Source organism: Podarcis tiliguerta, assembly GCF_965153285.1.
Source record: "Podarcis tiliguerta genome assembly, chromosome: 3".
NCBI classification, from domain to species: domain Eukaryota; kingdom Metazoa; phylum Chordata; class Lepidosauria; order Squamata; family Lacertidae; genus Podarcis; species Podarcis tiliguerta.
Genome location: NC_139536.1, coordinates 111,666,944 through 111,721,941, shown reverse-complemented (window position 1 = coordinate 111,721,941; position 54,998 = coordinate 111,666,944). Strand labels below are relative to the sequence as shown.

Here is a 54,998-nt window from a genome sequence, read left to right as displayed (position 1 = left end):
TGAATATCTGGAGAGTATAAGTGAGGGCCAAATAACACTAGAGGGATTTAAAAAAGCACTGTGAAACGTGAGAGGTATTGTTTAAAGGGAATAGAGAGAAAAAAGGGTTTAAATAATGACAATACAAATATAAGAAATGCGTAAACCAATAACGACTACGAAAGATTTACGGACAAGCTGAAGGAAGTCCAGAAAAGAAAGACTTTGTGAAAATTTGGATGTGAAAATAATGTATGATTTGTTTTTGTTGTAAATTAATAAAAATTTTATATATATATATATATATATATATATATATATATATATATATGGATTGCTCTGTTTCTCAACCTTTTCCTCTGGCCCAGCATACCGGATAATAATGTGAACCAGAAAACTGCATGGAAACAGACAATGAATTACAAATGTTCTTTCTCTTATTCCAGATGTATATCAAAATCCTTCTGATGACTTTATTCATGCAGCAGGCATGTTCCTTTTCTTTTCATTACTATGTCATCCTAAGCTTCCCTTCCAGCTAATTCCTGCTACAGGTTAAGGCAGAATATAATAACATTCCAGCTTTCAAACATGTTTTGACATAATTTGCAAAGTACATTTTGAGAGAGTAGTCCAAGAAGAGAAATACACACACACACTGCGTTTCAAACTTTAAAATAAACAATTAAATAACAGCAGCTCTGAAAGTGCAAAACAAAACAACAGCAATGTGTAAAGCTGCCACAATTGTATATAGAACACTCTTTTCTGCAAATGAGTTCATTTCTAGTTCCTTCTGTGTAAGATCCTTATTTGGGCATCTTATCTTTCCAGTTCGGCTTCCAGGATTTCTCCCCAGGTGTCCACATCCATGGGATACATGCTCTTTTCTGGCAAGGCAACACGGGAATGAATATTGCTATATTTCCCACTCAGCCATTCATACTTCACCTTGCTTTTCCAGTAGTTTCTCAGGAGAGTGACCTGAGGGTGGGAATATGAGAAAGCCATGAGCAATGAATTAAATTGGCCCTCCTCTTAATTAACCATTGTTTGCAAATCATTTCATAAATAGAACTAAAGGTAAAGGTAAAGGTACCCCTGCCCGTACGGGCCAGTCTTGCCAGACTCTAGGGTTGTGTGCTCATCTCACTCTAGAGGCCGGGAGCCAGCGCTGTCCGCAGACACTTCTGGGTCACATGGCCAGCGTGACAAGCTGCATCTGGCGAGCCAGCGCAGCACACGGAACGCCGTTTACCTTCCCGCTGGTAAGCAGTCCCTATTTATCTACTTGCACCCGGAAGTGCTTTCGAACTGCTAGATTGGCAGGCGCTGGGACCGAACGATGGGAGCGCACCCCGCCGCGGGGATTCGAACCGCCGACCATGCGATCGGCAAGTCCTAGGCACTGAGGTTTTACCCACAGCGCCACCCGCGTCCCACTAAATAGAACTAAGGACTGCTTATTCCTGTTGCTAAATGTGACACATTGGAACTTGTTTCATGCAGGTTGTACGATGTTAAAATACTGCTAATGCACAAGGGAAGGTAAAAGAAATAAATGAGACTACATACTAGCCATTATAGGTTTAACATTTGCTCTGCTGATCTATTCAAGCATTATATATGGAAACACCCTAAAAGTGAGAATAACTTACACCAGAAAAATGTATTTGCAAGTTAAAATGAACTCTCAAGATACAGGTTTACTACTGCCCACTAGTGGACTATGGAAATATTTACGCTAAGGCTAGGCAATGTGGTATCATCTAGATTTTGCAAAGCCTTTGAACTCCTATCATATCTGACCATTAGCCATGTTGTGGGGGCTGGTGAAAGTTGTAGACCAAAATATATTGATGTGTGTACCATGTTAGATATCCTTGTTTTATAGCAGTGCAATGTAAGATTAAGAGCCTAACAAGCAAAGCAATTCAGTAATTACTGTGGCACCAGACATGTGCTGCAACGGTGCTAGCCAAAGGGCTATTGTATCCAATGTATGGTTAGGAGATTATTATTTTCAGAAATAATCAAAGATGATTATTTTCAGAAGCCTTGAGAATGCATTGTTCTCTTTTACATATTGTTTTTATTGATTAAAAGGAGAGGAAGCTAAGCTATGTTTCTCTGTACTATTATGATGCTATGTCAAACCACCTTGTTAAATGGGAATGGTACTTGAGATGAACAGCCCTACCAAATGGCAATTGAGCCTAACAACTTGGGTGCTATTGTGCTTGGACTGAAAATCTGAATGCAAGATCTTCATTCGCCACCATAGTTTCAACAGTCAAATGTTTACCTTCCATGAATAACCGTTTCCTCTGTCGTCGTCAATCTCTCGCTGACAGACAGCCCTTACAGTCAAGCAATGGTGTTTCCATAAATCATCACAGTTCTCAATGGTCTGATTCCAGCTTTTGCATGTCATTGCAGCACTGCATAAACTCTGAATGTCAAGTTCACTAAAAACTTTTAAGCTGACTTCTAGTGGGAACAGCTGCACAAAATCTCTTTGGCATGTTTTTATCTTCTGCTCAGAGGGTTGAATGGACAATTTCTTACAGGTAGTACTGGCAACAGTCTGCTTGTTTCTTCTGGAAGTTGTCTGCTTAGAGCCTTTCTTCATAATTCAGATATTGTTAAAATACCAACCACCCTTTCTGGAAAAAGTAGAATTATCAATGAATGTTGTGTGGAACTTGTAACATCAATTCTGCTTAGAAACACTTAACTGATTATTGTTGGGCCCCATCTGCACTACACATCTAAAGCTGTATCATAGTACATTAAACACTCATGATTACCCCAAAGAATCCCAGGAACCGTAGCCTGCTATGTGTGCTGAGAGTTGTTAGGATATTCCTATTCCCTACACAGAACTACATTTCCAAGAGTTCCGTGGGAAGTGTAGCTCTGTATGGGGAATAGGGGTTTCCTAAAAGCTCTCAGTACACTAACAAATTGCAGTTCTCAGGATATTGGCATGGGGGAAGCTTTAAAATGGTATGAGACTGAATGTGGGGCCTGGAACGTGGGGCCTTAATAAATGCAAAAATGCACAGCAGTCCTTGCTTGGGCTGCAAAACAGCATTGCTCTTTAGCCTGCTGAAAAAGGAGACTGAGAGGAGATTTGAGAACTGTCTTCAAATATCTTAAGGGCTGTAACATGGAAGAGGGAGCAAACTCATTTCTCCTACTCCAGAGGGAAGGACCTAAACCAATGGCTTCCAGTTACAGGAAGAGAGATTTTGACTAAACACCAGGAAGAACTTTCTGACAGTAAGAGCTGTTCGACCGTGGAAAGGTGGTGGACTCTCCTTCCCTGGAGGTTTTTAAGCAGAGGTTGGATGGCTGTCAGTCATGGATGCTTTAGTTGAGAGTCCTGCTTTGCAGGGGGTTGGACAAAATGACCCTCAGGATCCCTTCCAACTTTACAATTGTATGATTCTATGTTTTGGGACGTCCTCTCTTGACACTATTTCCCCCCAGGTTTTCATAATATGTATCAATCCTTTTGGGATCATCCACGCTTCTGCTTGTCCCGCCACTTTTAAACCTGCTCTTTACTGTGGAACTGGAGCAAACACTGGTCAGGTTTTTCACAGACTGATGTTTGTGCCAATCCGGCAGAAAAAAGTGGGTTTCCCCAAGGAAAGCAGCAGGGCAAACGGAAAACTGCTTGGACCCATGACTAGAAAGCCCCGGGCAAGAGGAAAGCACCTTGGACCTGTGCTTTCTAGCCACTGGGCAAGCTGGGTGTGGACAAGCCTGCCAAAAGTGGAAATGAAACAAAAGGCAAACACAGAAGTAGCAACTGTTTGGATTTGAGGAAGGGGAAATAACTACTGTAAAGACATATGAGTGTGAGTTGCATCTAACACAAAGAGCCATTAGATTTTTCTGGTTTGCCCCCCCCCTCCAAGTTTAAAATGTATTTATTTGTTTATCTCCCTCCCCCCAACCACCCGAGTTAAAAACGTATTTATTTGATTTTAATTTAAAAAGTGGCCACGTGCAATTGGTGGCTATGCAACTGCTCTGAATTTCTGTGAGTATTTGGGCAGCTAGGCCTTATTCTTATTATTAAGCAATTAAATTTGTATGGACTGTGAGCACCAGAAGGTGCTAGTTACTTTGGGTCAGTTTATGGAGAATGCAAGTGTTTTGAGGAAAATGTTTTGTATGTGTTTTTCCTGGTAGCCCTGGTAAGTTTTGAGAGGACTGAGGCGAATTGACTCGGCCAAGCTCGGGCAATGTTTGTTTACACGGCCAGCTGTGGCCAATGGGAGCCTCGGGATACTCTCCCACCACGCCCCCAATCGCTAAACCGGCTTCCAGTTGCGCCCCCTCCCCTCCCCTTTCTACTCGGGGATTGGATGTCTCGAGCGCTCGCGGCACCACTCAGCAACGCGGGGCCGCCTCGCGACTCGCCGAAGCGCCTGCCACTCACCTGCGTTCGTCCACGCGCAGCGTCCGTTAACGGCCCAAACGGTTTTTCCATTCGAACGCCATTTGTTCCCCCCAACCGCTCAGTTGACGTAATCACAGAGGCTCTGAGGAGAAGCTGCCGTCGCCGAAGTGCGTTGTGGGGGATGTAGTTTGATAAAGAACCGAGGACTTTTTTCTTCTTCTTCTTCCTCTTCTTCTTCTATTATTATTGTTGTTGTTGTTATCGCAGGCCGGAACTTTTTACCTCAGTTTCAGTGGAGAGGCGGGAGCGGAGCGGAAGTGGCGAGGCGGTCCGCCCGTGTTTTGCGTCCCCCTCCCTGTGAGAGGCACTGCTGGACCTTCATGCCAGGGTTTGAGTTGGCGCCGGCGGACGGGGGTTGCCCCGTGGTGCTGCCGCCTGGGGAGACAGTGATAGGAAGAGGTGCCCTGCTGGGAGTAAGTGTCCCCCTGGCGGCGCTCCAGAGGTGTCTGGGGTAGGCGGGTGGGTCGCGGTGGAGTTGGTGCAAGAGGAAGAAGACGGTGCGGGTACTGACGGAGATCTCAGATCATAGGACTGTAATGTTGGCCTGTATACCTGAAGGAGCGTCTCCACCCCCATCGCTCTGCCCGGACACTGAGATCCAGCGCCGAGGGCCTTCTGGCGGTTCCCTCCCTGCGAGAAGTGATGTTACAGGGAACCAGACACAGGGCCTTCTCGGTAGTGGCACCCGCCCTGTGGAACGCCCTCCCCTCCCTTCAGACATGAAGGAAATAAGCAGCTATCCTATCTTTAAAAGACATCTGAAGGCAGCCCAGTTTAGGGAATTTTAAAATATTTAATGCTGTATTGTTTTTAACACTCGATTGGGAGCTGCCCAGAGTGGCTGGCGAAACTCAGCCAGATGGGCGGCGTATAAATAATAAATTATTATTATGTTGGAGGGGACCACATGGGTCATCTAGTCCAGTCCTCGGCCATGCTGCAATCCTGCCCCCAGGGTGGGCTCGAACCACCAACCTTCTGGTTAACAGCCAGATGCACTGACCCATTGCGCCACACAAATATTTGGGAGCCAGTGTGGTATAGTGGTTAGGAACGGTAGACTCGTAATCTGGTGAACCGGGTTTGATTCCCCGTTCCTCCACATGCAGCTGCTGGGTGACCTTGGGCTAGTCACACTTCTCTGAAGTCTCTCAGCCCCACTCACCTCACAGAGTGTTTGTTGTGGGGGAGGAAGGGAAAGGAGAATGTTAGCCGCTTTGAGACTCCTTCGGGTAGTGATAAAGTAGGATATCAAATCCAAACTCCTCTTCTTCTCAAACTCGTGATGCCCACCTCCCCCCAGATGAGACCGTTGGTTCAGCTGGCCCAGTATGTTCCAAATCTGGCTAGGAGGGGAAGGCTTTCCAATTTTTTGGCTGCAAATCTTTTGCAGCATCTCTCCGAGAGGAAAAAAGGCATACAGCAGCTACTCCAGGTGGTTGTGGCTTGGTGGCAGGGAGCCTGCTTGGCATGCAGAACGTCCTCGGTTCAGCCTCCTGAGTGGCATCTCCAGACTGGGCTTTGGAGAGGGAGAGGCTCCCTATCTGAAATTCCAGAGAGCTATTGGTGCCAGTTTGTGCAGACAACAACTGAGCTAGAGGGACCAATGGTCTGTGTAAGCCAGCTTCCTATTTATTTATTTAGGATGGGCCATAGCACAGTGGCAGAGTGTTTGCCTTGCAAGCAGAACATCCCAGGTTCAACACCCTCCAGTGGCATTTCCAGACTGAGCTGGGAGAGAGAGACTCCCTGTCTGAAATACTGGAGCCCTTGCTGCCAGTCAGTGAAGACAATGCTGAGATAGAGGGACCAATGGTATAAGGCAGCTTTCTGTGTTTGTCCTACTGCAGTGGCTCTCCATAGATCTGGGCTTGGGTTACTCCCTGGATAATGTGTCTTGGAATCTCCACTTTTAGGTGAGAGACTGGGAGACTTGCAGTGGAAGCTGCTTTTTCCCTAGAGTCAACTAGGTTTAAACTGGGTGTTTTAATATTATTGTATTAATGACCAAACATGCTATAACAGAACACACGACTACATGCAATCTTTGTTCAATCCTAGGAATTCTATCCAGTATGTTTATTCTTGTAGCTCCCAATGCATTTTGCACTGCATAATCTGGTGTGCAAAGAGACAGACCTGGTTGGAAAGCCAGCTTTATATACATGCAAAGACACTAAGCAAAATTAGCTAAAGGCATACCGAGAGGCTCCCTTTTCCACCTTGTGTTATTGGTGTGTGTGAATTCCACTCTAAGGGTGTACAGTGGTACCTTGGGTTACAGACGCTTCAGGTTATAGACTCCACTAACCCAGAAATAGTACCTCGGGTTAAGAACTTTGCTTCAGGATGAAAACAGAAATCGTGCGGTGGTGGCATAAGAACAGACCTCCGGAACAAATTAAGTTCTTAACCCAAGGTACCACTGTACAACTCACTGCTGAAAGTTGTCTTCCTGTTGCCCAGCAGTTGCTGTTTCTTCATCTGATGTGTTAGGGAAGTTTGCACGAGTCCCTCACACAGTAGAAGTGTATATGGTGGGGTTGTGGGATCCCAGTTAGTATCCTAGTTTTCTAGTTAGCAGCCCTACCCAAATTATGATACCTGTTCTGGCCCCATAGGCCACCTCCACTTGAAGGAGGATCCACATTGGTCCAAAATGGAGGATTTCTATGTACATAGAGCTACTTCATATGGCTGAATGTGCAATCAGTGAACAAAGGGGCTAGCTAAAATGACCAGTGTTCTCAGTGTTTAAGGCGGGTTGTAAACCCTCATAGTTACACACAGTTTTCTGCCCACAAGTCCAGGAGTAGTTCCAGTTGCTGCTGTCTGTTGCTGGGAATATTCTTAGTAGCTGGTGGAGAACACAGGGTGAAGAAAGCATTGTGAGGGGAGGGGGGGGGCTTTTCCCCATTTCCCCACTCCCCCCTTTTCTCCTGAGTTGTGTTGTCTTTTTGGTCAAGTGCACTAACTGTATTACACACTAGAGGTCACAATCCACTGATACTGTAAATATATCCTCCTCACTATACTTTTTGAAGTCCATAGAGTATGTTAGTTACCCATTTGGAAGTAATCAGAGGATGTTCTTGGGAAGTGACTTCTCTAAATTCAATTATAATTGCTTTAATTACTTTTCCTCTTAGTTGTATTAGTTTCTTGTGTTTGTTAGTTTGTACACTTGGTATTATATTGGTGCTTTTAATTACTACCCTACACTAGTTGTAGTGCTAGTTTATTAATTTCTACTACTCTTCCCTTTGTAGGGAATTTATCCATAGGGAATTTGTAGGGAATTTATCCATAAGGCATGAATTTGGAGAGTGAACTTTTCCTTGTAGATGTCCTTTATAGCTAAAAAAAAAAATCACCCCCACCCTCAATATATTCCTATAACCAACACATATCCTACTTTATATTGATGCTCCAAGCATCTCTATAAGATCTTAATAAGTAACTTTAATGTTGCAACTACACAAAGTATTCTAAACACCATTGTCTGGAATTACCAATTTTCCCTAGAATGAGTTATCTAAATAGAGGAAGGTTTTAGGAGGGTTTTTTAAAAACAGAAACCAAACACCTCCCTCCTCTCATCATTCAGTTGAAACTCATCGGTATAAATGGAAGGTAGCTTCTTATTTTGATAAAACTCAGATTTTGATAAAACTCAGATTTGCTTTTCTTGGCTTTGATGAACGTTTTAGCATTTAACTTGTCAACAAAGTGAACAATATTTTTATACTAAAAAGTGAAGCTAACAAATTTTGTTATCACAGTAAAAACTATATAGTAGCTTTATTATTTTTAGATATCTTTATTGGTGGGTTTTATGCCCCCACTGTTGACATCTGTCGGTTTTGTGTCTTTACAGATTACAGATAAAAGAGTATCCAGGAAACACGCTATTCTGAAGGTAGTTGGTGACCAGCTTAGCATCAAACCGGTAACTGTTTCCTATTTCTCAGTACAATTAAAAATAATAAAAATCAGTCTTGGAGGTTCTGATTTTACATGTTCTAGCTTTCATCTTTAATGCTCCAAACAGAGATTGGGATAAAAAAGGTAATCATATTCCAAAATAAGGTAATTAGGCCTGAGTCTGTAATTAGGCCATATCATCTGTAGTAAGAGTCTCTTCCTAATTTGCAGGTCCATGTAAACCCCTGTTTTTATCAGTCAACTGAAAATGACCAACTATTGCCAATGGATACTGATAGATGGCATCAGCTGAGTCCAGGTGACAGATTTTCCCTGCTAGTAGACAAATATCTCTTCAGGGTACTCTTCAATTCTTCAGAGGGGGAAAGTCTGCTAAGGTAATGCTATCTGATGTGAAAATCTAGAACAAGTGTTGTTTGCAATGTATAACAGTTTCATCTTTCCATACTGTAGAAGTGGGGAATCTGTAGTCTTCAGATATTGTTGGACTTCAGCTTCCATCATCCCTGACTATGGGCCTTGCTGTTGGAGTCTAGCAACATCTGGAGGGTCACAGGTTCCCCAGCATGACTGTATAATATGCTAAATAAGTCAAAATTTGTTTGAGTCAAGGTAATAGCCATTAGCAAAATATATTATTTATCTTGTTGGTTGTTTAGCACTACTAAGATGTGCCACCTATTCCATGGAAAAATTAAGATGGTGTGAAAGGTTCTAAATTTGCACAATGTTGTTTGAAGATTATGGTACAGTCATACTAGTATATATTATCTTAAATGTCTAATCCTCCTATGATGTTAGAAGATAGAAAAAAGAATATTTTCCTGAGAAGAGAAAACAATAAGAGTTGCTATGCCAGAAAATTAAGTGCAAAAGTGAAACATCACAGTGGCAGTAGAATTTTTTTCTGTAGTATCCAAGAGGGAGAAAATTGCTTTTTTATCAAGTGTTAATGATAAATGGAAAGAAGTAGCATTGTTTTCTCTGCTTTCTGCTTACAGAACAGTGTAGAGCAGTGGTTTTCAACTCATGGTCCATGGCATCCTGGGGTGCCTTGAATGATGGTCAGGGGTGCCATGGGCAACACTGGCCTCTGTCCCTCTTTCCTTTCCTCCCTCCTCTGATGTCTTCTTGCATCTCTGCTTCCTAAGGCTTGCACAGCTGTTTGTTGCAGCAGCCCTGGCTACAAGCTCAGCAGGCGAATGGTGCCTCTGGGGCTGGTCAGGGGGTGGTGATTTCCAGGAGCTGAGGTGACCTTGGAGTAAGCAAGCCAGCCAGTCTGCCAGCCCTTGCTGTTGGGAATGGACAGATAAGTCCCAGGCCCCTATGGGGCAGTGCAAGGAGGCATCTCTTTTGGAGTGCGGGGGGGGGGGGGACTCAGAGACCAGGGGTGGCAGCAGTAGCTGCCTGAAGGACTCTCAAGGAGAGGCTGAGAAAACACTCCACAAGGGAGGGTGTCAGAGAAAGGGTGAGAGTCTGTCAGCTCTGCAGGTAAGGTGTGACATAACTGATTAGTGATACACCATGATTATTTTACAAAGAGCATTTGTGTCATGCAATAGGAAAAATGGGAACCTCTGTGTAGAAGATAAACCAAATCGAGCTACCTCATCACTTCAGCAAACCAAGATGCCTCGCAGACAGCCTTCATCACAGCAAACAACATCCTCCAACAAGAGCCAACTTTTGGAAGTAAATTCACAATTAGAAGAAGCAGCTGAAACCCCAAAGAAGGTACCTTATCAACGTTAGGGTGCATAGCAGACATGAATAGATTGTGTTTTTGTTATGGACAAGTTGATGGAACTTTATGGGATGACTGGTGTGGATACATATTGGGCATGGTGGCATGGAATAGACCGTTTCAAAGGTTCTGTTTCTGAATAATGTTGCTTGTTCCTTTCTCAAATTAAATCTTAACAGCTCTGTCTTACGTGTTAGACTTGTTTTCCAGGTTCATGAGGCAGACTGACTGAAACCAACTGTGCCACTCCACAAAGGAGACTTAATGTTGCATCTGTTTTTATATATATATAATATTTTATTAAGATTTTCACAGAAGAAAAAAGAAAAATACAAAAGTGATAAAGAAAAACAATTAAAAACAATTCAATTTTCATAATATATCTTGCATTTGCTTGCTTCCCGGACTTCCCCACACCTCCCCTCTTTGTATTCCAGTTCAATTATTTATTCAGCAAATCCTTTCCCTCTACCTTATCCTTATCTTGATCTTAACATATTATGCCTTTAACTTTTCATCTGTTAACATTCCATTTTTCCATATTCCTTCATACCGTTGTTACTAAAATAACCCTTAGACTTAATGTTGCATCTGGTCAGCATGAAACTATTTTCCTTGTGAAGGAAATATAATACAAAATGTACCCAGAATGATCTAGGATACATTTCCTCAGTTCCTTTGTGCCTTCTTTAGATATTATGCCAATGCCTGCTACGCTAAACAAGGACATGTTTATTTGGTGAATCACCAATTTTCATTTTAACAAGGTTTCTGTCTTGCAGTGTGGGCTCTGTGGCAGTATGTGTGGCAGAATACACGAATCAAATAGCAGGTCTTTCCACTTTCAAGATATTGTGGGTGGTATTCTCTTTGTCTCTTCCTGCTTTCCAGTGTTTAGCTGGGGAGAATGAAGTAAGAATGGATGTCACCCGTACCTTGGTGGGAGGGAAGAGCCTGTCTCTTAGCACTGTAGCCTCTTGCCTTTCAGCCTTGAGTAGATGAAACATTGCTTAACAAGGAATAACACAAATTACTGACATAGTTGCACAAATCCAGTTATGGAAATCCTAATTATGGTAATTGAATCCAATATATATTACGTGTACCCAAGTCCTACTTGGAATAGACCTATTGAAATTAATGGACCTAACATAATCTGTCAGTTAATGTCAGTGTCCTGAGTAGGACTCTTGTGTAGGACTAGCACTGAATTCCACTCATTTATTTCACAAATTAATGTCATATTTTTCAGTTTTCTGCTAGCATTTCTGAAAATGAAGAAGTAAGACTTCCTCAAAGGAAAAGAGTTCTTCCAGCATGGATGCTGCAAGCAGACATAATAGTCCAAAGTTCATCAGCCTCAGGTTCAGGAAGAGGTGAGTGTGCAATTCACTTATTATGCAACAGTTATTCTGGGAGACTTTACTCTTGTCTTCATTGCATTCTGTCTTCTTAAAAATGTGGTTAACACAACTATACAAAGTCTGCACGTGTTATCAGTTTGATAATACTGTGTTGTTTCCACTTCTTAGTCTCTAGACCATGAAACCCTGCAAGACTTTATGGTGCCCCCCTCCACATTATTGATTCTGAAAGCCTTGATAAAGAGGGAATTGGATGCTCCTGACGAAACTGATAGGTTGCATCCCCAGTTGAAGATAGCAGACATATTGTCAGCTAGGTTGCTTCACCTGAAGGGAAATACATGTGAGGAGATATGCTTACTGAAAATATTCTAGCCATCTTTATATACTTAATGAAATTGTTTTATGAATAAAATATTGAAGGATCATTAGGTGGCCTAATACATGCAGTCTGGGTAAAGATTCCTGCATTGTAGGGAATGACCCTCAGGGTCCCTTCCAACTTTACAATTCTGTGACTCAGTTCTATGATTAGTAAGAATAGGACTAAAAATTTTGTAGAAGACATAGCATATAGATGATATAGAATAATCCAATCACAGAATTGTAGAGTTGGAAGGGACCCCAAGGGTCATCTAGTCCAACCACTTGCAATGCAGGAATCCGGCCACATGGCTCTGCTTAGTGAAGGAGGTTCATGGAGTTGCTGGTTGAAAGCTGAAAACAATTGCAAAGAACCCGACTCTTCAGAAGTACAGTGGTGCCTCGCAAGACGAAAAGAATCCGTTCCACGAGTCTCTTCGTCTTGCGGTTTTTTTCGTCTTGTGAAGGAAGCCCATTAGCGGATTAGCGCTATTAGCATTTAGCTGCTATTAGCGGCTATTAAAGGCTTAAGGGATTAGCGGATTAGCTGCTAAAAGGCTATTAGCGGCTATTAAAGGCTTAAGGGATTAGCGGACTAGCTGCTAAAAGGCTATTAGCGGCTATTAAAGGCTTAAGGGATTAGCGGACTAGCTGCTAAAAGGCTATTAGCGGCTTAGATCAGCTGATAAGCGGCTTAGCGATCAGCTGTTAAGCGGCTTAGGGGCTTGGGGAAAAGGGGGGGGGCCCACGATCGCAAGACATTTTCGTCTTGCGAAGCAAGCCCATAGCAAATTCGTTTTGCAAAGCACCTCCAAAACTGAAAACCCTTTCGTCTAGCGGGTTTTCCGTCTTGCGAGGCATTCGTCTTGCGGGGTACCACTGTATAAGCATTTTTACTGTTGGCAGGTGAGTGCATATCTGGACCAAGTCTCCACTGACTGTAGTTGAAGAGTCCATTTTCTTCTGTCCCGCATCACAGAGATTGGAGTGAGGTGTTCACCAATTGCTACAGGCTACTTAAATTATATTGTCTAATTTTGTGTTGCTCATGTTGAGGATGGTACTCAGTTTAGTGAAGATCCTTACAAATCAGCATTAGACAGACTTGGATAGCTCAGTTGGTAGAGCATGAGACCCTTGATCTCAGGGTCATGGGTCCGAGCCCCATGTTGGGCAAAGGATTTCTGCATTGCAGAGGGTTGAGCTAGATGGCCCTTGTGGTTCCTTCCAGCTCTACAATTCTATGATTCTAATATAATTGATTTTAAACAGCAGAACTGTGATGCATTGTTGTCTGTTTTTTTAATTGTATTGTTTTATTGCATTGTAAAATATTACAACATGTGCAGTTCTTCAGAGTTTGAATACCACCATTTCTGATAACTAATGTCATTTGCAATTTTTCATAGGAAATAGTGGAGAAATAAAACAAAGTCCAGGGAAAAAGCGAAAAAGGACTGAAAATGAAGATGCTGCCCTTGCTACACAGGTGTTGTAAACAGACCTGCTCTTAGTAGCAGATATTTAAAACTACTGTTTGCATTGTGTTTCTATACCCTATGCAAACCCTTTTTGTGTATCAGGACTAGCAGTCAGTAGAAGAGAGGCTCCCCTCTCCCATAATATGTGCACCATGTCTTATCTGGTGTTGTATTGTTATTGTTGTTGTTTAGTCATTTAGTCGTATCCGACTCTTCGTGACCCCATGGATCAGAGCACGCCAGGCACTCCTGTCTTCCACTGTCTCCCGCAGTTTGGTCAAACTCATGCTGGTAGCTTCAAGAGCACTGTCCAACCATCTCGTCCTCTGTCGTCCCCTTCCCCTTGTGCCCTCCATCTTTCCCAACATCAGGGTCTTTTCCAGGGAGTCTTCTCTTCTCATGAGGTGGCCAAAGTATTGGAGCCTCAGCTTCAGGATCTGTCCTTCCAGTGAGCACTCAGGGCTGATTTCCTTCAGAATGGATAGGTTTGATCTTCTTGCAGTCCATGGGACTCTCAAGAGTCTCCTCCAGCACCATAATTCAAAAGCATCAATTCTTCAGCAATCAGCCTTCTTTATGGTCCAGCTCTCACTTCCATACAGCACTACTGGGAAAACCATAGGTGTTGTTTTAGAGTACTAAATTTGTTCCATACTTGGAAGCTCTGTCATGAAAGCTTATCAAAAGAACGACATGAATTCTGTTACACTGAAGACTATCTTTCTCCGTGTCCCTTTGCAGTTAACTCATTGTTTTCCATTCTGTTGCTAAAGTCAGACAAATTCGAACAGCCAATTCCAAATGGTTATCATTGGATGTGCAATTCAAGTGCTAGTGCACTGAGTTACGGGTATAGAGTAGCCTCCTGGAAAGCCAGTTGCCAGGAAAGAGAGAATTCCTTCCAGTTCAAATGACTTCATGATACATGGACAAATGTAGGTGGCAAATATTTTTTGTGACTTTGATTCTTGAAGTTGGAGTAGAGCCAAACAGCTTGATTTTAATTACAATTCCTTGGAAGTACGTATATCACATAGATTTTAATTGGTTTTATTTCCAAATAAGTTTGCTTAGAATTTCAACCAGAGGGCAACCGAAGTTATAGCTTGAGTTAGTGGATAGAACTATCACAGAATTTTGTGTGTGGTGTGAGATTTGGGAGCTGCAGAACTAAAATTGGCTGGCAAAGCCACATTAGCTTTTGTACTTCTGTGTATTACCCAAGAGAGATTCTATTAGAAGAATTGGATGTTTTCAGTTCATACTAATGAAAGCTAGTCACAAGAGAGATGTTCATGTCCAATCCTTCAACATCTACTTTGAAGATATACATATGTTTAATGTTGGTAACTTCAAATCCCAGTATTTTCTTGGCACAGTAGTGGAAATTATTCTTGAAACTCTTCCTGCAATACTAATTGGACATTTTTCAGTCAGCTGTGTTAAAGCATACAATGCAGGCTGTCTTTGAAGACACAGGTGGAAAGCTAAAGCTGCTCAGGTTAGCTTTGGAACTGTTTTTGCCCTTCTACTCTATCAAGCACAGAGGCATGCATGGTCTCTTTCAGTAATGCTTCAAGCCAACTTCATCTTTCCCAATTCAGATTCTTAATGCTGTAAATGTTGCTTTCTCTAAATATGGATGTAGTGCCCCCTGCTCTCCACATCTCCAAACCCTTCATCAAATCCCTTCTTTCAGGCCTGTGGCTTCATTTCAAGATAGCATGCATAGGATTGTAGCCATAATTGTGACCAAAGTTAAATACATATAACTATAGGCTCCCATTCATACCCTTGACTCTTCCTCCTGCCTTCTATTGTTTTCCTAATAGTTTATATTATAAGCTCAATGGGGACAGGGACTTGTTAAGCTTTTGCTCTATAAAATGCCATGTACATTGATGGATTAATCCAAGTTCATTAGGCACTATTCTTCTGCAGTGTGGTGGGCTGAAATCTGTTTCATGAATAATATCACACTTATTTCCACAGGATATAAAACACCTGTCTGCTGAACCTATTGTGAGAAAAATGGAAAAGAATGAAAGCAAAATGTTACCCCAAAGAGCTGTAAGCCCTACAGGGCAATGTAATCGTCAACTTCATAATAAAGAGTTACAGCTCAACACAGATGGACTCACTTGCCAGCCTGCTGAAATGGATACAACTAATAAAAATGAAAACAGTTTGGAGAATGTTAAATGTAATCCTGAGCAATTTCATCAGGACATGTCACAAACTCCAGTTCACCAGGGTGAGATTCAAGAGCTTCTTCGCAATCCGTCTACCGAGACAGGCAATTCTAATGTAACTGGAAGTCAAGATGTACCACAAAACACTAACAAAACCAGACACCAGAGGACAGCTTGCCTCTATGGGAGAAGCTGCTACAGGTAAAATCAAATTGTCAATCTCCTAAGTGAACTGATTCAGATAACCTCCTGCTGTATAGTAATGTAGTCTGTGGGCAGTGGAGGTCTTATATTACCAGCTTTTAGGTTAAAAGCCTGCTTTAATTAAGCTAGAGTGAGCAGATGAGTGGCAGATGAGAAGTGAATCTAGGGGATTTTATTGAGATAGATAGATAGATAAAGAGTGTGGTGCTCTGTTATGCAATATGCAGTTTAAAGGTAAAGGTAAAGGTACCCCTGCCCGTACGGGCCAGTCTTGACAGACTCTAGGGTTGTGCGCCCATCTCACTCAAAGAGGCCAAGGGCCAGCGCTGTCCGAAGACACTTCCGGGTCACGTGGCCAGCGTGACATCGCTGCTCTGGCGAGCCAGAGCCACACACGGAAACGCCGTTTACCTTCCTGCTTAGTAAGCGGTCCCTATTTATCTACTTGCACCCAGGGGTGCTTTCGAACTCCTAGGTTGGCAGGCGCTGGGACCGAACAGCGGGAGCGCACCCCGCCGCGGGGATTCGAACCGCCGACCTTTCGATCGGCAAGCCCTAGGCACTGAGGCTTTAACCCACAGCACCACCCGTGTCCCGAATATGCAGTTTAGGTAAATAAAAAACAATTTCCTCCAGGGAATAGAAACAGAATTCTACATGGCAATAATAGCATTGTAGCTTGTACTATGAATAGCCTTTAAAAAATTGTACTGAAGTTTTGGGGTGGAAGATAAAGTTTAACAAACATTGTGGTGCTAAACTTCTGCACTTGGATAAGGTCTATTGAGCTTAGTAGGCAGATCCGCAAATCTGGAAAAATTGTTCTTGCATTGCAAGTAAAATGAATATTGGAACAGAGCTTATCAACCATCTGCCAGGATGTACTGTTTGCTTAACTCGTAATGGCTATCATGTAACATGCACTGGGGACTGCAAGCGTTCTGAACATTTTATATACAGTTAGATAATCCTGGGGAAAGTCCTCCTTGAGTAGACAGAGACATATCTGATGTATTTGTAACAATGGGTGTATTATCTGTTATTCCTCAACATTCTATAAGTAATAATGAAAGGAAATCCAATCTGGATGCACTCCTGTGATAAAAGTGGATTGGAAGCAAGAAGGAATGGCATGCTGAAGAATTACTGAAATATCTTTTCAGGGTAAGAAAGAATAGGATATTTCAGGGTAAGAAAGAACAGGATATTAGTGTTCTGTCCTGTAAATCACCATAACCAGGGGGCTGCATTTAGAAGATACATGCTTGATTTAGTTTGTTTTTTTTTTTTAATAAATATTTTATTCGTTTTTGCATAAAAGACAACAAAGCAAAACAAAACAACAAACAATACACCAAAAACATACAGAATTACACAAACATAACATACTACAAAAAACAGAAATAAAAACAATCTTATCTTCATATTAATCTTGCATTAACTTGTTTCTCTGACTTCCCCGAGTCTCCCTTCCCTGTATTCCAATTCATACAATTAAACAACAAATCCCATTCCTCTGTCATAATTAACCTCTTTTCTGATTTGAATGTCTTAATATAGCTTATTCAATGCTTAGAACTTAGAATGTTGGGTCTTCTAATCCTTAAAATTTTACTCCAATAACCTTCTACATTCAATCTGATGTTATTTTAACATTCATTAATCTTGTAGTGTTTCTGTAAATAGTCTTTAAATTTCTTCCAATCTTCCTCCACCGTCTCTTCACCCTGGTCTCTGATTCTGCCAGTCATTTCTGCGGATTCCATATAGTCCATGACTTTCATCTGCCATTCCTCCAGCGTGGGTAATTCTTGTGTCTTCCAATACTTTGCAATAAGTATTCTTGCTGCTGTTGTGGCGTACATAAAAAATATCCTGTCTTTCATACGTACCTCTTGGTTGACCATGCCCAGGAGAAAGGCCTCCGGTTTCTTTGGGAATGTGTATTTAAATACTTTCTTCAGTTCATTATAGATCATCTCCCAAAAGGTCTTAATCCTTGGGCATGTCCACCAGAGATGAAAAAAGGTACCTTCAGTTTCTTTACATTTCCAACATTTGTTATCGGGCATATGATAAATTTTTGCTAGTTTGACTGGTGTTATGTACCATCTGTATATCATTTTCATAATATTTTCTCTTAGGGCATTACATGCCGTAAACTTTAGCCCAGTGGTCCATAACCGTTCCCAGTCGGCTAGCATTATGTTGTGACCCACATCTTGTGCCCATTTAATCATTACTGATTTCACTTCCTCATCCTGTGTATTCCATTTCAGCAGCAGATTATACATTCTTGACAATACCTTAGTTTTGGGTTCTAGCAATTCTGTTTCCAATTTTGATTTTTCCACCTGGAAGCCAATTTTTCTATCCAATTTATATGCCTCCATTATCTGATGATAGTGGAGCCAATCACGGACTTTACTTTTTAATTTGTCAAAACTCTGCAGTTTCAATTTATCTCCATCTTGTTCTAGTATCTCCCAATATTTTGGCCAATTGGCCTCCATATTGAGTTTTTTGACTGCTTTTGCTTCCATCGGAGATAACCACCTTGGAGTCTTGTTTTCAAAGAAATCCTTATATCTAATCCATACATTAAACAATGCTTTCCTGACAATGTGAATCTTAAACATTCTGTGAACTTTAACCTTGTCATACCATAAGTAAGCATGCCACCCAAACGCATTATTGAATCCTTCTAGGTCCAGTATATCTGTATTTTCAAGAAGTAGCCATTCTTTCAGCCAGCAAAAAGCTGCTGCTTCATAGTAAAGTTTCAAGTCTGGCAGGGCAAAGCCTCCTCTTTCCTTTGCATCTGTTAATATTTTAAATTTTATTCTTGGCTTTTTGCCCTGCCAGACAAATCTGGATATATCTTTCTGCCACTTCTTGAAACAGTCCATTTTATCAATAATCTGCAGTGTCTGGAACAAAAATAACATTTTTGGCAATACATTCATCTTTATCACAGCAATACGACCTAACAGTGAGAGTTTTAGATTAGACCATATATCTAGATCTTTTTTTATCTCCATCCAACATTTTTCGTAGTTATCCTTATATAAGTTCCCATTTTTTGAGGTCATAATAATTCCCAGATATTTCACTTTTTTCACCACTGTCAAACCTGTCTCATTCTGAAACCTTTCTTTCTCTTTTTCTGTTAGATTCTTTGTCAAAACCTTAGTTTTTGTTTTGTTGAGTTTAAAACCTGCTAATCGACCAAACTCTTGAATCAGTTCTAAAACCCTCTTCACACTGGACTCTGGCTCCTGCAATGTCAAAACCAAGTCATCTGCAAATGCTCTTAATTTAAATTGTTTAACTCCGACCTGTATCCCTCTTACCATCTGGTCCTTTCTAATCATATTCAGCAACACCTCCAGGACCGATATAAAAAGCAGAGGGGAAATAGGACAACCTTGTCGTGTTCCTTTTTCTATTCTGAACTCTTCAGTCAAAACATTGTTAACAATTAATTTTGCTTTTTGTTCAGAATAGATTGCACCTATACCATTTTCGAACTCTTGGCCTACCCCCATACTATGGAGATTCTTTTTCATAAAACCCCAAGAAATGTTATCAAAGGCTTTCTCCGCGTCCACAAATACTAAAGCTGCTTTTGTGTTTATTCTTTCCTGTAAAAGTTCCAAAATGTCAATTATATTCCTTACATTATCAGATAGGTGCCTTCCTGGGAGAAAGCCTGCTTGGTCCTTGTGAATCTCCTCCGCTAAAACCCTCTTTAATCTTCTAGCCAAAATGTCAGCAAAAATTTTATAATCCACATTAAGTAATGATATAGGTCGATAGTTCTTAAGTTGGTGTTTTTCCGATTCTGTCTTTGGTATGAGAGTCACAAAAGCTTCTTTCCACGTTTCTGGTGTCCTTTTCCCCTGTAATATGTCATTACATATATCCTTCAAGGGTTGAATTAGCCAGTCTTTCATTGATTTATAATATCTTGCCGTCAACCCATCAGGTCCTGGGGACTTGCCAAGTTTCATATTTTGGATGGCGCTCTCTACCTCTTGTTCTGTTATCCTGCAGCTCAATTTAAATTTACTTTCTTGAGATATTTCCGGTAGCCCATTTTCTTTCAAGAATTCCTCCATATCTGCTTCCTTCTGTGGTTGTTGTGAATAAAGCTGTTTAAAGTATCTTTGAAAGGCACTCCTAATTTCCACTGGGTTCTGAATAATTCTTCCTTCCTCTTCTAAATTTGTTATTGTATTCATTTTCTGTCTCTTCTTTATTTGCCATGCCAATAACTTTCCACATTTGTTTGCTGATTCGAAAGTTCTTTGTCTCATTTGTCTGACCTTCCATTCAATCTCTTGATTTATCATTTGCATGTATTGTACTTGATATAACTTTATCTCTCTCAAGATTTGTTGTGATTTTGGATTTGATCTCAGTCTTTTTTCACCTTCCTTAATCTTTTCCAATATCTTTTCTCTTTTTTCCTGTTGTAATCTCTTCTTGAGTGCGTTCTGTTGTATCAAAAATCCTCTCATAACAGCTTTACTTGCGTCCCATACAGTTCTTTTTTCCACCGTAGTGTTTAAATTTATCTCAAAATAGTCTTTCAGAGTTTTCTGGGCCTTCTTGGTTATTTCCTCATCTCTAAACAGAGAGTCATTCATCCTCCATCTGAAAGAACCAGTTGGTTGTAAGTTCATTACCATCTTTACAGCATTGTGGTCGGAGTAAGTCTTTGGGCAGATTTCTACTTTTTTTGTCTTTGGTGCCAGTCCTCTTGTGATCCAGATTTGGTCAATTCTTGTCCATGTCTTTTTGGCTTCAGAAAAGAAGGTTCCTTCTCTTTCTAAAGGATTTTTGGTTCTCCAGATATCCACCAAGTCCAGGTTATCAGTCAGTTCAAAAAAGGTTTTCGGTAGTCTCCCATCTTTGGTGACTACCTGCCGTTGTGCCTTGTCCATATTTGTAGAAACAACTCCATTCATATCTCCCATCAAGATCACATTGTACTCCAGATAGTCCATCAATGTCTCATGTAACTTTTTGAAAAATTCCGATTTTCCTTCGTTCGGTGCGTATACGCCAACAATCAGATATTTCTGTCCATGGTGTTGAATTTCAATTGCCAAATATCTTCCTTGTTCATCTTTAAAAATTAATTTTGGTGCTAGGCTCTCTTTTGCATATACCACCACTCCTCTTTTTTTAACTTTGTCCGATGAAATGAACTCTTGACCTAGTCTTTTATTAATTAGAATTTTTCTATGGAGCCTGGTTACATGTGTTTCCTGTAAACAAATCAAGTCCAATTGTTCTTTTTTTAAAATGTGAAAAATTGATTTTCTCTTAGAAACCACGTTTAGACCGTTACAGTTCCAGCTTAATAGTTGCAGAGACATCTTGAAATTGGTCTGCTATATTCCTCCAGTAGCTCCCAATGTGTCTTCTTTCTCTTCTGGTCCCGGTGGTGTCGTCTTGTCCAAATCCAAGATTGCTTTAGCTATATCTCTCCTTTTTCTCTCTTGTGTATCGGACGGGTCTTGGTCTTTAAAGAATTCCTTCTGTAAGTCCTCCTCGTAGTCCTTTAAAAATCTGTCTTTATCTTCCACTGATTTTATTTTTATTTTCCTTCCTTTTATACTAAACGAAAGCCCTTCAGGGAACTCCCACCTAAAGATGATGTTGTTCTTTCTCAGCTGTGTGACCAAGTCTCTGTAGCTAGATCTGAGGTCTAAGAGATGTTTGGGGATGTCCCTGAACAATTCCACTCTTGATTCACCAACTTCCAAAGGCCTTTGGAAATGTAGTCCCAAAATTTTATCTCTCTCCTCTTTAGATCCAAAGGTGACCAAACAGTCTCTTGTCTTGATTCTCCTGCTTGTTTTACCCAGTCGGAAAGCACTTGCTATTTTGATTTCTTCTTTATCCAGATCCAGTTTCCAGAAATCTGCAAATTCCTGTGCAAGAAATTCCTTAAGACCTTCTTTTTCAATTTCTGGCAAGGATCTGATCCTGAGATTCGTTTGTTTATCTTTTAATTCAAGCATGGAAAATCTTGTTCTATAGTCCTCAAGTTGTCTGTTAATCGGTGGTATTTTTTCTTCTGTGGCCTCTGCAGCTGCTTTAGCTTCTTCTGCAATTTTCCTTGTTTTTGATGATTCCTGCAATAATTGCTGAATTAAATTCGTATTTTGTTTAATACAAGCTGTATTTTGATCTATTTTAGAAGATGTCTCTGACAGCTTTTTGTTTGTTTCTACAACCTCCTCTGTCAATTTATTTAATGATTCTTGAATTTTTGCAAATCCTGTATTGAAAAGGTCCTCAGTTGAAGACATAGCTTTTGGTTTAGGTTGTACAGATGCACCTCCAATTGGGTCAGGTATAGAGGCTCTTCTTCCTGAGTAAAAGGTTTTCCCAGATCTTGTAGTCTTCTCCTGCAGCTGGTCTACTTTTCCCTTATCACTTGCCATACCACAGCAACTTATTTCAAGGTCACTCTCAGCTGAGGCTAGCTGTCAGACTTGAAGTCAAAACAGTGGAAAGTCCCCAGTCACTTTCCCAGCTGCAGCAAGCTGTCAGATTTTAAAACCAAACAGTGGAAAATTCCCAGTTGCTTTCTGTTTCTTTGTATCAGTCTTTGTAACAATCCTTATGTCCACCAGGGGGATACAATAGCCCCTGGGAACAATGGCTCCCGTCTTCTCCTTCTCCTTCCCAGCAACTTTGCAGCTAATTCCTCCCAGTAACAAGACTTAAACAGTCTCAGCTTTTAACAGTATAATCCAGTTTGCAGAGCTTAAAATCTCAGAGTCTCTCTCCGCAGTCCCTCCTTTACCCTGTGTTTTCAGATTGACAGATCAGAGCCGGGCGCGCCGGGCGGTGGTTTTGGGCGCGCCGGGCGCGCCGGGCGGTGGTTCCCCCACAGTCAGCTCTTTCTTACGCAGGCAATACAGTTTCCAGTCCTTCCCCCCCTTTTCCCTGCCACTTAGGGGGGGAAAAGATCCTTATCAAAACGCCAGATTCCGTTTCTTCAAAAGCACTTTTAAAGGTTTGGCACGCAAAAGTCTTTGTTTCCAGCTATATACAGAGCGGAAGGCTGACTTCCTGGTTAAACCTTACCGCTTCGGTTCTAATTTAGCTTGCTTTTTTAACTTGCCAAATCCAAAAGTTCCTTAATTTGTTTCTTTCCCTTTTAAAATTTGTAATTCTCCTACTCACGGAAAGTTCTTTTATAATCCAATTTGTCCCAAGAAGAAGTTGAGCGCTCCTCCGATCACGGCTGTGCGACGTCTCTCCGAAAAAGAAGCGATTGACTCTCAGCACCGCGTTACCCCCTCCACACTCCGGAGCTCTTCCTGAGCCCCAGAAACGTTTTAGGGGATCGCTGTTGGTGCCCGCCGAGTCCCACGGACGTAGGCTTCCTCCGCCTACGTTTTCAGGGGTTCACCACGTCGCCGTAGCGGTAGAACCCTGTTTTTTTCGGAGCTCCCCCTCCGGTGCTCAGCAGGGGGCCGCCATGATCGCTGGCGCTCAACTCGGAAGTCCCGATTTAGTTTGTTGCATGGCATTGCATTTTTCTAGCTCTATTTATATGAATTACATATTTTCAGTATAGCTTATGGTGTCTTTTTAATTTCACAGGAAAAATCCTATACATTTTCAGCAGTTCAGTCACCCTGGAGATAGTGATTATCATGATACGGAATCTGTAACTCAAGCTGACAATGATAACAGACCTGAATGCCCTTATGGAACTGCTTGCTACAGGTTAGAAATTTTGCCTACTACAAATTATTACTTTTAATATTTTAAGAGAGGGCATGTACTTATATCTCTGGAATTTTATTTTAAATTGTGATCATTAAATATTTCAAACCTATCCTGACATTTGATGTGTCAAATGTGCCTTATAATGATAAGCTTAAAAACACCTGGTGAATATATTACCTTTGCAGATAAAATTTTAATTACAGCTTTGTCTAAACTGTTGTTAAGGGCTGTGAAACCATGGCAAACCATAGATAACAGTTCTGGATGGTTTTACAAAGTGCCTTATACAAAGTGATAGAAGCAGGGCTTTTTTCAACCTGAACTTGCTGGAACTTAGTTCTGGCACCTGACAGGTGGGTGCCATTGCCATTATAAGAGAACAAGGAAGGAGTTCATTGTGAGTTCTGGCACCTCATTTTCTAGAAAAATAGCACTGGATAGAAGTACAGTAATCACTTTCCACAACTGGGACACCATTTCCTGAGTTGACTAGACCCAACAGAAGATGAGTGTAGGTTCTCAGAAAAGTTCGACTTGGCAGCACCAGAAAGATGTACCCAGAAAATGAGACTTGGCACACCACTTTCGAAGAACCACATGTAACTCTAAAAAGGCAACTCTAGGGCAAGGGGAGATTAGGGTGGGGGGAGATTATGGGTTGTATCTGGTGGTTGCATGACCTGCAACCTATCTTTCTCTTCCCCTCCTATCCTTCCACTACCACTTCACAAGGTTCCTCTGCCCCATTTCAGGAGATTTCCCCCACCCCCTCCACACACAAGCACACCACAGCCCTGTACAACAAATCCCACACAGTTCATGAGCCCTTCCTAAGCCTCTGGAGAAGATTTTCAGGGCTGCAGAGGAGAAGGAGGCTTGGGAAGAAAAAAAATAGTAGTCTGAATTGCCTTCTGCAACCAGTAGATATAATTTTGTTTTGCAAGTGCAAATTACACAATACATTGATTTAAAAAACCACATACAGTAAAACCACATAGTTGATTGGTTTACATTCAAGGCCTCTTAGAAGTAATTTAATTTTCCTGTTTTTTAAATACTCAATACTTTGTACTGTATACCCTCTTAATCTTTCCATTTTTGATAGATATGTACATCATTCTTCAATACATTTAGATTGTCCAACAATAAAAACTTAAACTAAGGGCTCAGACTGAAATTTTATTCATCTGGAAGTGAGAAAACAAACCTCCAGTTTGATTAAGCAGCATTGTACTTGTCCTCCCTTTTTAACAAAGATGAAAATCATTTATTTTGCCTGCCTTTTTTCTTTCTCTCCCTGAAAGGATCAGTTAAACACTTTGAAGTTACAGTACACAAAATAACTGATTTCCCCTCCCTCTTAAACACAACCCCCTGGAGCATTATGGTTGTAGCTTTCAGTGGTTAGAAAATATTATTAAAGTTATGAAGACTCTACAATGGGAAGTTCAGGTTTCATCTCTTACCCCCCCCCCCCCCCCGCCTTTTCTTTGCAGGAAAAATCCACAGCACAAGCTGGAATACAAACACACTGTACCACCAGGTAAAGTGCTTTGGTTTCATTATATAGGAAATGTAGAGTCTATATCTGTTAATACAACTGAGTGAGGACGAACAAACAGTGGGCGTAGCTGGTGCTCAGCACGCTCATAAAAAGGGATGCTTTTCGTTGTTAAGATTTTCAAGCTAAAAATTAAACTAGCCAACAAAATCAAATGCTCAAATGGTACAAATATAATGCAGCTGTATTGCAGCTGAGATACAAGAACCTGTCCATACCTATATGCAGTAACGTAACTATTTCTCAGAGTTTAAATGGGTTTGCAGCGCAGTCCTTTGCATGTTCACTCAGAAGTAAGTCCGACTGTGTTTGGTGGGATGTGCCCCCTTATGTGTATGTAGGATTGAAGTCTTACAGTGTGATCCTATACACATTTACAGTGGTGCCCCGCAAGATGAATGCCTCGCAAGACGGAAAACCCGCTAGACGAAAGGGTTTTCCGTTTTTCGATGCGCTTCGCAGGACGAATTTCCCTATGGGCTTGCTTCGCAAGACGAAAATGTCTTGCGATTCTTGAGATTTTTTTTCACTTCCCACCCCCTTTTTCTAAGCCGCTAAGCCGCTAATAGCCTTTTAGCAGCTAATCCGCTAATCCCTTAAGCCTTTAATAGCCGCTAAACCGCTAATAGCGCTAATCCGCTAAGCCGCTAATAGGGTTGCTTCGCAAGACGAAAAAACCGCTAGACGAAGAGACTCGCGGAACGAATTAATTTCGTCTTGCGAGGCACCACTGTACTTTGAAATAAGTCCATCTGAGGAGGTTACTTGCTCCTCAGTAAGTGTGCTCAGATAGCAGTCTTGGACCTTCTCCTTCCCCCAGGCTTTTAGGCAAATTGCTTTTGAAAGTCTGCTTTCAAAGACAGCCAACAGTATGGCAAACGTGGTGCATGCCTATTGTTCAAAGAAAAAAGGGGGGGATCCCATAGGGCTATTGCAAGCACCTTGCGTAAGTAATAATTCGATTCTGTGAATGGAGCAGTGTCCATGCTCACAGTACAGGCATCATACATGGGGCCTTGGTTCAAAGGCTTATATGTTTACCCAAAAATCTCATATAGCCAAAATTACATTTGGAGCCGCCTCGTGGCCAGCCAGACCATCTTTTATATGGCAGCTAGTGGGGGCAGAGTGGAGATCAGAGGTGGGATGAAGCTGGAAGCCCCAAGCAGACCTGGTGCTTTTCACACTGGATCTGCTTAAGGTTTCCAGCTTCCTCCCACCTCCCATCCTTCCTCTCTTCAGCCCACGTTTAACCCCGTATGGTTGAAATAGTGTGTGTTAAATGTGCAGAAGATGCAAGTTCCCTGCTCAGGACTTTCTTACCTCTTCTTTTCCTTTGCCACCCCCTGTACCTCTCAAAAGTCTTGGGGGAAAGCCATGACTGTTTAAACTGGTATGATACTGCTTTGAATGTGTGTTGCAGGTGGGGCCTTGGATGAAAATCACACACACACATACACATACACACACTGCCATTAGCTAAGGAAGAAAGCCCCTATAGGTGTCAAAGGACGGGTTTGGGGTTTGTTTGGTTTTTTGACCCAGGGCTAATAGCAGCTGGGGGTGTGTTCATTGGGATTGCAGCTGAGGAGAGAAGGATTAAGCATCTCCCCATGCACTGTGGTCCCATTGAAAATTACCCACTTCCGAGAACTTCCTGTGTAGTTCGGTTCTCAGATACTATTAAAATATGGAACGGTTCATTTCTAATGTTGCCTTGGTAATGGTATTTTTTTTGTTTCTTTAGAACCTGAGAGGAGGCAGACAAGACCGAAGGCTATTAAAAAAGGTTAGGATACTGTGTATTTCCAAATGGTACAGGATAAATAGCTCTGAGTAATTTCTCATGTACTTTCTGTAAGCAGACAACTTGCAGAGGGTTGGTTTCTCTTTGAAATAAGATTTACTTTGAACAATATTAATAAGAAAATATACAGGAGCAAATTATGGATTTGCTTTTACAGCCCACCTTTCTTCAATCCTGGAACTTGAGGGTGTTTACTGGTGGTCTCCGTGGAGTCAGCCACTGCTGAAACCCAGAACTGCCCTAGCTAGGACCTCTCCTGCATTTAAAGAAGAGTGGAGCTCTTCTTATCATTCATTTGTATATTGCTGGGTGTCCACAGTGCTAATCCTAATATTCAAATATTCTATATGATTAATACAACAAGCTTGACTTAAAAAAGCTTTGTAAAGGAACAGTGGGTCCCTACTGAATTCACATACAAAGACATGGGGTGGGATTCAGCTAATGAGTCCCATCAGAAGCGCTTTATAAGGAGTTCCACTTTCACAATGGAGCTTCCCCACCTCCTGTGAGGCTCCTCACAGGGTCTCTGCCATGGGGGCATATTCACCTAGTGCTTTTCCAGCTGCATTGACTCCCGGCGGAGTACAGGGTCAGATTTAAGGTGCTGTTTTTGACTTTTAAAGCCCTTCACGGCCTAGGACCCTCGTACCTACGGGATCGCCTCTCCTGGTATGCCCCACGGAGGACATTAAGGTCCATATATAGCAACACCCTAGAGGTCCCGGGCCCTAAGGATGTTAGATTAGCCTCAACCAGAGCCAGGGCCTTCTCAACACTGGCTCCGGCCTGGTGGAACGCTCTGTCTCATGAGACCAGGGCCCTGCAGGATCTGATCTCTTTCCGCAGGGCCTGTAAGACAGAGTTGTTCCGCCTGGCCTTTGGCTCAGAATCAGTTTGATTCCCTCCCCCTTTTTTCTTTTTCCTTTCTCCTCCTATGATGAGATTGCTCCCTAATTGTTTTAATATTGTATCTTAATCTTTTAAATTGTATTTTAATCAACTTGTTTTTATTATTGGTTGTTAGCCGCCCTGAGCCCGGTCTTGGCTGGGGAGGGCAGGTAAAAATAAAAATTTATTATTAAAAAAAAATATTATCTTGCAGCCACATAGAGTTCCATCAACCTTTATTACACACTGCAATACACAATGAACCAGAGTTCATATTTCCCTATGAATCATCTCACTGGGAAGGGGAGGTGTCACCTCTTACATACCCAACTGATCGCTGTGCTATGCAGGAGAGGGCCTCCAGTAGTTACAATCTCATCAGGAAGTTGGTTCGTGTGATGTAGCTGCACCTACCCATTTGAACTCCTCCCATTATATATCACTTTCTTTTCTGTGCCTCTTGAAGACCACCCTCTTCCAACAAGTCTTTTAAGTAGATTTTTTTAATCATAGTCTTTATCTGTATTCACCTGGGAATTTAATTTGTATATGGTTTTTATTTATTATTTTGAATAACTTTGGAATATTTCATGTGAAGCACTTCATAAATTAAGCAATTATTTTTTTTAAAGGTAAGTGTGACCACCAAAGAAGAAAGAGGAGCAATGGCTAGAAAACCTTTGGTTCATTAGTTCATTCACCCTTATTAGGAGACCAGTTGCTTAGTGAGTACAGTGGTACCTCGGGTTAAGAACTTAATTTGTTCTGGAGGTCCGTTTTTAACCTGAAACTGTTCTTAACCTGAAGCACCACTTTAGCTAATGGGGCCTCCTGCTGCTGCGCAATTTCTGTTCTCATCCTGAAGCAAAGTTCTTAACCCGAGGAACTATTTCTGGGTTAGCGGAGTCTGTAACCTGAAGCGTCTGTAACCCGAGGTACCACTGTATAGGGAACTGCCAGGTTTTTGAAGCATTTTCAGAGGGCAGCATCAAACACACAGCACTGACGCTTCCCAATCTTTTATTTTGTTATTGTCACCATGATACCACTTTTAGGTTCCCCATCCTAAATACGCCTGGAAGGACTAATTGGCTAAAGAATCTCTGCAGTCCTGCTACAGTAGTTTTGATTTATATAGCAAATTGTAAAAGCTGTTCTTAGGAACATTGCGAAGAGAATGTGCTGCATTCTCATTTCAAGACTGTTGACATAAATGTGTCTTTTATTTAAAAGCGCATGGTCATAGCAGCATGCTAAGGAAATAGAATTCCATTTTGAATATAACATTTGTCTTAACAATGCTCTGGAAATTAAGAGGGATGATCTGATGCTATGACTGAAAGCTCATTTACTTGAGTATGTTCCACTCATACAGGTTTTGACTAACTTTAAAAAAAGTACATACTGTATGTTTAGTGTCATGTATCTGCTCATTTAAATCAGCGTTTATGGTCACTGATGGTTAGTCTTCAGCAGTAATCTTGACTGCATATGGTATAAATAGCACCAGTGTAGTAGCTCAGTAAAAGATAATATGATTGTTGTTGTTGTTTAGTCATTTAGTCATGTCCGACTCTTCGTGACCCCATGGACCAGAGCACGCCAGGCACTTCTGTCTTCCACTGCCTCCCACAGTTTGGTCAAAATAATATGATGAGGGTATTTCAAATATTTTTGCAGGCCTACAGAAAACCTGGCAAAATCTATTCACTCTCAACAGTTAGAAGGCTTCTGCTTTGCAAGGCAGAATAGAGACTGATGGTCATTCAGGTTAAAACCTGAGTACAGTGGTACCTCGGGTTAAGTACTTAATTCGTTCCGGAGGTCCATTCATAACCTGAAACTGTTCTTAACCTGAAGCACCACTTTAGCTAATGGGGCCTCTCACTGCCGCTGCGCCGCCGCCACACGATTTCTGTTCTCACCCTGAAGCAAAGTTCTTAACCCAAGGTAATATTTCTGGGTTAGCGGAGTCTGTAACCTGAAGTGTATGTAACCCGAGGTACCACTGTACATCTTTACTCAGAAATGTGAAGGCCCAAGAGGGGAAAACCACATGCACGCAAAAAGATTTCCACCATTTTTTCTAAAGCCTCCTTCCCCAGCCTGGAAACTTGAACTATGACATTTAAAAGGATATAGAAGCAAGTTTCAACCCAGGCAAACCTTCCATTTTTAGAAATCCATGATAAATATGAGAACCACAACGAAGCAGAAATCAGTAGCTGAGAAAATAAGGCTACTTAAATTTAAAGTAGTATTCATAGAGTCTTGATCTCTCCTGTTGCTTTTTCTCAGTTCTTTTTATTGGAAATGATTGCTTTATGTCTGCTTAATACTGGAGCACTGGGGAAGATAGTATCCACAGGATATAATACTTTTCCTTTTGTACTATAATATTGATTTCTCCTGTTTTTATTGGTTTGCCTGCTCATAAACTGCTAAAATGAGATACCAGATTCCTTACAATTTAGCAGCTTGTAGAAGCTTGCGGCTCCATTTGTCACAATAACAGTTTAAAAAGTCAGTTCAGTTTGTACTTCTAGTCTGAATAAGCCATACTTTTAATATGCCAAACATGATCTTTTAATGGCAAATCAAGTAATACATAATACAGTTTATGTTCCTAAAGTAACAAAGAGAATTTGATCTCTAAAGGACACTTGACAGCTGTATCAGGTTATCTGTGAGAAATGTGCTGATTCCTGGACATTTGTTTGTTAACATTGACAATTCAAGTCTATGAAATTGTAGTGCAAGACATGTGAAAATACGTTAGCTGTGTGTACCTTGCATTGAAAAGGACCACCAGTTTAGCATGGGAAGTAGTTGTTGGTAAATAGTTCTTGTAAGGCCCCTTTCCTGAATATCTTCCTTACAACTTTTCAGCTACGCTTCTTTCATTTTCAGTCTATAATGGGTAATAGTGAGTTAGCAGAAGGTCCCCTGTCAGTCCCCTGCCCTTTCCTAAAATTCACTCTAGTGAAGGAGGTTAGTGTTAGAAAAGGCAGAGGCATCTAGATGCTCCAGCCCATGTGTTCATGTAGCTAGGAGTTTTTTTGTCAGGACATAGAAGGTTCTGCTATCACTGGGAAACTCCCAGTTCCAGGAGCCAGTGTGGTTCAGAGCGGTAGTCTCGTAATCTGGGGAACCGGGTTCGCGTCTCCGCTCCTCCACATGCAGCTGCTGGGTGACCTTGAGCCAGTCACACTTCTTTGAAGACTCTCAGCCCCACTCACCTCACAGAGTGTTTGTTGTGGGGGAGGAAGGGAAAGGAGAATGTTAGCCGCTTTGAGACTCCTTAAAGAGAGTGAAAGGCGGGATATCAAATCCAAACTCTTCTTCTTCTATGATAGCCATGTTGAAATATATGAAGGGATGTCACATGGAGGAGAGAGAAAGGTTGTTTTCTGCTGCTCCAGAGAAGCGGACACGGAGCAATGGATCCAAACTACAAGAAAGAAGATTCCACCTAAACATTAGGAAGAACTTCCTGACAGTAAGAGCGGTTCGACAGTGGAATGTGCTGCCAAGGAGTGTGGTGGAGTCTCCTTCTTTGGAGGTCTTTAAGCAGAGGCTTGACAACCATATGTCAGGAGTGCTCTGATGGTGTTTCCTGCTTGGCAGGGGGTTGGACTCGATGGCCCTTGTGGTCTCTTCCAACTCTATGATTCTATGATTCTTCTTCTTCTCTCTGACTTTAATCGATGTCCACACCATGCAAGCATCCAGGATTTAAAGCTGCTGCTGTAATCCCTACCACCATGCCATCAGGATAAATTTTAGCAAAGGGCAGTAGAAAGTGTTGGTCGGCAGCAGAATTGCTGGACCTGCGACAGGCCCAGCACAAGTTGGACCCAGACTTGAGTGGAATTGTAGGCTTGGCTCATACGATATACGATATCTTTATTGTCCTTGTCCCATGCAGACCTTGATTGTCCCATCAATGACCTTGATTTACAAATTTTGGACAAATTTTCATATTGTTGCTCATATTGACTAACGTGTAGCATCTTACACTCGTATAGCAAATTTAACTGTAAAGTAATTTGTGCTGGGAAGATCAAATGTTAAGTGATATGATTTAGTTGATACATTTCAGATATTAAATAATATTGTGGTCTTACACCACTATCATTCTAGTTTTTAATCTTCTTTTGAGGGTGTTGTCTTTTTTACTCTACAGGAAGAAGTGTTTTGGATGATGAGAGTGATAATGATGGTGAGCCCAATGAATACAATTTGAATGACAGCTTTATAGATGATGAAGAGGAAGAAGAGTGTGACCCTACTGATGAAGACTCTGACTGGGAGCCAGATTTTGAAGACAAGGATGATGAGGATGTTGCCACACTTCTGAAAGAAGCACAGAAGATTGTTAAAAGCAATAAGTAGTTGTACATGTATCGCAAATGTAGTGCACAATTCAGTTGAAATACATGAAACGTCCTGAATTCAGTTTGGTTTAAATGGTTCACTTTAACCCTTAAATCAAGTTGGCATAAATGTCCTCTTGATTCTGTCCCTTGCATTTAAGAAGACAAGAGGCAATTTGGAAGACAGTCATAATAATTTATTGATACCAAATTATATCTCAATATATTGAGACCAAATAGATTGTTTAATGAAGAAAAATATATTGGTCCGGTTGAGAGAGGTTACTCCAACCCAATTAGTGTGAAGGGGATGAAAGCATTTAAATCTGGCTCAATAGTGCCAGTTGAGTGGTAATTTCCCTTCTAAGAATAGTGGTTTAGATGAGCCTTTACCTCGAAATCATCTCTTAAATTTTGCACTCATGTATACTTAATTTATGTAAACCTTAAATGCTGTTTCCTCACAGCTGGTAATGTCTGAGAGAAGGTCATGTATTTTGAGTTGTAACACTTAACACTACTGATTTTAATGCCTGATGTACTGTGCCACATACGGTGTTGAGGCTTAAACTAGGAAGTTTTTATTTACATTACTAAAATTCATCTTCATGTTAAATGAAGGGAACATTATGTTGCATATACGTAATCATCATATACACTAGGTCATGACAGCTTTAGATGGGCAGTTAAACAAAGTTGGAATTTGGTTCATTAGCTGCCAAACTGGTAACCAGGCTGTAAACAATCACTGTCTTTCATATTCCAGCTAATACTACAAACGGCATTTGTTTTCTCTCTGTATTTCAGAATAATGTTTATAAATTTATGATGAAAGCAATTATGTCCCAAATCTCTTTCCAGTATTTTTGTTCTTCTAAAAGTGGTTGTACAATACTACGACGCTCTGTTTCTTTACTCTGAAACATAAATCCCAGGTGACTTGGCTTTGCACTAGAATCTGAGGCACAGGTTTGTCTGTAAAAACACTGATTTACATTTAAATATGCTGTGTAGATATTGAACATGAAAGTCTTTTTGAAAAGTAAACAAATCAATATTGTCACTAGCCCTGGGTAAATAGCAATTCCCCCAGGTAAACAGGCAAGTGGCAGCAACATTTCACCCCTCACTGCAGCAGTACATGTTTTAGATTCCAGAAGAGTGTTTTGCACAGCTGTTAAGGGCAAGAGAGTCAGTCTTTTCATTTTAATGACTTTTTCCAAGTTGAGGAAAGAGTGTTGCAGAGCAATCCCAATATTAACATTTTGTTCACACAATAACTTCATCCAAACTAGGGATAATGTGCCTCTCTTGTAATCAGTAGGTCCTCCCCAAAGAAACTTGGGTAACCAATTGCACAGAGCACTTGACAGAATCCTGCAGATAGTGCTCCTTCATATAACTTTGTGAACAAGATGGAGAAAGAAAAATGGCTCTGTTATTATTTTTCTTTAATTGTTAGTTGTCCTGAGAATGCTTCTGATTTAACATTTTAACTAGTGAGTGGATTGACCTAACGGTAGGATGTGAGTGCTGCCACGGAGAGGGACCCATACAGAGCAGAGGTAGTCAGTGAGGTGCCCTTTAAGTGTTGCTGGACTCCCATCATACTTGATCATTGGCCATGTTGGTTACTTCTGATAGGAAGTTCAAGCAGTGACCATTTTGCATGTGGCCAATTGACGCACGGCCGCTGGTGCACAGGCCCTTTTGGACCAGGAAGAGGGCAGAACACAAGGTGGGTCAGGCTTACAGCACTCTGCTGATCCGTGTGGGGGACAGGAACGGAACCCCTGTGCAAAGTGGTCTCTGCCTGTAATCAAGTAGGTGCTGTTCTGTATGCATGAAGGAAATGATTAAACGAGCTTTGATTTTGCAGATATATTATTCCACCTCTCCCCGCCAATCTCAGCAGTGAAAGATTTCAGGTGTTTCAGCACAAACCTTGAGGGTGGTGCCCTTGGAATAAAGGTCCCCAGAGAGGGTGGTGTCTTTGTGACATATGTTTTCATTTATGCTGAGATGATACTGTGAGCTTTTCCATCTTAATGGTCTAACAGATCTTGTTTTCTAGAGGGTTCCCAAAGCCGTAATTTTGGTTTCAGCACAGAGAACAAGTCACTCCTCTGTGTGTTCTCAGTCTGCACATGAGACACTCCCAGGTCTGTTGTACTCTCATGTTCACCTATGACATTCCTTCCAGTTGGAGGAGACTTCCCCTCTTTTTGCTTCTGGAGCATCTCTACAGAACAAAACGCACTTTCTGGTTACAGCTGACCAGTTTGCCTTCACTTTACTGTACATTATTACATTGTGTAAACAAAAAACTGATAACCAGGACAAAACCAAATTAGAACTGCAATTAACTTAGAAGTGAAGTCAGCAGCATTACAGTGACAGGATGATGGCCTTCAGCCATGTCCCGACTACAGAAGAAAGTGGAAACTTGAAAACAGTGCAATGATAAATAACCTGAAGATAGTTCCAAATGATGGAAAATCATCTCTAGCTATGTGGGTGGGTATGTATGTATGTACTTAGTTATTTGCTTACTATCTTACCACCATTCATCAAAAGATCTTAGGGTGATTCACAGGAGAAAAATACAAGATATTCCATGTATGATGTTGCTGGTCAGGTGGGGAAGCTTTCACTTGACTGCAAGATTGTGGGCTAGATCTTATTTTGGTGGTTTTCCTCTTTGGTCCACATTGCATTGAAAGGGACCAAAAAGCAAGAGGGAGAACCTGTATCCCTCCAGATATTGTTGGGCTGCAACTTCCATCAGCCACAGCCGGTATTGCCAATAGTCAGGGATGCTGGGCATTGTAGTCTTAACAACTTCTGTGGGGTCACAGGTCCCCTATCCCTGCCATAAAGGGAACACTGGGGAGTCAGGGTGGTATTTTGGTTAGAATGTTGGTCTAGGAATAGGGAGGTAAAGGTAAAGGGACCCCTGACTGTTAGGTCCAGTGGATAACGGGTTGCGGCACTCATCTCGCTTTATTGGCCAAGGGAGCCAGCGTTCAGTTTCTGGGTCATGTGGCCAGCATGATTAAGCCGCTTCTGGCAAACCAGAGCAGCGCACAGAAACATCGTTTACCTTCCTGCCAGAGTGGTACCTATTTATCTGCTTGCACTTTGACGTGCTTTCGAACTGCTAGGTTGGCAGGAGCAGGGACTAAGCAACGGGAGCAAGCCATGATGCTCACTGGGTTGTGAGAATAAAATAAGGGTGGAGGGTTGAGAATCATGTGATTCTCCAGAGCGTCAGAAACAGGACTTCACTAAATGCTCATTTAGATTGCTTTCCAAGGAGCCCTGTCCCCAGCCCCTCCAGGGCAGCATGTGGCAGAAGGGCAAAAGGAGCAGTGTACAGTGGTACCTCAGTTTTTGATCATCTCAGAAGCCGAACGTTTTGGTTTTCAAGCGCTGAAAACCCAGAAGTAATTGCTTCCGTTTCGAAAGCGCCCTGGAAGTCAAACAGCTTCTGGGGCGTGTTTTTCAATTTTCACCATTGAAGTTGCCAGCCGCCCATTGAGCCTTGGTTGTTGAACGTTTCGGAAGTCGAACAGTCTTCCGGAACGGATTACGTTCAACAATCGAGGTTCCACTGTACATGCATAGATGCCTACAAAATAAAGAATAAGTATTTTTGGCTTTGGACTTTTGCCTTGTGGACCCCAGAGGATTTGTGACCATTTGATTCTTTAAGATCCTTTAAAGGGGATGAAATATACTCAGAGTCGAGAGTGGATTTCATGCTCTTTATTCAGCTCATAGTGGTGAGGAGGAATGAAAGTCCCCCCAAAGTATCTGCTTTATATACATTATTTACACAATGGGCTGCAAGTGATTGGCTAATTCCGGAATTCTCCTGTAAGCCAATCAGGTTGTGGATTCACTTCCATCTGGAGCTGGATTGGGTGGCTCCTGCAGACCAATCATACTGCTGCATTGTTCTAGGACCAATCAGACTGCTGCATTTTGGATCCTATTGTTCTAGGACCAATCAGACTGAGGCATTTTGGATCCTATTCAACTCAGTACATAACAGGGGAATAAAATTTGCCTTCATTAATAAATACTTCTTCCACTAATAAATATTAACTCCACTGTTGTAACCAGTGTTCTGAAGTTTGGCCCTTCAACTGATTAATCAGCAGGGTCTCTCCTTGAAACTGACTGACATAAGCATACTCTGGTAAATTGATTGTTTCAAAGAAAAGGAGTGAAGAAGGGAATTGCTTATTACAGCTCTATTACACTGTTTAATTTTAGAAACTTTAAGAAACAGAGCAGTGGCTTTTATGCCTGTTCCCCTCAAAGGACCTTTAAATCTATTAATAGGATTTAGTTCATTCTTTCCCCTCCTAGACTGCAAGGCAGTACCATAACAACTGGAAGCAATAGAATAAGGCTGCTATTATTTGCCATTTGATGAAACTGCAAAAGCTACCACAGCTGGGAATGCTGATTCTCTGCACCATATGCTAGATGCTACTGCTGTTGGTGGAATTTGCCTCTCTGCTCATTTGCCCCTTCTGAAATCTTTATAAACCCATTCAGTGATTCCAAGCTGAAGGATGCGAGTTGGAAATTTGGTTAAGTCAGAGAGCCAGATGGGCAAAGCATTGGGAAAATCCAAAGGATATCTTCAGAGATGTGACCCATTTTGAGTAGCATTGATTGTTCTGACTTTTGGAGATCATTTTCAACTTTTCTTTTAAATGTGCATATGGTTAACAAGGGGGTTAGGAAATTACTGCCTTTGTTATCTTATGAGAAACTTAAAACGCCTGTATAATAAGACAAATGTGGAAAATTGATTTCTGGGATGTTTGACTACTCCATGTTAAATTCCATTGTATTTCAAGGTAGTAGAATATCCTGAAACAAATCTGTGTGTGTCATGATAGAAGAAGAGTGCTTAAGTCTGTTTCTCTGGACTGTTTTCTGCATGTTTGAAAAACCTTATTTTACACCTTTTTTTTTACCTCAATACATTGGTGGGGGGCGGGGAACGTCACGGAAGCATCTTGATGGCAGAACAATAGCTCTCGGGATATTTTATATTCCAGGTGGCAAATCTACAGATTCAGAGAAATCTCTAAATATGGGTATGTATTTTGTACTGTTACAATTCTACATGTGTTAAATCAAATAAAAATTATTTTGGGGGAAATAAATGAATGAATGTAGGACTGTGTCCTAAAGCCCTTTTGGGTTTTTGGGACAAATTTAATGTTTCCTATTTGGATCTGGGCTCCTGTCCACACCTAGTGGATGGGTATGTATAGGTCAATAAAGTGAGATGATCGCCGCAACCACAGAGTCGGTCACGACTGGACCTAATGGTCAGGGGTCCTTTTACCTTTATGTACAGTGGTACCTCGGGTTACAGACGCTTCAGGTTACAGACTCCGCTAACCCAGAAATAGTGCTTCAGGTTAAGAACTTTGCTTCAGGATGAGAACACAAATTGTGCTCCGGCAGTGCGGCGGCAGCAGGAGGCCGCATTAGCTAAAGTGGTGCTTCAGGTTAAGAACAGTTTCAGGTTAAGTACAGACCTCTGGAATGAATTAAGTACTTAACCTGAGGCACCACTGTATAGGCATGCATTTGCTTCATGAATAGCTTCATATGTGCTCCAGTAGGAGAGAATACAACAAAAAAGGCCAACAATCATCAGGAAAAGCAGGTTATAAATGTTAACATAAAAAAGTATTTATTTAAGAGCTTCACAACATTGTAAGAATACAGGTAGTCCGGCTGCTCTTTGCCACTTAAAAAACAAATCCTAGATGGGTATTCCAGTTTTAGGGTTGTTTAGCTGGGTATTGCATGGTTGGCCATCAAATACTTTTTTAAAAAAACACACACACACACCACAATATAAACAAAGTTGACAAAATTGTATGACCATGAGGAAGGAGGTGTTGTCTTGCCCATATCTCACAACTTAACCAGAAAGGTCCAAGAGGTCATCGTGACGCCTGTACTATTAAATTCTACATGGTAAGGACAGTTAGAAACATATGTGTGATTTGCGGGGTGGGGAATGTCACAGTTTCCAGCCTATAAAATGCTGCATTTAGGAAGTTCAGTGCCCCTTCTGTTGAAGTGCAATCTCAAGGGAAGAACTGTGAGCCATATGCATCAAAAAGATAGCTATTGCGTTAGGTGTTTCATGCAAAAATAAACCCCAATTATTCATAAAGGCCCTTGATTGTTTAGTCTGCCCTCATATGTAAGGAACTCCACGCTGGGCATTTCATTTTGCTTCCAGATCAGAGCAGCACTTTGGGGCACACTTTGGGTTTAAACTTCAAAGTATTGAATGCTCCCTCCACAGCCTTAGGTAAATATATTGGGTATCTTTCTAGTTTCTTTCTGGAGCAAATTGTTCTTCCATGGCTGTTTCTCTCCGATTGGCTTGTCGTCTTTCCTCTTTGCACAGTGTCTTGGGAACATCTCCGAGGGGCACGGAGAATCCAGTTGGAATGCAAGCTGTGCTCCCGTGAGCTCGCAATGACTGAAAGAGGGAACCAAAGTTGGAATGAATAGACCTTCACAGCAGCATAAAGTTTTAACAAAGAAAGATACAGTGGTAATAATAATAATAATAATAATAATAATAATACAGTGGTGCCCCGCAAGACGAATGCCTCGCAAGACGGAAAACCCACTAGACGAAAGGGTTTTCCGTTTTGGAGGTGCTTCGCAGGACGAATTTGCTATGGGCTTGCTTCGCAAGACGAAAATGCCTTGCGATTCCTGGGGTTTTTTTCCCCTTCCCCCCTTTCCCCCAAGCCCCTAAGCCGCTTAACAGCTGTTCGCTAAGCCGCTTATCAGCTGATCTAAGCCCTTAATAGCCTTTTAGCAGCTAATCCGCTAATCCCTTAAGCCTTTAATAGCCGCTAATAGCCTTTCAGCAGCTAATCCGCTAATCCCTTAAGCCTTTAATAGCCGCTAATAGCCGCTAAACCGCTAATAGCACTAATCCGCTAATGGGCTTGCTTCGCAAGACGGAAAAAACCGCAAGACGAAGAGACTCGCGGAACGGATTCTTTTCGTCTTGCAAGGCACCACTGTAATAATAATAATAATAATAATAATAATAATAATTTATATCCCGCCCTCCCCAGCTGAAGCCGGGCTCAGGGCGGCTAACAACAATAAAGCAGTACAAAAGTACAGTACAAACAACATTCTAAAATCATTCATTATAAAATTAATTAATTCAAGCCACTGGCAACCATTGGGCCAGAGCTCCGCAAAGATTGCCGAGGGAGGGAGTCAGGCTGTGCCCTGGCCAAAGACTTGGTGGAACAGCTCTGTCTTGCAGGCCCTGCGGAAAGATGTCAAGTCCCGCAGGGCCCTAGTCTCTTGTGACAGAGTGTTCCACCAGATCGGGGCCACAGCCGAAGAAGCCCTGGCTCTAGTTGAGGCCAGCCTAACCTCTCTGAGGCCTGGGACCTTCAAGATGTTTTTATTTGAGGACCGTAAGTTTCTCTGTGGGGCATACCAGGAGAGGCGGTCCCGTAGGTACGAGGGTCCTAGGCCGTATAGGGCTTTAAAGGTTAAAAGGTTAAAACCTTGGGTTAAGTACTTAATTCGTTCTGGAGGTCCGTTCTTAACCTGAAACTGTTCTTAACCTGAGGTACCACTTTAGCTAATGGGGCCTCCTGCTGCCACTGCGCAGCCGCTGCGCGATTTCTGTTCTCATCCTGAAGCAAAGTTCTTAACCCAAGGTAATATTTCTGGGTTAGCGGAGTCTGTAACCTGAAGCGTATGTAACCTGAAGCGTATGTAACCCGAGGTACCACTGTATTTCTGAAAGCATTTTAGAAGGGTTCTCACATCACCCAATAACATTCACCAGCAAAATTAAGCCAAGATTTCTTTTAACAATAGTATGTTGAACAACCCGGGAAGTCTTCCTGACCAAAGAAAGAAGCATCATGTTTTCCTCGGCCTGCTTCTGGCAGCACCAACCTGTTACTCTTGTAGTAACATGGTCTCACTGCCTTGCCAACTTGCTTACCTAATGGCCAGCTGCATAATTTTTCAGCTGCTCCTGGCATACTCCAAGCCAAACAAGCTTTCTTCCTTTTCCTCCAGCATAAAGGTAAAGGTAAAGGGACCCCTGACCATTAGGTCCAGTCGTGGCCGACTCTGGGGTTGCGGCGCTCATCTCGCTTTATTGGCCGAGGGAGCCAGTGTACAGCTTCCGGGTCATGTGGCCAGCATGACTAAGCCGCTTCTGGCGAACCAGAGCAACGCACGGAAACACTGTTTACCTTCCTGCTGCACCAGTACCTATTTATCTACTTGCACTTTGACGTGCTTTCGAACTGCTAGGTTGGCAGGAGCTAGTTGCTTGTAAAACAGGACACCAGTTACATTTCTGCCAGTCAGGTAGCTTTTAAAACTTTTACATTATGGGGTTTAACTTTAAATTTGTTCATGAACAGCATGGCTTTATTATGATAGATTTTATTTTATTTTCATGTGTCATTTGTCTATGGTCACTCAGCAGCTCCTTGCATTGTATGCCTACTTACCATCAAAATCAACATCTGCGTGTGGCGGATGATCCCTCACCACAATTTTCCGATGCCTTTCTGCATCTAGCTCGGCAATAATTGAGTCAAAATAAGCTATTGCCTCGGTTACGTCTGAATTGAGCTGTGAGGCTTTTCTCTCTGCTGAGATCTGTTGAGCAGAATAATATGACAGGAGTTCGGTTTGAACAAATAGACTTTGCTGTTGCAAAGAACAACCCAATATCCAAGGATACAAAACGCGCAACCAAAATGGTGGAAGCGGACTTGCAAAACAAAACAATCTCTGATCACTGGCTAAATTGTTCTTTGAACCCATTGCTACTTATTTGTCTTTGGCCTGCATTTTAAAGTTTTTTTTATGCTTAATTCGGGGAGTTGGATTGTGCTCTGGCTCAGGATGACAATGTAATGGAAATTATGAGTTCAGGGTTCACTTATATTCTCAAATGTGGGTTTGTTTTAATGAACCATTTCTCAAGACACCGATGCAACTTCATATCTACAGTTGCCACCTATTTTTCTGCCAAAGTCCTGGCACTCTTGACAACTGCATTACCGCAGGAAAAATTCATTAGGTGGTTTCCCATCGCCACTTTTCTATTTTGGGAAGAACATTTTCTGCTGAATCACAATCAACAGCTTTTAGTTAAACCTTTTCAAAAAGTCAACAATTTTGGCCTTAAAAGCTCAGCCCAGTATTTCGTCACTTAATTTCAAAATTTAAAGTAAGTCCTTATTGTGACGTATAATATTAAAGCCCATGAAGTAGTGAAGAGATTGGTGTTTTTAGTTTTGACATGTCTCAATGCTGGGCTGAGCTTTTAAGTTTTTTGTGTAGTGTGACAAGGCCAAAACTGTCATTTTAAAAAAAAAAAATTCTAACCCTCATAATTCAAAAACGGGATGAGATAAAAAGCTAAAATTTTAGATTTAAACTTAGTTTTGATCATTCAACAAATAAACAAAATATTAAGAAAATTGGATGACATGAAGTAAGAAAGTTGGATCACTTGATATTGAATGACCCTCTAGTGTGGTTCTGCTTGATTGTGTAGATCAGCTTGAAGGGGGATTAGATGAAGAAAAGAATATAGGAGCACAGCTGCAGAAATAATTACTTAAAACAAGAATCCTGGAGCCTACTCTCATTCCTTCTGTACATACAGTACCTATGTGAGCTTGGAGAACCACTTAGGTTCTCTGTGAAGTGAAAATAATTATTCTGATGAGGGCAGGAACATTATCCCAGCCTCGCCATGAACTCAGTGAAGGACCATAATGAAGCCACTGCTGCCCAAACTCACTTTGTTTTCTGTAAATTGTGAATAATAATAATCACCTAATAGGCTGTTTCAAGGATAACTAATCATGCACAGTTTACAATGCAATCCTATACCTGTTTTGTCAAAGTAAGACCCATTCAGTTCTATGGGTCTTACTCCCACATATGTTCGGATTAGATTACAGCTGCGAATGCAGATTTGAGACACACACACAATGTTTCCTAACTATTACTGCTAAAGTTTACCAGATTTATACATGCTACCCACTGGGAGCATGGTATAAACTACCGTATTTTTCACCCCACAGGGCGCACCAGCCCATAGGGCACACCTAGTTTTTTTTGGGGGGGAATAAAGGGGGGAAAAATTCCCCCCCAGGCGTGGGGCTGGGGCGGGGGAAGCCCTAGCTTCCCCCGACCCCAGCCCCCAGAACAGGCTGCTATCCGCAAGCCTTGGGAGCTTCCTGAAGCCTGCATATAAGACATGGCAACCTCTGTTACATAGTAAGGTGCTTGTAGCCACATCTATGCACCGTTGCCAGCAGGGTCCCAATATTTCTGGGAAAGCACAATTTCCCCTTTCCTGCTGGCTCCAGGCTGCAGTATTCATGCTGAACATCCACCTCTCTGGCTGCATTTCCCTTTCCCTTTTCCTATCAGGCTGCGACATGCAAAGCATTACTGAAGGTGACAAGTAAGTGTAAGCAAGTGTGTGAGATGTATATATTAGTGAGAGCCTCTTGGGTAGGCTCATGCACCCGGAAATAGTGATTCTGTACGGTATTGTCCTTTTTAAATAGTGCAAGAGCACATTTTAAGGGTTTCAGTGGTTACATCATGTTTTTTCCACATGTAGGCAGCAACCCTATAAACACTTATCAGTGAGTTCCATTGGCCATAGTGGGACTTACTTCTGAGTAAACAAATATAGTAATCACCCTGTTAGGATGGTGTTTAGTGTGCCTATAGCTCTTTAAATCACTATTGGCACTGCTGCAAAGGAGTAAACTATTCAATACCACACCTAATAACAAACCTGCTTGTGAAATGAAAACCTTTTTTTAAAACAATCTGAGAGCAGCTGCCATGCTAATAAAGAAATTAAAGCACAGAACACATTGATTTGCATGTGGGTTTTTTTCAAAAGAAGAACAGCTAGAGAGATTTTTTTTCCAAAGGAGAGGCCATTAAATACAATCTATAGTTGTTGATGCCTTCTTAGCTACTAGCTGTAAAAAAGCATGGCTTCACTTTCCTGAAATTAGACTCCCTGTAGTCATGGCCTCACCTGCTGAGAAAGTTTCTCATTTCGGCTGCTCAGAATTTTGCTTTTGTTTGTTTTTTAAACCAAGCAGTCGCCATCTCTCTAGATTGATGGAAAGGGTTCGGGTTGGGTGAATGAAGTGTAAGTTGGATTTGATACTTCTGTGTAATGAATGTGTGTGAAAAGCTGCACATTATTATTAAACTTCCACAACCTTTCCCAATCTTCCATCATTATATTGTGACCAAAATCTCTTGCCCAATCTATCACCACAGATTTCACTTGTTCATCGTTTGTATGCCATTCCAACAGTAAATTATACATCTTAGACAAATTTTTAACATTGGTATCTAACAACTCCGTTTCCAATTTGGTTTTTTCCGTTGCAAAACCATTTTTCTTGTCAAGCTTAAATAATTCATTGATCTGATAATCTTGAAGCCAATCCACTTTGTCTTTGATTTGATCAAATGGTCTTAATTTAAATCCTGCATTATCCTCAAGCAAAAGGTCAGAGTATCTCAACTATTTATTCTCCATATTTAACTTTTTTGGGGCCTTAGCTTCCATTGGTGAAAGCCATCTGGGTGTTTTCCTTTCTAGGAGATCTTTATATCTTATCCAAACGTTATATAGTGATTTTCTAATTACATGATTTTTGAAACCTTTATGGGCCTTTATCTTATCATACATATAAGCAATGTTTTCTTAACCATGTGATGCAATAGCTCCTACCTTGGTAGACTGTATTGGTGGAGGCGTGGCTGGTGACTTTTGCCTCGTCTTGGAAGATTTTGTAGACACTGAGGAAATATCAGATGCCCTGTCACTGGACTTCAGATCTTTGATGCTCTCAATGTATTTTTTCCTCAAAGCTAGCAAATCTTGCAAGTACTGCAAACAGTCTTGAGTCTTTGAGTACATCCATGCCCGTTCTTCTTCCTTCAGATGGAGGCAAGCAACTGAATCCAGGCTGGTGGCACTTTTGCTTTTTTTCAAAGGCTCGCTGAATTTGTTATCCTCCTCTCCAAGCACATACATAGAGGTGCTACGGATCAACCGGACTGCAGAGCCATCACAAGTAGGGATTCCATCGGACAGGCTTCTCCTACGGGAGTTGGGGTGAAATATTGCGTGAATCTTCCTGAGCATCGTGCCGGTCCTTCTTCACCTCATCCATCGATCATAAAGAGGCTCAATTCAATACATGGTTCTTGCCTATAGTAGAAACTAACACTTTGCCATGTGCCCTTTTGTAGTTAAGAAAGCAGTTTCTTGCAGATACAGCTGCCGACTTACATCTATCTATCTGTTTATATCAGACAATTGCAGATGATGAGACCATTCCAATTTCTTCAGTCACATCTTTCCTTAACATGTTTTAGTTCTCCTTAAGGGTCGCACAGCTTACTGTGCTGACCATGGTACTGAACTACTCTTAGACATGAAGAATAAAGGAAAACACATTTTGTTAAGAGGTAATGAGAGACAGATGAGGATTTCATAAGGCTAAACTAAAAGATGCCAGGAAACCAGGGTCCCCCTGCATTTCCACCGCTGAGCTCTATACTGGATAAGCACATTGCAAAACCAGGCAGCAGTTCAACTGCCTCTGAAGGGGTTTTGTTTTCTGTGCTATGGCAACGGAGAGATGCTTGCAGCTATCTGATAACACTATTGTTGAGAATAAAGTGGACTAGGATATCCAGATCCATTACACCGCCTACAGCAGCCTGAGCATGGGAGGCTGGCCATCAAATAAAACTGTGTTCCAAAACACACCTGCCTAATAAACAAAGCTGGCTGAAGATGTTTACTTATTAGCAAAGCCAGCTTAACAGATTGTCTCTGTTAGTTGGGCTCAGTGCTTTGTATATTACAGACAACCTCGGTGTGCATTTTGCTCTCATCTTGTGAAAGGAGACTCCTCATTGTCATTTTGCACTGACTCCTGCTGCGGCCCAGGCCCCGGACAGACAGAGAGCTGGGCTGCACATGGATTTAGGATGCTGGTGCGGAGCCTGCAGGGTTTTAATGGCCCGAGACCCTACCCAAATGTGGAACAAGGCTGTCTGAGAGTTGGAGTCTACATGGACATAGGATGCTACTGAGGAACATGCATTTCATGGTTTGAATGATTTAAAATGTTATCTAAATGTGGTTGGGAAAGACCATATGTGTAATAAGGATCAAAATAAAATCAACCAACCCAAAGTGAATGACTGTTTACACTTTAAATTTCTTCCAAAGATTTCTTCCCTCTTATCTTATTCCATTGTATTCTCTCTCTCTCTCTCTCTCTCTCTCTCACACACACACACACACTGAGCTTGCCAGATACTACATTTCTCCCCACTTGGTTAAAGAAACATAATCCCCAAACTTTCTCTCTCTCATCTGAGAAAGCTAGTATACAAAGAACAATTCATACCGGTTGACGATGCTATGATATAGCTACAAAGCAACGAACAGTTCTTGGAAAGCACAAGCCTTCTGGGATTTCCTCTTCTGGAATCATAGACATTTTTATTCTGATGTCACCCAGACTTCACTGCAACATCTATCAAAACCTCATGTGCCAGAACGTAAAGTACTTTAGTCCCAAACCACTGGGTCAAGGAAACAAAACCATTATTAATCCTCCCCGTGAAGAAGAAACCACACTGGACTCTTATTACTTTCAGTGGCCCATTACAGTCCTGACTGGCTTGGTCCATTTCAGCATGAGGTTTGCAGTGGGAGAAACTGGAAGTTAGAATGAAATTCAGAATGCACCAGGGACGGGATTAGAGACTGTCAATGAATAACCACTATTGCGATGGCCTGGGACTCGGACTCTGAGCCAGAGAAGTCTCAGTCCGCACCGGATCCTTTGCCTCAGGCGGCATCTGAACCAAGTCTGGGGCCTGATCCTGAAGAGCCCCAGTCTGCACAGGTTCCCCTGCAATAAGCACCAGCTGGGCCGAGTCAGGGGCCTGAGCCTGCCCTGGCTCCAGATGCAGGGATTACCTCGTTGCCTTCAGCTGGGCCATCACTTACAGCTGCTCCACTACCTGTTGGGTCAGGAGAGGCTGAGGTGGCCCCTGGGCCTAGTAACCCACCAATGTCTCCCGAGCTGCAGAGACTGAGGTCTGAGAGAAGGAGAGACCTGAGTACTCGCAGGAGGAGTGCTCGCCGTCGGGTGAGACAGGGAGGTGAGTCACCAGGGGATAAGGACCGGCTGTTACCCCAACAGAGATAAAAGGCTGCTGGATCCCGCCCTAGGTTGTGGGAGCAGTGTTGCTGTTTGCCAGAACCTGCCTGTGATCCTGTGCCTGACCTTGCCTGGTTTCCTGCCTCGTGTCCTGCCTTGGCCCTGTCGGACTGACTCCTTGCGGAACCCTTGGATTTGGGACCAGACCTGGACTACGTTGCTCTGGTTACTTCCGGGCCCAGGACAACTATTCACAAACTGCTCTAGGGCAGGGATGGTTAACTTGGAGCACCACAGTTCCCCATATCCCTTACCACTGACCATGAAGTATATGAAAATGCATTGATGGAGGTAAACCATAGTAAAACTAGCTATCATGTTCTCAGTTGTATCAAAAGGGTCTGGAATACTGAAGATTTAAAACTGTGACTTTATTGAAGAATTGCATGTAAATGTACACAGCAGTGCATATAGTTTCAAGAGGTAAGACAGTGCTCCTAATTTAAAAGCACAAGATGGGCATAGAGGTATCAAACCATAACTAAAATCTTTCCAAAGATGCGGGGAGGAACCGATCAAATGGACTAGCTAAATATTTCATAGCATATAAGATTACCTGCTTTGAAAAGGCAGCTCTTCTACTTAGTTCTTGCATATGGCTGCTTAAATCTAACATGGTTATGGCAAATACATGTGCTTAATAGGCTCCCGTGAGTTGTCACCCTCTTACAGTTTTGCTAACTGCAGAGAGGATTATCTATAAGAAACAAAACAGCGACAGCAACGGAGAGCATGATCTGTTTTAAGAAGTAAAGGTACAACAGTTCAATACAGCAATGGCAAAGTATCATTCCGGTCCGTGTTTAAATGACAAGATGAGCTCACATTACTTCTAATCACCTTTGAACTAAATTGGCCACAGCAGCAATAAAAACATAAATGAAATGCATTTCTTTCAGGCATCAAGGCTTGAGATGAACACGAACAGAGATTTTGTGCCTCCTTCAACGTTGAACTTATCACTCTCATTGCTAAAGGAATACACCTTGGTCACAATTTCTGTTGGACTGGATGCAGCAGCAATGGAATCCTTTGTTCCCTTGATCACTTTCACTTTTTCAAAGTGTCGCTTTAGGAACATTTCTTCTTTTCTACACTCCTCATTTGTTGAAAATAAGAACTAGATTGAAGGGATGTTATATCGGCACCAGTTAGAGTTTAGGCTGTGTCATAAATTTGTTTGACATGTATTATGTTGTGATTTTCATGAACTAAGAAGAATTCTTTCAAAGTGTTAATTCTATTCTGCAACAGCAAGCTGATACTCTGCTTTGGAAAACATTTTTAAAATAAGACCCTGACTGGCTTCTCAGATACCTTTTAATTGAATAACTTTCTAAAGAAATGCTTGAAGCAACTGATATTATAGTTTGAAATCATGTTTATTCTGTTATATTTTACGCCAAGAAGACTCGTTTATCCTAAATAGAACCCAAAAAGGCTGGCATGTATGTACAAAATACTTTTTTTAAAAATGTGATCCTATTGAGATCCCAATATGACATTTTGCAGGTAGCTCTTAGAAATATTAAATAATCAATACATTATTTTGGAATTTTGAAACCATATTAATTTTTAATCACTTTAAAAAATTTAACATTTGTAACTTTAAAATTTAAAGTAATCATGTGACAGATCATATTAAAGCCCATGAAGTTCTGAAGAGATCGGTATTTTTAGTTTTGAAATATCTCAATTCTGGGCTGAGCTTTTAAGTTTTTTTTGTGTAGGCTAAAATTGTCCCCAAAAAATTGAAATTTCAAACCCTCATAACTCAAAAAATAGGATGAGATATATATAAAAAATTACCACATTAGATTTCAACTTAGCTTTGATCATTCAACACATGTACAAAGCACTGACTAAATTGGAAGACATGCGTTTTTAATGCTTGATGTTTTTATATGTGCTGGAAGCTGCCCAGAGTGGCTGGGGAAATACCTTTTATCATATGTGGTGGACCTGTCCCAAGGTGAAAGACTCCTGGGAAAAGATTTATAATGAATTGAAAAAAATGTTGAAATATACATTTATGAAGAAACCAGAGGCCTTTCTTCTTGGAATAACAGGTTTGGAATTGCCCAAGAAAGATGTTAAATTATTTTTGTATGCCACAGCTGCTGCTCATATTTTGTTAGCTAAAAAGTGGAAAACCCAAGAATTACCAACGATAGAAGAATGGCAGATGAAGATGATGGATTTTTTGGAGCTAGCTAACCTAACCGGAAGAGTCCGCGACCAGAAGGAGGAGGAGTATCAGGAAGAGTGGATTAAATTTAATGATTATTTAAATATGTTAAGCTAAATTAACTGAAAACAGCTTGCAGATACTTAATTGGCTTAGGATTTTATTTATGTTAAGTGATGAATTAATATGTTTAATTTCATAATGTGAAGATCTAAGGATGTTAATTAAGTTAAATTTTATAAGAACTGTGATTTGGAAAACCGTTAAAAGGATATGCAATGAAATTCAACCAAGGGGAAGCGAGGAAGTCACTTAACTATGTTAACAAGTGTAATTTTCAATAAGGCTATGATTTATGTTTGTTTGTCTTATGTGTTTGTTTGTTTATAATGTTGTGAAAACCAATAAAAAAATTTGGGGGAAAAAAGACTGGCTGGGGAAATACATAATAAAGCAGTGATTGCTGTTGATGATGATTTTAAATCTCTGCCGGGCTCAAACGCGGCATCCTCCTTTCTTTACGCATTCCCGTGCGCACTTGGCACCACCGAAGGGTCCCGTGCGCACTTGGCACCACCGACGGGTCCCGGGACGCATTCGATGGCGCGCCGCGCGGATCCTCCGCCGCAGAAGCGCCGCGGAGAGGAGCGCAGCGCGCCTGCAGCCTGGCCGGGCAAATCCCCGTCGGGAGGACGGACCTTCCGGCCAGGGGGCAGCTCGGGAGACCCGCCCACCGACCCGTCCCTCGCCCTCCTCCGGCATCCGCCCTCGCCGCCTCCCAGCCCGGCAAGAAGGAGCAGCAGCAGCAGCCGGAGCAGCCGCCGCGCCATGCGCCGGAAAGGGGGCGGCCGCTGGCAGGACGAGGCCGCCGACTCCGGAGCCGAGACGGCCGGGTGAGTGAGTCCCCTCCCCGGCGTCGGGGGCTTCTGGTCCCCGCTCCCCTTTCCCTCGACAAGGATGCCCATCCGCTTCAGACGGGGATGGGGGTCCCCCTAGACGGGCGCTGAAGAAGCAGCAGCATCGAAACCAAAGCGCCCTTAAATATAGGGAAACCCCATAGGTGATCAGCCCCACTCCGGATTCGCTCCTGGTGCGTTTTGGCGCCTCGTCTCGTCCCATCCCTCCCCAAACCTCAAATAATGGAGTGGGAAGGGACCCCCAGGGTCCAAGCCTCTCCCAAACCCCAGATCATAGAATCATGTAATTGTAAAGGGACCATTGAGGGTCAATCTAGTCCACCCCCCCCTTGCCCAACCTGAGACTCGAACTCAGGACTCTGAGATGAAGAGGCTCAGGCTCTGCCGACGGAGCCATTCGACTCGCACAAATCTTAAGCTTCTGGTTTGATCCCCAAAGTAATGGGGCTTGTGAGCTGTGATTGAGAGACTTGTGCATTCTTGGGTCTGGGGGTGGGGGTGGAGTGTAGGAAATCTTAGGAAAAGAAAGTCAATTAATTGAACGTCGAAAGTTTAATGTGGCCTGCCTTTCCAGCTGAGCTCTTCTTCAGGGAAACTTGGACAAATGTTTGATCCTTAAAAAAAAAAAACGTGTTCAAATAGAGGTGAGGATTTTGCCTCAAACAGGACGCCTCTCTGCGTGCTTTGTTATAATCAGTGCACAACCATTTTCCTTGCAGAACAGTTTCAGTGGCAGTAGTGATGTTGAAAAAGAACCAAAAATGTAGGTAGATTTTTTTAAAATAATATTTATTAGAAGTTTTATAATTACAGAAAGAAAATATGAGAGGGAAAAAAAAACAATAATTTTTTTTTAACAAACAATACATATCTCGTTTTGCATGTCATGAGTCTATCTCATATATTAGTTTCACCTTTTAAGTTGAATTACTGAAATAAATGAACTTTTCCATGATATTCTAATTTTCCAAGTTTCACCTGTACATGTAACCTGTTCCACAATTTTCATTTTCAACCAAGATGGTTCATACTCATCTTATGAACCAAAGAAGCAGACTGTTCATGTAGCATGTAATAGTCAAAACATATTTTTGCAGCAAGATGTATTTTTCGGGGGGGCAGGAGGGGGGAGCAGTAAGGCTTCATTCATGCAGAAAATTTTGATTTACATGATTTGAGTATGAGCTTGTAATTGGAATTCCACTCATACATGCAGTCCAAAATAGTGCCCCCAACAACTTATTTCAAGGAAGTTAAAGACCTTGCTTCCACATGGACCATACTGTACTATCTGCTGTTTTCTGCTATTTTAAAACTGCATTTATAACCTGCCTTTCTCCAATGAACTCGTGGCATCATACATGGTTCTCGCCCTAACCTCCTGAGGACTTGCAACAACCCTGTGAGATTCAGCAGGCTGAGAGTTGGTGACTGGTCCAAAGACACCTTCCTAGCTGAGTGGAGATTTGAACCCAGGTCTCCCAGGGGCTAGCTTGACACTAACCATAATGACATAACCTAAGTCCCCATTGTTCGACAGCCCTACTGAACTTAACATTTTATTTTATTTTACTGCAGGTCAGAATACAGCTGTGTGTCATCTTCCAGCAGTGAGTATAATTTTGTTCTTCTGTTGTTGTTGTTGTTGTTTAGTCGTTTAGTCATGTCCGACTCTTCGTGACCCCATGGACCAGAGGACGCCAGGCACTCCTGTCTTCCACTGCCTCCCGCAGTTTGGTCAAACTCATGTTTGTAGCTTCGAGAACACTGTCCAACCATCTCGTCCTCTGTTGTCCCCTTCTCCTTGTGCCCTCCATCTTTCCCAACATCAGGGTCTTTTCCAGGGAGTCTTCTCTTCTCATGAGGTGACCAAAGTATTGGAGCCTCAGCTTCACGATCTGTCCTTCCAGTGAGCACTCAGGGCTGATTTCCTTCAGAATGGAGAGGTTTGATCTTCTTACAGTCCATGGGACTCTCGAGAGTCTCCTCCAGCACCATAATTCAAAAGCATCAATTCTTCGGAGATCAGCCTTCTTGATGGTCCAGCTCTCACTTCCATACATCACTACTGGGAAAACAATGGCTTTAACTATACGGACCTTTGTTGGCAAGGTGATGTCTCTGCTTTTTAAGATGCTGTCAAGGTTTGCCATCGCCTTTCTCCCAAGGAGCAGACGTCTTTTAATTTTGTGACTTCTGTCACCATCTGCAGTGATCATGGAGCCCAAGAAAGTAAAATCTCTTCTGTTAGTGTCCACTTAATGAAGCCGTAGCTACCTATGGGAAGCTTTGGGGACAGGGCGAGTCCACCCTCAGGCTGCGGCAGGTGCAGTCTCCAAGAAATACATCACCCGCTGCTGCTGGTGCCGAAATGTCTTGGCCCTGCCCTATTTGGGATGCACATATTCAAGGTACCTCGGGTTGCAGATGCTTCAGGTTACAGACGCTTCAGGTTCATAGCTGTCAACCTTCCCTTTTTTTGTGTGTGGGAAATTCCCTTATTTCAGCGCCGTTTTCCGCTGCTATCCCGGATTGTTAGATATCCCGTAGACTGTTCCTGGGACAGGTGAGGCTGCTGATCCCTTATTTTCAAATCTGAAAGTTGACAGCTATGTTCAGGTCTCCACTAACCCAGAAATAGTACCTCAGGTTAAGAACTTTGCTTCAGGATGAGAACAGAAATCGCACGGCAGTGGCAGCGGGAGGCCCCATTAGATAAAGTGGTGCTTCATGTTAAGAAAAGTTTCAGGTTAAGAACAGGCCTCCAGAACGAATTAAGTTATTAACCCGAGGTACCACTGTATGTACAGGGACGCGGGTGGCGCTGTGGGTTAAAGCCTCAGCGCCTAGGGCTTGCCGATCGAAAGGTCGGCGGTTCGAATCCCCGCGGCGGGGTGCGCTCCCGTTGTTCGGTCCCAGCGCCTGCCAACCTAGCAGTTCGAAAGCACTCCCGGGTGCAAGTAGATAAATAGGGACCGCTTACTAGTGGGAAGGTAAACGCCGTTTCCGTGTGCGGCTCTGGCTCGCCAGAGCAGCAATGTCACGCTGGCCATGTGACCCGGAAGTGTCTGCGGACAGCGCTGGCCCCCGGCCTCTTGAGTGAGATGGGCGCACAACCCTAGAGTCTGTCAAGACTGGCCCGTACGGGCAGGGGTACCTTTACCTTTACCTTTACCTTTACCACTGTATGTGGGTGGGGAGCCTCTACTGAACTAGTATGGAGGAAGAAAGATTGTCTGAAAAGGGAGGAACATTCACTAATAGGAAGGGGCTTTAGGCTGCAGTCCTGCACATCCTTACCTGGGAGTATTGAAGTAACAGGGGCTTACTTCATCTACTAACTTCAAGTAAACATGTGTAGGCTAGTAAGTGCGTGCCTCTGCATAGTCAAGAAGTTCAGGCCAGTTTGGGCAAGCCAGGACTTTCGTTGCTGGTGGTAGATGAAGGTGGACCTTTCACTGAGATGTGTGTGGCACTTAATGACGACAGTCAGACACAGACTGGGGACGGACCCAAACTGTGTGGTACGTGTGTGGCAGCCATGGTGGCACAGAGACATGTATGACTCTTCTTCTCCATCCCAGCTCAATCTCAGAAGCTACTCAGTAGGTGGGTATTTTGTTTTGGAAAGAAAATTCCAGTGCCTAACTTGGGGGCAGCCAAAAGGGTGCTCTCCAAATGTCATTGGACCACAACTCCCATCATCCTGAAGATTGGCCATGCTGGCTGTGACTGATGGGAGTTAGAGTACAACAATATCTGGCTGCCCCCTGGTAACCTATCCAGTGTGGAGCGTGTGCCCCTATTGTTGGAGACTCTGTTGTGGCTGGTGAAAAGGCCACTAGAGAACTTTCTAGTGGGAAATCTATGGCACTCCAGCTCCCATCAGCCCTAGCCAGCATGGCCAATGGTCAGGGATGATGGGAAGTGTAGTTCAACACTCTTTCAGCTGACAGCAGAATGAATTGGGTGAATTCATCCAAGACTGAACCCGAGGTTCCATCAGGAAGGCACTGGAACGGTGAAAAGTGATTAGTCTGACACAACTGACAGAGCAAACTTTGTTTCCTGTCTTTTGACTGTCCTAGAAATGCATATTTTCAGGGCTAGGATGTTGAGAAGACTCTGTTGTCCTGTCAGATAATTGCTGCTTGAGATTACAGGTCTGTATTGCATAAGCTCTCTTTGTGTGGTAGAGCAGTTAAATTGCTCTGCTTTGATTTTGCCCACTGACCTTGAGGGATGCTGTGGCTCAGTTATTAGGGATTGTGTCGTTTCTGCACTTGAGGCTGCCGAGAATAGTTTGACCATTACTGCCTACACGGTAGTGTCTTCTCCTGCTTCTTAATCACTGGACGTCACCCTAGTTTTTAGAGTAGCTGACACACACACACACAGCAGCGAGACAGAAGACTAGCTCACCCGCCTCTGGACATATTACGCTCAAAATGAGTACGCATTATGGGGAAGTTTTGGTTCCTTTCTATACCAGAGCCCATTAGCACAGGGGAGGCTCTGCTCTTCTGCAGTCAGCTGGAAGCAAAATTAAAATTGTGTTTCTGGAAAGGTTGCCCCAAAGGGAATGGTGCCAAGGCTTCCCACCCTGTTATGTAATAATGAAGTGAAATATTTATCTCAATTCCAGAGAAAACAACTAGTGTGGAAATGACACAGCAGCAAATAAATCAACACACCTACTTGTCATTGTTGCTGTAAAGTACTTTATAACCTTCCCAGATAATGAGAGAGTGGACTGGCGAACTCAGGCTGTGCCCGAGGCTTTTTGCGATGACAGAAACCAGATTGCACATTCTTTTGTTTCAGCTGTACTTGGGTGCTGCTAGTGTGACCATGGTTTCAGGATTTGTGTTAGTTGTTTTTGTTTAGTCGTTTAGTCGTGTCTGACTCTTCGTGACCCCCTGGACCAGAACACGCCAGGCACTCCTCTCTTCCACTGCCTCCCACAGCTTGGTCAAACTCATGTTTGTAGCTTCGAGAACACTGTCCAACCATCTCGTCCTCTGTTGTCCCCTTCTCCTTGTGCCCTCCATCTTTCCCAACATCAGGGTCTTTTCCAGGGAGTCTTCTCTTCTCATGAGGTGGCCAAAATCTTGGAGTCTCAGCTTCAGGATCTGTCCTTCCAGTGAGCACTCAGGGCTGATTTCCTTCAGAATGGAGAGTTTTGATCTTCTTGCAATCCATGGGACTCTCGAGAGTCTCCTCCAGCACCAGAATTCAAAAGCATCAATTCTTCGGCTTCTTTATAGTCCAGTTCTCACTTCCATACATCACTACACTATAGCTTTTACTATATGGACCTTTGTTGGCAAGGTGATGTCTCTGCTTTTTTGTGTTATAAGAGATTCTGAAATGTTCTTT

At 42.3% G+C, this 54,998-nt stretch overlaps 4 protein-coding genes across 9 annotated transcripts in view; 2 read left to right on the top strand and 2 right to left on the bottom strand.

Moving 5' to 3' along the window:
- Positions 1-428: 428 nt before the first annotated feature.
- FBXO48 (F-box protein 48) lies at positions 429-4,451 on the bottom strand. 3 transcript variants are annotated; one of them, XM_083435509.1, is made up of 3 exons: positions 4,436-4,451; positions 2,285-2,645; positions 429-963 (listed from the first exon to the last, which is right to left on the bottom strand). In XM_083435509.1, exons 2-3 carry the CDS (start codon positions 2,609-2,611, stop codon positions 802-804), a joined length of 489 nt encoding a protein of 162 aa, XP_083291635.1. In that variant the 5' UTR covers positions 2,612-2,645; positions 4,436-4,451; the 3' UTR covers positions 429-801. The 3 variants fall into 3 exon arrangements, with proteins under 3 accessions (XP_083291635.1, XP_083291634.1, XP_083291636.1); XM_083435508.1 differs by lacking the exon at positions 4,436-4,451 and adding an exon at positions 4,119-4,289; XM_083435510.1 differs by lacking the exon at positions 4,436-4,451 and adding an exon at positions 3,841-4,112 and having other exon boundaries at positions 2,285-2,641.
- APLF (aprataxin and PNKP like factor) lies at positions 4,424-32,983 on the top strand. 3 transcript variants are annotated; one of them, XM_083435368.1, is made up of 11 exons: positions 4,424-4,563; positions 8,334-8,405; positions 8,612-8,778; positions 9,964-10,135; positions 11,398-11,521; positions 13,282-13,361; positions 15,346-15,746; positions 23,382-23,507; positions 25,007-25,053; positions 26,819-26,860; positions 31,956-32,983. In XM_083435368.1, exons 3-11 carry the CDS (start codon positions 8,666-8,668, stop codon positions 32,162-32,164), a joined length of 1,314 nt encoding a protein of 437 aa, XP_083291494.1. In that variant the 5' UTR covers positions 4,424-4,563; positions 8,334-8,405; positions 8,612-8,665; the 3' UTR covers positions 32,165-32,983. The 3 variants fall into 3 exon arrangements, with proteins under 3 accessions (XP_083291494.1, XP_083291492.1, XP_083291493.1); XM_083435366.1 differs by lacking the exon at positions 4,424-4,563 and adding an exon at positions 4,669-4,869; XM_083435367.1 differs by lacking the exon at positions 4,424-4,563 and adding an exon at positions 4,669-4,869 and having other exon boundaries at positions 26,819-26,886.
- Positions 32,984-37,916: 4,933 nt separating this feature from the next.
- LOC310675217 (uncharacterized protein C13orf42) lies at positions 37,917-45,808 on the bottom strand. 2 transcript variants are annotated; one of them, XM_083435479.1, is made up of 4 exons: positions 45,693-45,808; positions 43,997-44,698; positions 40,713-40,863; positions 37,917-38,680 (listed from the first exon to the last, which is right to left on the bottom strand). In XM_083435479.1, the coding sequence occupies exons 2-4, from the start codon at positions 44,411-44,413 to the stop codon at positions 38,436-38,438; spliced, it is 813 nt and encodes a 270-aa protein (XP_083291605.1). In that variant the 5' UTR covers positions 44,414-44,698; positions 45,693-45,808; the 3' UTR covers positions 37,917-38,435. The 2 variants fall into 2 exon arrangements, with proteins under 2 accessions (XP_083291605.1, XP_083291606.1); XM_083435480.1 differs by having other exon boundaries at positions 43,997-44,693; positions 45,693-45,806.
- Positions 45,809-49,496: 3,688 nt separating this feature from the next.
- FAM124A (family with sequence similarity 124 member A) overlaps positions 49,497-54,998 on the top strand; it is a 15,479-nt gene continuing 9,977 nt past the window's right edge. Inside the window, exons 1-2 of the mRNA XM_083435359.1 lie at positions 49,497-49,595; positions 51,198-51,229. Coding sequence (XP_083291485.1) covers positions 49,531-49,595; positions 51,198-51,229 — 97 coding nt within the window. The 5' untranslated portion in view covers positions 49,497-49,530. The remainder of the gene's footprint in view (positions 49,596-51,197; positions 51,230-54,998) is intronic.

What these genes read in the sequence shown, in the direction of transcription:
- FBXO48 (XM_083435509.1), bottom strand. Translation starts at nt 2,611, where the DNA reads ATGAAGAAAGGCTCTAAGCAGACAACTTCCAGAAGAAACAAGCAGACT. An exon ending in GAAACGGTTATTCATGGAAG is followed by an intron (nt 964 to 2,284) that starts GTAAACATTTGA and finishes TCCCACCCTCAG; the next exon opens with GTCACTCTCCTGAGAAACTA.
- LOC310675217 (XM_083435479.1), bottom strand. Translation starts at nt 44,413, where the DNA reads ATGCTCAGGAAGATTCACGCAATATTTCACCCCAACTCCCGTAGGAGA. An exon ending in CACCAATACAGTCTACCAAG is followed by an intron (nt 40,864 to 43,996) that starts GTAGGAGCTATT and finishes TCTGCTCAACAG; the next exon opens with ATCTCAGCAGAGAGAAAAGC. An exon ending in CGCAGATGTTGATTTTGATG is followed by an intron (nt 38,681 to 40,712) that starts GTAAGTAGGCAT and finishes TCCCTCTTTCAG; the next exon opens with TCATTGCGAGCTCACGGGAG.
- APLF (XM_083435366.1), top strand. Translation starts at nt 4,777, where the DNA reads ATGCCAGGGTTTGAGTTGGCGCCGGCGGACGGGGGTTGCCCCGTGGTG. An exon ending in AGCCTCAGGTTCAGGAAGAG is followed by an intron (nt 11,522 to 13,281) that starts GTGAGTGTGCAA and finishes AATTTTTCATAG; the next exon opens with GAAATAGTGGAGAAATAAAA. An exon ending in TATGGAACTGCTTGCTACAG is followed by an intron (nt 23,508 to 25,006) that starts GTTAGAAATTTT and finishes TTTTCTTTGCAG; the next exon opens with GAAAAATCCACAGCACAAGC.